The 72089-nt window shown below is 44.0% G+C and overlaps 2 protein-coding genes across 2 annotated transcripts; both read left to right on the top strand.

The window, feature by feature from the left end:
* The first annotated feature begins 6699 nt into the window (after nt 1-6699).
* Nucleotides 6700-18597, top strand: LOC149370326 (uncharacterized). Its single transcript, XM_089577555.1, has 3 exons — nt 6700-6813; nt 11242-11337; nt 18445-18597. Exons 1-3 carry the CDS (start codon nt 6700-6702, stop codon nt 18595-18597), a joined length of 363 nt encoding a protein of 120 aa, XP_089433681.1.
* A 26849-nt stretch (nt 18598-45446) lies between these two features.
* On the top strand, nt 45447-65253 carry LOC149370325 (uncharacterized). The gene is made up of 7 exons (XM_089577546.1): nt 45447-45542; nt 48916-48988; nt 55285-55423; nt 56482-56761; nt 58088-58249; nt 64132-64209; nt 64961-65253. Exons 1-7 carry the CDS (start codon nt 45447-45449, stop codon nt 65159-65161), a joined length of 1029 nt encoding a protein of 342 aa, XP_089433672.1. The 3' UTR covers nt 65162-65253.
* The last annotated feature ends 6836 nt before the right edge of the window (nt 65254-72089 follow it).

The following is a 72089-nucleotide window of genomic DNA, read 5'->3' as shown; positions in this document are numbered from 1 at the left end:
TATGACCATTATGTTCTATCACCATGCGTTCCTGTTTCTTCGCGCAGCAATTCCAAGGACTTTGGATGTGACGATTACGAGAACGTCGATTTAGTCGCTAGCACCAGCTATGTGCCAATTACAACATATACATCCAGGCGCTGCAACAGTGGCAATGTTATGTGAGGAGTCGGAAAACAAAACTGGTTCATAGGCGACAGTCATGGATCGAACATCGGTTGGTTACTTTGGTATGGGAGATGCTGTTGCCGAGAATGGCACCGAAAGGCATTGATTGTGCAAAACTTTTCCAGCACTGCGCTCGGGATTCAAATGTCGGCCATCACCATCACTCTGCCATCGCCACTGGATGCTCGACTACTGCCGCAGTATCTCGTAATGGCTCAATGGCGCTGAATAGAAATTAAATTGGGATACGTGTAAGGGATGGCATCTTCAAGTGCGCTGGTACTAACTTTGTTTAAACAGAGGTTGCAAACCCCACCACACTTGCAAACCAAGGGAGGGCCTAGATCATCGTCGTTGTGGTCGTTATATTTTCCATCATTTAGCTCTGCGCTTCCACGTGCCCTGGTGGCAATATGGCTTCTGCCGTCTGGAGGAATCAAAGCTTACGAAGTGCCTTTTATATAAGGTACAAGAGGCTGGCTGTCCAATGGTGCAAAATGTCGGATACTGTTTCGACCGCATCGGAAATAGGCTTGACTTTGTCGGGAAGATTAGCGTTACCTAGTGCACACGATTATTCAAAGGCGGATGAATGTGCGCGTATTGCGAAGCAAAATAAAAAAATCCTGGAATGCTGGGGTGTCTTACGCGGCCACGTTCACTGCCTGCGGTGCTGTAGAAAAAGAAAGTGTACTGCTTGATTTGGGCCCCAAGTAAATTAAAAATAGCGGTGAAAAATGCTAACGCTTGACAAAAAGCGCCCGTCAAGATGCCACAAATAATCAGGCAGTCAGAGCGTTCTGTTGTGGAATAGAAGTGGGTGAAGTCGATGGTACGTCTTGTGACCATGGGGCTAGCAAAGACCCTTTCCGACACGCTTCTGGCACAACCTAAGAGCTACGGCTAAGTGTGCTACAAAATCAGTGTAATGCATTCAGTATTTACAGCTACAGGCGACGATGAGGCAGATTGAAATTTTCTGTTGCTACAATTTCACTTAGTCATTCTTGCCTGATTACTCTGACAGCAAAGAATAAACGAGATTTATTTTCCAGGTCTTTCTTAATATACAGCATGGCTGCTTCATTTTTGCGGCACCTTTCAGATTACAGCTGAATCATAAACCAGGTAAGCGTGGTTGCGCTGCTTAACGATATCAGTCTCAATAGCACATCTTATTGCTACTTTGCCAAGAGAACTTTTCACAAAAGTGGCAAATGGCCACTCCGCGACGAAATTCCGTTTGTGCATATGCAGCAATTGTGCCTGAGAACTGAAGCCTATTTTTTGCCCTATTTTTTACAAAATGAACGTTCACCAACGCGCCAAAATTTTGGCCTTACGGTAAATTGAAGCCCCGTAAAAATGGAGACACCTGTCATAGGGCGGATCCTTAAATTTAAACCATTGGCGCATAGATCAGCTTGGTGTCCTCAGTAGTCATGCATTGTGTGGGCATCTTGATTATTGTACATTGTCAGGTGATCCAACATGACAACATGCCAGAAGTTAAGATATCAGGTTTAAGTAGTTGAGCGACAAAGCGCGAAGTTATGCTCGCGAAACCTTACAGTCACCAATTGACGAAGGATTGTGGGAAAAAAGGCCATGGGTCAAGCGGGCTAATTGTATGCCAGGCGGCGATGGAGAAAAGTTTTTGAATGGAAAGATATTTTAGCTGCTGTTTAGTACTCGCATATGTACGAGTACAACCGATTTTCGGGCGCAGCAGATGACGCGAATTCCAACCCCTTCCTGTGGAGGGGATTTTGGAGAGGGGATAAAATATTTAAATAAAAAAATGAAAGGACACAAATCAACGATCATTTCAGCAGAGTGAATGTATATCAAACAGGATGGCACCTAGGCTTTAAAACTCATGAAAAAGCGTAACTTAAGTGTTGAAAAAACGTAAGCTCCTGCCGATACCATGATAAAAAATTTCACTCTAACGCGAAAAAATATAACTTGAGGAAGCAGAAGGGGAGAGAGCTTTATGATAAAGGTGGGGATCTCAATGCTGTCTTTTTAGCATTTACTCGAGATTCAACACTGCGCAGTCTAACGTTCGACGCAGCATTGTCTAATAAGGCTAAAGCATAATAACAAGGTGAAGATTTCGTCAATGACTCAGGAAAACAGAACAGAATATAAAGTTTCGGCTCGCAATCTGCACCTTTGCTCACAGTCAGACTGCGGTAGAGAAAGAGTCTTATATAGCAACTCATGTAATCCTTCTTTATGGATATGACAAAGGGGTTTTTATTCCTCTGGAATGTTTGGTGCGTTTGCGGTATGATAAAAGCCTCTAGGTATAGTTTTCTTAATGGTCCGAATATCGCCCCCTTGTTCCACACTATCTTCTGGCTGGCGGTCTGCACACGTTTATTTATTTATTTATTCAAAATACCTTACATGGCCCAGAAGGGCATTGAGTAAGGGGGGCAAAAACAATAGATTAAGCAAGTAGGAGGAACAAATTAAAAACAACGCGTGATACAACGCAAAAATTAAACACAATTATAAATATACAGGGCAAAACGTAACTAAAAGACATACATCACCGCGAGCAACAAAAATTAAATTAGTAGCAAGAATGCATCGCATGTGCCCAATACACATGAAAAGAAAAAGCAGTAGCCATAAAAAACATACAAACGTTCAGCCATAACATGTCATGCGCGGCTATTGCCAAAGTCGCTCTGATGCACCGTTAGGTTTCGAAAATAGTTCAGGCTTCCAGAAAAGATACTCAGGGCAGCCATTGCATGAAATTAAACCAAACCAGGAAATTTGGGACATAATCTGGACTAGTTTGGCTGGGAGCATGCATGGTGGCATGTCTACACTGGGCAGTGCGTTCGTGGCTTCCGCAATGTCCGGAAAATGGCTTTGCAGTGAGAAACCTTGAGAATTCCGGGGTGCTTCAATTTTTTCATTATTCTCACCTTCCCAACTGAAATTCACTGGTAACCCTTCGCTCGAGATCCCTTTTCGCCACCTTCATATCGTTGCCGAGGTTCGCCGAAGGACGGCGTTTAAGTGTTTCACAGTTCAGGAGGTGGGCACGCATTTCTGGGCTGAGCGTCGATGGTTTTGTTGTAACTGCAAGTGCGCGAGAATGAGAGTGAAGAGGACAGCGATGCTGCTCTCGCCTTAAGGAGGCACAAGTGGAGTAACCTTTCTGAGGAGAGGGCTGAGTCGGGCTGGTTGGTTCATGTTGAATGGTACGGCAAAACAGCGCTGACGGACGGGACGGAAGAAGGCGAGACAGACACATGCGCTGAACTAACAACCAAATGGTTTATTGCGAAAGAGGGGGCAATATAAAGCATAGAAGGGAAGAAGAAATGCGGTGCAAACATGACATGGCATATATTGGGGATATCGTCACTGATTAAGAAAATTCATCTCCTGTGGGAATAGAGCCACCGATGGTTGGCTTACACATGAGTTGCCTAATGCGTGAATTTGAAAGTCCTCCGATATCAGGCGCGAGGTATGATCTCTATATTTGGCGATGATAGTGGTTCGGTTCAAAAACACCTCACATTCTTCGCAATCCGCGAAATGAATGACCATATTATTTCGGCGTGACTTGTTTTTAATGTCTTTCGCGTGTTCGCGTAGCCAATCGTTGACACAACGTCCGGTCTCTCCGATGTAAAAACGACCGCATGACAGTGGGACCTTGTAAACTACACCACAGCAACAGTTGACAAATTTGTTTCTGTGTTTCTTCTGGCAAGCCTTCTTTCCACTTTCCTGATTCACTGTCTTGCACAGGCCTCCAAACTTGTTGCTGGCAGAGAAAATGAGCTTCACGCCGGCTTTGCTCACAATCTTTTTCAGGTTATGCGCAACTTGGTGAACATACGGAATACATGTTATGGGCTTATTGTCCAGTTTCCGCGTCTCCTTCTGAATTCTGCATTCTTTTAATATCAACTCTGATAAGCTAGATAAAATCTTTGTCGGGTTTCTGGCTCTAAGCGCACCACGCCACAAGTCATTCACCGGCGCACTGCAAGCAGCGGCACTTCAATCGGCAAGCAACGATACGCGCCTGCGTTCTAGATCCTCCCAAAGCCAGTATCGTGTTTTGCTACCGCGTAAATGTGCCACAGCGCTCCTTAGGTTGCTGTAATATAGTTTTGCGCCACAAACAGATAAAAAAGCCATGCTATCACAAATATTGTCTAGTGCGCTCGAGCAAAGATGAAGCGCGTGTGCGCCTAGGCACCGTTGCATTGGCACTCTGTTGTTATTGGTGCGTTGTTAGACCGAGCCTGTTTAGAGTAGGATCCTTACCGCATGGCATTTTCAAATATTCCAACGTTTTATTAAAGAGTCTTCTTCTTCCCATCGCTTTAATGTGAAGCCCATCATCTCGTTGTAATAGATACCCTTGATTTAATCGACGCCTTCAGTAGCGGAGCGCCGGCCCAAGAAGGCTAGCCGGACTGCAAAAGCTCTAGCTTCTATACGGCGGCATGTGAAAATTTTTTCGCACCACAACTATCACTATACCTAGCATGTTGGCACTTCATTGATCCTCAATCCTTTATCTTGTGCTTATTATTTAGGTGAATTCAGTATTCAAACTTACTTTTGGGGCAGTTTCTCACACCAAACTATGCAAGCATGTTGTTTATTAACTCAACGACATATGAAATCTCACAGAAAACATCTAAGAAGCCTCGGTGCTTTATCTTCCGATAGAGCCTAATGTGGCAGATATCCATAAATAAGTGATGGTGTCTGCTGTCGTAAATGTCCCGATTTAACCTTTATTTCATTTCGAAAGTAACAGATTCATTCTCCGGAACGCAGTACCAGAAACTATTGAAATGATCCTGTGGCTAACCAGCGCATCACATATTTCATATTCTTGCAATAAAACAACACTGTCCGCGATAATAACATATGCGCTAATGATCAGCATACTGTATCTATTAAGTGACTCTTGTTGCGCGCATTGCATGCCGGAGCACGTGCATCTCCATGCAATATTAACGACCTTTCTTGGCCGCCTTGCAAATCACTTTTGCAGAATGTGCAATGGACAGCCCTAGTTAGCAATGAAAAGGAGTGCTTGCAGCAGAATAAGAAAAAACGAAAAGGCTCTGGCAAGCCCACTCCTAGTTGTTGAATCTGCATGAGATTCTTGATCTTTGTAGTTTTCACAAAAGTAATTTCAGTTGCACTGTTTTTAAGGAAGTAAAAAACCACCTGCAACAGCCACAATGATGTCATTATCAGAATACAATGTTTTACTTGAACCATATTTTGTACGCACGTGTGCGCTACATGTCTAGACAAAAGAAAAGTTTCAAGAGCTGGAATTTGTTGGTCATAGAATGGTCAAACGCGTTGCAATTAAACTCTACCAGTTTCCAGCTAAATCGCAAATTCTTTTCGGGGACAGGTACTATTGTGCCTAAAGATTACATTTATTTCTGCTGAAAAGCATAATGTAATCCTCCAGTTTTTTCACGCATTAGCCACTCTAGCTCTAGGAAAACTGTGGCAATGCTGTACAGCTCATGTTTGAACGGTTGAAGTTTGCCCGACTACTTTCGAAATAGGTTCGTTACACGTAGCGTTTCGATATGCGCGAAAAAAACAGGAAAACGGTTCTTACGATACGCGTTGCCAGCGTTTTTAGCCAAATGCCAGGCGACACTTTCGAAAGGCAACCAGAAAAGGTCTGGCCGCTACTAATCTGCCGGCGAAAAAGGTCTCAGACCAGTCTCCAACCTATGCAACCGTCGACAAGCTGTTACTTGATCTCTATGAAATAATGGTCATAGTTATAAAACCAGTATACACGGCCGTTATTTCATCTCAACAAACGTTCCTGACTGCCGACGGCTTGTCGACGGTTAGTAATAGGTTGGAGACTTTCTCGGAAGGTGAGTGTATGGTGGTATGGTGGTTTAACGCCCCAGAGCGTCTCAGGTTATGAAGTACGCAGTAGTGAAGGCCTCCGGAAATTTCGACCACCTGGGGTTCTTTAACGTGCACTGACATCGCCTGTACACGGGCGTGTAGAATATTGCCTTCGTCGAAATACGACCGGCGCGGCAGGGATCAAAAGCCACGTCTTTCATTTGGGACAGCAGCCGAGTTCCATGACCGCAGACTTACCGAGGCTGCTCTATTTTCAAGTGTAATATTTTAACAACATTTTCAGGAAATATCTGTGCCATGCAATGGCGGTGACTACTTGATATTAGAACGCTTATTTCTGTTAAATCATAGGGCTCTCAAGGCTGAAGCAAAGCTGAACAAAACATTCTTCTCGGGGCTTTCCCATCCTCCTACACAAACAGCAACATAAAGGTAGATAACGAAAAATTTTGGCGTTCGCAGATTCGGGCGATATACTAAGGAAAAAATTCATGTCCCTGATTGAAATAGTTCTAGCTTTACTGTGGGCTTTTACGTTTCACTCTCACTATGCATTGTTTTTTCTCCTCGAACAGCACAGGAATTTGTTGTCGACTTTTTCTTGCAGTTACCTCGGTCATGGTCAACCTTACGAAAGAAGCGGAGCAGTACATTCAGGCACTGCATCGAACAATGCGCAACATTACAAGCTGGAGCCTTACAGAACAGTATGCCTACTGGAAATCCCTACAGGCACCAAACGGAGTGTAAGCAACTTCAGTCTCGTTTACTAGTCTCGTTTAGACATGCACAGCTGTTTGTACAGCGCACTGTGAAAAATTATGAAGCTTTGTTCGGTCTGGCATATCGTCATGCTAAAACCCTCGTGTGAAGGGGCTACGAATCGAAACAAATCGCATATACATTTAAATCGGCTGAGCGAAAGAGTAACAGCCAAAGCCGTAAAACAGAGAGAGATTTCGATGAGGCGCGAAAATTGAAAAAAAAATTGCCCCGCTAGGGTGCAAGCAGAGTTCGGCGGTAGAACTGTGCAGTCTATAGTGGGCCATAAAAGAAAACAGGGCCGGGTTCGGTCTTAGTACAGTCTTTACCATTCGAATAGGCTCAAAAATATTGTCTTGACATCCATGGTGGCAACTTCATGTGTATTCATGGCAAGCGTGAGTAGACAGAAGATTTTTTAAGGGCGTCCGATTTTCGCCCATGCAGTGTCTCATTTTGCCTCACGGGCTGGGGCAAAATGCGACCATTTTCGGAGTTACATTTCACAGCATTTTACTCTCTTTCTGTTCAGCTGCACTGTTCATATTTGATGAGTATGATTCCAACGCAGTAGAAAATGATTCGGCAGTAGTTGTTTCTTGATATCCATGAATAAAAATAAAGGCGACGATTTGCACATTTGTGTCGAATTTTACTCCCCTATTTATTATGCACTGCGTTTTCCTGTCTCTGTTTTTTTCTTTCATGTCCACTGGCTGTTGCGCTATTTGCCGAGCGATGTATTCATGACATAGCGCTTGGATTAGCGCAACAGTATTGAAGCGCCCGTTCACTTGAAAATCCGGGTTCGGCATGGCCTGCTTCAGCGGTGGTGTTGTGAGCGAAAAATCACTGGCATGGATCTGGCAGGTGGTCCCCAGAGAGCCATCTAGGAGGCAGCTGGGCGACCTAGGTCATGTGTCCTTGCGGCGTCATCACAACCCCCCACCGGTAGTGAGAAAACTGCTCACTATTGCACGTTCCAGTTAAATTAATGACTGGTCGGTCATTAAGAGCAACCTGGGCGGCACAGGGCCCACCGCTGGGAGCACCTGCCCTTGCAGTGCAGTTGCGCATCGCTTAACCGCTGCACCTTTGCGACAGGAGGGGTGTGAGGATTCCCAGGGACGTATAAGTGCAAAGTACAGAATAAGCTTCTGTGTATTTGGGAATTAATGTACTACGCTATCGCGCAATACCCTTAACGCGGAGCTTAAGTGTCCCTTAAAGTTTTCTGTAAGTTCCGAAAATAGTTACAGCGTACTGTTTCTAAAACTTTCACCAGAGATAGTTTATTTTCTGAATTCTCGCCTGTTTGTCGCTTCCCTCAGTTCAATATAAAGTCACTAACCAATTTAGTCGGCTGTTTTTTACATTTTTCAGTGTCTTCCAGACAACCTTAGGTATTATCGACCGCCTAATCATGACTAGTGGCTTTACGGTTAATATTTTGCTACCAAAATACATCTTTTCAGCTTGGATTGAGTGAATGCCAACTTTTAATAATTGTGAAATACGCAAAATATTCTACTGTGTAACTACTCTCCCGTAGCCCTGCATGGTGGTCCTGTTATTTATTGTTCACTGTGATTAAAATGTGCGCCAAAAGTTCTCGTAATAATTTGTGAATGCTAACCTGAAATACATCTTAGGCCGAGTATCTTAGTGGCTCGCTTGCTGAGATGTGCCCGGAGTGCCTCTGCAGCCAAGCAGCTGGATCGTGATATCTGACAGCGTAGTGAAATATGCACCCCGGTCAGCACCCGGGGCATGCTGGTATGCAACCGGCATTCATAAAAGCCAGCACGGAGGCCGCAGGGAAGAGACGGAGACGAAGCGTAACGGTGTTCGCCGTACATTACTGAGCGAGGACGCACCAAGATGCCTTGTTTCTTTCATGACACGCGCCGACCTCTTACAGTACGCTGTTGTAAAAAGTGCATATATTCACACTAGGCGATTTTTATCCTTTGGTAACTAACGCCTAATTTTGGCTCCCGGAAAAGAAGTTCGGATGGCAAATAACCCGCGGCTGATTCAACGCCATGCTGATCTAAAGACTAAATATCTAAGCCGAGGCCAACATGACGCGCTAGTCTACATACTTGGAGGACAAAAGTGCACTTTAAGAATATGACGCGATAGTGTTAAACGGTCCCAACGGCCACTTTGGAGTCCCTGCCAGCGCAAGCTCTCACAGACATTCACAAGCTTGTGGCCGTCACATCCTTGTTTCTTAAGCATCATCATCCGCATTAGTGATGCTAATTTGTCTCCTTAATTAACAAAAAAGTTCAGTCAAGTATATAGCCCTCAGTTCCGTCTGAGGTCCCACTGAACTAACGTCTCTCAGTGGAGTAGAGGAAGCGTGGCCCAACTGTGAACATGACAAGCTTTTTTCTCTTCAATGAACCTACTTTTCTACGTCACTATTTACTCGACCTATCATGATTTATCGCTCACGCTTACGAGATTTTCCGCCTGACGGGACCTATAACGCTAACGTGCGAGTAAATGACATACGTAGAGAGAGATTTGTCTATTCAAAATGCGCATATCTTTTAATGGGCCAGCATATAGAACAATAAGTTTGGTTTTATAGGTTTAACGTACCAAATTGGCTCAGGCTACGGACGTCGTAGTGTAGAGATCCGAATAATTTCGACCTCCTGGCGTTCTTTAATATGCACTCACACAGTACAATGCAAAGACAATTAGCGTCTCGCTTTCATCGAAATGTGACCGCCGCGGAAGGAATGGAACCTGCGACTTCCGTGTCCGGTGCTATCTGAGTGCACCTTAGTCCCCAGGTGATCGAGATTATCCGCAGCCCTCCACTCCGTAGTCCCTAAAAAACATAAAAAAACAAACGAGATGGCCTTCATCCTCTCTTCTGACCTAGTCAAACCTATGCACAATTCACAATAGGGGTCTCCTGCTTTGAACGTAGTCAGGGTAATGTTGGTGTTGATGATCGTGTTTAAATGGTCACGACTGATTCCGCCGAGATTTTACAGGCAAACAACTGAGCGACTTAGGGTTGCACGGTAATGAAAAATGAATTTTAGAACACGTATCGAAAAGAGCTACATATAGTAAAGTGTCGGCTAAGGATGCGCCTTTCTCCGGTCCGAATCCTGCTCGAGATTATGGTATGCTAATGCCTCTTGCGCTGTCTCCTCAAACAGAAAATTGCGGAATATTTCTAAACCATCGGGATTAAAATTTCGACCTAGGTTCGCTGCCTTTCTGACATTATTTTAAGTGGAATGACACTTAAAAGGCATTTCTTAAAAGTACATTACACGCCTAAATCAGATCTGTTGAACTAAGGAAACGAGTGAAATGACGGAGCGATTGTCTTAACCTACTGCGTTCAAGACTGAGGGCCCCAATACGGACAACATGTCCCTATGTAGTTCCTGGTGCCAATTAATTGCCAGCAGCAACAGGGGAGAGCAATCTCTCACTGCTTCATAATAAGCGCGAAATTTTGAATTGGGCAGTCTCATTTTGACGCTGCGTCCAGTTATAGCCAGCTGTAGAAATAGTCGCAGCACATAGCGAAACGTGTTTGCAGCCGTCTCATTCTGCTTTGAGAAAGTCAAATCTGCTGCTGGATGCAGAGAATCTTGGACCCTACAGGCACACCGTTTGCTGATAAGGCAGCATCTGTCAGGAGAAGCATCATGGTGATTGGGAATTTCAAAGCATTGGGCGGATTCTGCTGGAATTCTTCATATCTAAGCATATATATTCTACTGAATTTGTGATTTAAGAAAGTATTTTTTTCCATTGAGCAAGAAAACCAGCCAACTAAGTGGAAATTGTGAGATGCATTGCACGAAAGGCGCCCATTAGAAATCCTCACTTAGCTGTTATGGTAGGCCGAACAGGTTAAATGTTATTACCCGTACCGTTTCTGAAGTCTCACTGAGAATGTTGGTCCGCTTCCTTTCTGAACACACTGACGAGTTGCGCGCGCTGAAGGAACGAGTCAACATGTTTGCGAGATTTAATACCTCTAACTCGGAGCATGACAAATATTGCCATCAATTATAATAGTGTTCAACATATTTACCTGAACATACTCTCATCTCTTTTCTCACCACATCGTCACCCATCACGACCTTCTTTCTCCTCCTCCTCCCCTCCCCCAGTGCAGAGTAGCAGGCCAGATATCAAAATTTCTGGCCAACCTCTTGGCCCTCGTTTCATTAAACTTATCTATATGTCAGTGAAGTTCGCATTTAAACATATTAATGGAATCCCACAATTTCCTTGGTAATTTCCCAAAGGACACCCAACAAAACAATGTCACCACTGAGCCTTAGTAACTTGTGAAGCCATTCACACGCATTTTAATGCCTTTGCATTTTGACTGTTTATTTCTTTCAGCAATGCATTTTTACGGTGAAAGTGACTTTCAGCGTTTTTTTTGCTTATCAAACAATGGGAGCACTAAGCAACGAAACAGAATACCATACCGTCAGTGTCGGAAAGCTTCAAAATAAATTCAAGGGACTGCTAATGGAGGGAGACGAGCTGGCGTACAAAATTAATGGATATTTTGTGCGCAGAATATTTTGGCGCGACTCACTAACTTATAAAATGATTTTTCTCGCATGAGTTTCTATCTGCTACCTCACGAATTTAAAGAAACAAAGCCATAAGAACTGCATCGAGAACAGAATAGAATTTTTTCGACAGGCAATAAAGTGAACACAATTTATAATAACGGCTGTGTGTTGCCTATTATTAGTGCTATTCCCGAGCCTTCATTTATATTTGCGAAGACGCTGAAATATACACTTCATTCTGACCTATAAAAGACATCTCTGCTTTAGGCAGTATTAATGTCCAAGCAGTTATCACACCATAGTAAAGACGTATGATGGTACTCGATTTAGCGGAAGTTGAAAAATACATGTTGGCTTCATGGCGCAGCTTCATGGCGGCGTCTTACGTGTCAGATTCATCTATCTCCTCTAGAACACACGCAAAATCAAGATGTTTGATTCATCACAAATAGTCATTATAATTTTCACGTCACTCCACTTCACAATGAACCGCACATTATTCCGATTATTTTATTCATCAAATTTAACTTGGGAATCACCACGTTTAAGCTCCTCTTTAAAAGTAATTCGTTTTATATTATCGGTAAAACTAGCCTAAACATTCCCAATATCACAAAAACTTTCTCTGCACTAAAACTTTCTACTGTAAAAAGTACGTACCAACCACGGTGAAAAGACAACTGGATTTGCAGCATTTGACCACTGGAGCCGCCTACCTTTCACCGTAAATGCCCAACGTGTCTTACTTCATTCAAAACGTCGTTGCTCACTACCATTTGTACCTAGATCCATTTTTTCTCGAACCTCGTTATGTCTTATTTTCTTGATGGTTTATTATTGTTTTAAAATGTTTTTCCGGCTTTTGTACTTATGTTTAGTAAGTTCGATTGAGGTTATTGCTTCTTCTTTCGCTGTAATTATTTTTATTCCTTGCAAAGCTGATGTTTACAATTACATCTACGTTCTCACAAGAGGTCCACCACAGCTTCCCTCCTCGGAACATATCTTTGATACATACTCTGATACATGATATTCGCTGACAATAAAATTGAACTCGAACTTGAACGCACAGTTACAGTACAAACACGCGCACAGAAGGACAGCGGCATGCGAACAGTGCCCAACGTGTAGCCGGACTGCACGCAACGCTGTCTGTGCTCGCTTCTTTGCTGCCGCTCTCTGGAACATCTGATCCCCTAAACACGACGGGCTGCTGAACTGCCACATTTCACGGCCCTCTACAAAACGATATCTCAGAGTATCGGTCGTAGCTTGCTGGAAGAAAGCGACTTTCCTAGTCCATGGCTTTCTGCAGTGGGCTGTCCGCCGTTCCTGCAGTTTACAGCCTTTGTTTTCAAACAAATCTATTGGAACGGCACCAGTTGGGAATGCTGAGGGAGGTGGCGAGGGGGGGGGGGGGGGGGGGGGCTGCTCGACCGGCACTAGAAAATGGCTTAAAAAGTGCTAAGCTAACGGCGCCGACATGTTTGCTGCACAACTATCTGCACAACGGCACGCTAACTTGACTGCTGGAGCATCCATTTTTCACAAGCGTGGAGTATTGTAGTAGTACCTCAAAAACGCAAAACTCTTTATTTAGTCTTAATTTTCTCCTTTGTCTGAACGTGAGTTCCATCGATAGGCAGTTACTTTTCAACTGTAGATTAAAAATGCGGACATTTTTTGAGTAAAAAACAATTTGGGAAACCAAATACTGCGTACGTTTATCGTTTTTTTTTCGGTTTAAACCAAAAAGTCAAACCTCTCAGTATATGCAATAGCATTAAGGGCCCAGAGCTGTCGTTCTATTACTTTGGATTAATGCCATGTTTACTTATGCCATAGGAAAGCCGCCTTCGATGCAGTCGTTTCTGTGACCTGTGTAGTCTGTGCACAGTGGCTGATGTGTCGTAAATATCCGAAGGTTCCACAGTTCCTCAAAGGTTTCCCTTGCACTTTATGTACTGGTGTGTTTTCCTATAGCAGGAATTTTGAGAATCTGTGAGTTCATTAGCGTTTGAGTTGGTATCCAGCGTTAGCGCAATGGCTCCCTCCTCTGCGTGAGTGGGGTTGGACGTGTGCACTGACGCGCAGTTCATCAGTTTGCCCTCCGGATTCGTTATGCCGATGGTCATCAGCCGTGGATTGGACCGGTGTCCCGGCGGCTATCCCATTTCTTGCGCAGGCTTTCGGTTCTGGCGTTTCTTCTCTACGCGCTAAAAATGGATGCATATTCCAGGGCATTTGATGGACATAGATCTTTTTGCGGGTCGATAGAAGAAGTTCCGTCCCTTGTTCGACCTCGTAGGGTACTGTGCGCAGCACCTTGCTTAGAAGGATCTGGCCTGTTGGAGTGGTGGCCACGCGGTTGAGCAGTGACAATCTTTGTGCCTCCCAGATTTCTTAGAACCTGTTATGGATGCCGAGAGAAATGAGGCGCGATGTTGATGCTGTCTTTGTGTGACCCAGTGCCGTTTTGTAGGCCGCGTATTACTGATTCTAGTTTTGCTGTTTCTGACTAGGTGAGGGGGGAGAGACGACAAAAGCTTGCACCAGGCGAACTGCGTCCCTCTCTTTTATACCGTGGTGGTTCTTGTAGATGCGGCTGAGCATCCTAGTTATCTGGTGCCTAGAAGTTGTTATTTATTTTTATTTATTTATTTCGGTGCTATCAGGGCCGTTGAGGTGTTATAGATAGGAGTGGTAAGTATACTTATACACAAAATCAAATACAAAAAGGAGAGTGGTTAACATAGGTGATGAAGAAGAGCAGATTTAAAAGCTTTCGGTTCAGAGATGGAGACGATGCTGCGGGCAGGTGGTTCCAGTCAGAGCTGGTTTAGGGCAGGAAAGAATAAAAATACTGGGTTAGTTTTGCGACTTGGAACACTCTGAGTCGGTGATCAATTCGAGATGAGACATAGCTTGGAAAAGTGAAAAGACTGTTTTAGCGACTGATTTGTGTAATATATTCTTTGGAAAGTGAGAAGTCTAGACAGATGACGCCGCAGTGAAAGATCTGGAAGGTCTAGAGTTCTCCTCATGAGTGTGACGCTAGACGAACGCGAGTAGTTAGACAAAATAAAACGGGCTGAACGATACTGAATAGATTCTAAAGTATTAATCACTGACTTAATGTTATGGTCCCATACGGAAGACGCATATTCTATTTTTCATCGGACGAGCGTTTTCCTACAGAAGTAGTTTTAAACTAACCGAAGTAAGTGAAAAGTTAAGGCAAAGGAAACCAAGCATGCGATTAGCATTGTTAGTTATGTGTTCGATATGCGTTTTCTACGAGAGGCCATTGGTAATGTATACGCCAAGATACTTATATGCAGAAACAAAAGCTAAGGGGGAGTCATTTAGAATATATGGATGCGGGTTAGCTTTGTAAGGTATTCCTGTTTCTTTCATTGCTTTACATTAACATAGATTAAGCTTCGTTAGCCAAGTGTCGCACCAAGCAGAAATGTTATTAATGTCAGACTGAAGAACCAAGGTATCGGATGGGTTGGAAATTTTTCTGTATATTACACAGTTGTCAGCGAACAGCCTGATATATGATGTTATGAGATCAGGAAGATCTTTAATATAGATTAGGAAAAGGAGAGGTCCTAGAACAGATCCTTGAGGAACGCCCGATGTTACTGAAGATAGATTGGAATCATGGTCATTAACTGTTACATACTGAGTACGAGCGGCCAAAAAACATTCGACCATTTTAACACATCCCATTCCATGTTCAGTTTGCTGAGTTTGAGAAGTGAATATGCAATCAAGAATTGAAGAACGATCCAAAGCTGCAAAAAGGTCATTAGTAAATGCGATTAACTGTGTTTCACATGAATGATTTCTTCGAAAACCATGTTGATGGGGTGTAAAAAAGAATTGGACACAAGCTGACTCATTAGGGCAGAATAGATTACATGTTCAAGTAATTTGCATGGAATAGAAGTTAATGATACTGGTCTGTAGTTTATAGGGCTGTGAACATCACCAGACTTGTGTACTGGAACCACCTTGCCCACCTTCCAGTCCTCAGGGAGCATGCCGGCCTGCAATGACTGAGTAAAAATTTCGGACAAAATAAGTGAAGAATAAGTAACAGTGCTTTTCAACATCTTGTTGCTGATACCATCAGCACCTGCAGAGGATGACATTTTAGCACTATCAATAAGTTTATGAATTCCCTCCCAGACAATGGTGATGGCATCCATCAATTAGGAGTCAAAGATAGGCATGTCGGGAAGAGTAACTGGCGTAGTTGTTACGAAACACAGAGAAAAAGTACGATTTAATAATGTGCAACAATCGTTTATTGGGACCAGGGCACATAAGTTATCTTTCAGTATCATATCTTTTTTGGTTTCACGTTAAGGATAGTCCAGAACTTGTGCGGGCTAGTAATCAGTAGACTAGGCAAGGGATTTTAAAAAAAAAGTTGCGTTTCGCGCTGAAAAGAGCCGTTTTGTATTGTGATGCTACAATACGATAAGGATTCCATCGCTCAGTAGAGTTAGATGTTATGCAGCGTCGAAAGATGCGTTTTTTTTGTTTAGCAGTCGCCTCAAGGAAAAACTGAACCATAGTGAATGTTTAGTGCACGTTATTCTACGAGTGGGATTTAGTTATCAGTGAGGGCTTCCAGATTCTCTTTGAAAAGAGACCAGTTATCGTGCAGTGAACGTTCCCAAAATCTGGGGAAAAAAATGTCAGCAAATATTTCTAGTTCGGTGATAATTGCAGAATAATTTCCATTTTTGTATTCTGGAATTACTTTATAATGTTTGACTGGGCGGGGTGCACGTGACGGTAGAGTGAAGTTGATAGCTAAATGGTCGCTTAGTCCAGGCAGAAGTGTAAGAGATGAAACGGAATCAGGGCAGGTTGCTAGAACAAGGTCCAGAATGTTGGCAGTGGATTCTGTAAAGCGAGGTGGCTCTTTCACAAGTTGACAGAGGTTAAATGTTGAACATAAGTCAAGGAAGGTTAGTGATTCTGAAGAAGAATAAACAACAGGGTGGTCTTCCGTCCATGATATAGCAGGGAAATTATAATCGGCTAAGAGAAAAATTGCTGCCTTTGGAAACCTAAGTACAATTTTGTTAAGACAGTCATGGGGGTTATCACAAAAGCTGCTCGCTGATTGGGGGGGGGGGGGGGGGTCGGTAACAGGCACAAAATATGTTTTCTTATGGTTTATCTTAGACATGTGCAAAAACATTCAAGCTCCGAGGGTATAAGAACATCATAAGAAAGCAAGTCATCCGCAACAGCGATCAAACTCCCGTCACCCGAACGCCCAGAGCGATCTTGTCTATAAACAGTGTAATGTCGTTCACAATCAAAGAGTTCAGAGTCACCAATTTTGCCTGACAACCATGTTTCAGTGATAATAATCACATCGGCACCGCACGTGTCTATCAGGAAGGTTAGGGCATCACGTTTATTCATGAGGCTTCGAATATTTGTGAAAAGGAATCTGACATCACGAATACATTCTGTGTCAACGGCCGCTGATCCCTAATCAGCGAGAACGGACGGGTTTGAAGAGCCTCCTGCTTCAATGGCATGTGCAGATGCCAGAGCAGGCTCAATATCGCACACATGATCAGTTTGTGGACCATAAAAGTAGCATTTCTTGGTCTCATAGAGCTTCTTGTAGCGCAAATTATAGAACACTCCAGTGCTTTTACCGAATTCAATCAGATTTTTCCGCGATTGTCTGGTCACCTTACATATATCTTCTTGCACACTAACACGGGTCTTTTTTAACTTATCCTTTTGCGATAAGATGCGGTCTTTGGTCTTGGGAGAAAGGAATTTAACAATTATCGGCCGGGTTTAGCTTAAACGAAAGGCCCCAATCTATGCGTGTGAGAGATGGCCTCGTCACTTAGTTGCAGCGAGAGGGAATCCGTTAAAAGGGTTCATACTTTTTGCTCGGTTTGGGCCCAAGTCTCATTCGCTTCATCTTCAAGCCCGTAGAAATTTAAGTTGTTTCGGCGTGACCTAACCTCACAGTCATTGAGGCGAGTTTGGATCATGGAAGCCTCGCCTTTAACAGCATCTGTGACAACGCGACTAAGTTCAGCAGCATCATGGATCCCTTCAAGAGTGTCTACTCTGGTCTCAACCACTGCCAGTCTCATGGTGATATCAGACAAACGTTCCTCGAGGATCTTTTGGTTAGCTTTCACCTCATTAAGGGTTGACATTACTTCTGCAGGACGCGATTCCGTTGTACTTGCGAGCGCTTTTATTGCGGCCAAAATTTCGATGCTGATGCCGTCAACATTTTGCCCAAGGCCGGTGTTGACCTCAACCTCACCCGACATGAATAGCAGCATCATAACGTCTGCGCAATCAGAAGCCAATAATGACAGAACATATGGAAATTGTATGAGCAGCAAGCACCGGTTGCTTGTGGTTTAGAATAAAGGGAATAAGACGGACTAACCTGGGTAGCAAAAAAGAACGGATGAAGCATCGTCTGCATCGTTGCCGCTCTCCCATGCCCACTGGCGTGCGCACTTGAGAACAGGAGATTTATAGGCGATGACACTGCTGGCACTGGCAATACTGTTGTCTTGTAGTGACAGAGCACCGGTGGTGTTCCAACGATGGGAGGTAGCCAAAACACAACCGGCAAACCGCAAGCTTCCGGAGGAAGGTCATGGTCTTCGTCAGCGAATACAGGCGTCTCAGGTTCCAAGGGCACTTGAGGGAAGACAGCATACCAGGGATAGGCAAGGAGCAGCAACTGGTTAGCAAAAAAGAAGGGATGAAGCATCGTCTGCATCGTTGCCGCTCTCCCATGCCCACTGGCGCGTGCACTTGCGAGCTTTTTGACGGTCGTGGTGTTTTTCCTGCCTTGTGGTATATACTGGCCCAAGATTTTAATTTCGGGTGGCTTGGGGATTTCGTGTCGATCGATGCGGATTGAGATGTTTCGGGTTAGAGTTTGTCTCGAGTTTTTGAGTACGAGTAGTTCTGACCTCTCTGGGGAACACTATAGGCCTCGGGTTTTTACATACTGGTGGACCACGTCGGCTGCAGCCTGGAGACATTGTTCCACCTCTACGTCGTTCCCGGTGCGGCACCAGATCTTGATGTCATCTGCGTAGATAGCATGTTGTACGCCTTCGATTTTTTGAACCTGGGATGGTAGTCCCTTCAAAGCCAGGTTAAATAGCAGGGGTGAGAGAACTGCCCCCTGCGGGGTTCCTCGCGCGCCAAGTGGGATGGGCGCAGATCGGAAGGCTCGCAGTTTGAGGACGGCCTGTCTCGATGTTAGGAAGTACTAATGCAGTTGACATCGGCTAGGCTACTCAGGATACTGGAATTTAAGATGGTGTCAAATGCGCCTTTTAAATCAAGTGATAAAATGGCCCTTGTTTGGGTTTTTGGAGGTTTCTCTAGAAGGTGTTTATATATGTATAGCAGGACGTCTTGCGTTGAGAGCTACGGCTGGAATCCGAACTGCGTTGGCAGCAGCAGAATGTTGCCTTTCAAGTATCTGGTAACCCTGGTGGAGATGACCTTCTCGAAGAGTTTGCCCAAGCATGACGTTAGTGAAATTGGACGAAGGTTTTCTAACCGCAAATAGTTGTTCGGTTTTTGAATGAATCGTATGTCAGCCAACTTCCAGGACGGTGGCAGTTGTCCCGTAACCCAATGCTTCACGTTGAATTATTTGACTAATAATGTGATCTGGTCGTCGGGGAGATTGTATAGAAGCTGGACGGTCACCTTGTCTGGCCCGGGAGCGGTGTTTTGTCTCATAGAAGCGAGTTCCGCTCTGACTTCTTCCATCTTGACCGGGGCATCAAGGGCCTCGTTGGGCAGACGAGCATACTCGAGAAGGGGTATCTGTTGGTTTACGCACAAGTACTTGTCCTGTAACAGCTTTAGTATTTCCTCATTGGTGCCCGGGGTGTAGTGAACGGTCTTGTTCATCCGATCCAGGGGTATGTCTATCTGGCCTTTCTGTAGGCCTTTAGGTGTTTGGTGAACCTGATTATGGGCTGTTTAACTTGTTCCTCTATCTTGTCGGCTGAGAGTGAGTCGCGGTATAACAGAGCTAGGGCGAGCCGGTGGGCGGCATCTTTCCCTCCCGTGTGTTCCGTGTGCCCAGGAAACCATATGATTGAGGCTTGATTAGAAGGATGTTTGTACAGACAGACCAGACATACATACCCCACACCTCTCAAAACTCTACACAAGGCACAAGAATACTCCCTTCGCCGAGTACGAACATACACTCTAGTAACACCACATAAACTCCGCCAATGGTACCCTCACTCTACAAACCAGAGTGCCCACACTGTGGAGAAATAGCGACCGCTTTTCACATGGTGTGGGCATGCCAATTCAATCCTACTACAGACAGACTTCCGAATCCAAATTTGGAGCTGTGGGAGGATATCCTGTTGTTCACTTAGAGTGAAAGAAATCCAAAATAAAAATCCGTCTTGAGGAAAAGCAATGACGCAGTAACTGTCTCACTTATGTCGGGGGACACCCGAACCGCGCCCTAAGAGAAGGGATAAAGCAGGGAGTGAAAGAAGATATCATCTAATCTTTTACTATGCTGTTATGAGGTTGTTTGGCTAAGGGTCTCAAAAGATTTTCGCGTTTTTTTCCAGGCGCTTACCAAGTGTTGAATGGGCCTGAATGCCGGAGCCAAATTTGTGTGCGTTCCCGAGGCTGCTCTTTTAGTTTCTATGGGTCATTTAGTGCACATGCCTCTACCTGGTTCAATGCGTGCGATACGCTATATCAGTTTTTTGAAATTTTTGCAAGATATGAAGGTGACCCGTGATCTACTCGGTGCTTTTTGGAAATCATTTGTATAGTAGAGACGCAAACGTAATAGGCACCACTAGTTAAGTTTTACACCAATAGCGTTCAAATCACCGTTGTCCAGAAAATCCGGTGTCGGTGCTGTGAGCAAAAAATCACGAGAATAACTTCAGCAGGTGGTGCCCACAGAGCTAACTAGGAAGCCATCTGCAACTGAGAAAACTGTCCACCATAGTGGCTGGCAGTTCAATTGTTGATTCATCATCGGGCAACCTGGGCCACACAAAGCCAGAACAGCAAGGCGCCGGGATAGTTGATAGTGTGTTTAAAAGGCAGAAACAGCGCGAAGAAACACGGACACACGAGGAAACGACACACACACACCAGCGCTGACTCACATCTCAGTTGTGAGTCAGCGCTCGTGTGTGTGTGTGTCGTTTCTTCGTGTGTCCGTGTTTCTTCGCGCTGTTTCTGCCTTTTAAACAAAAAGGCCCACCACTGAGAGCATTAACCGCTGCGCCACGGCACCAGGAGGGGCATGAGGACTCCAAGAGATCTATCAATATAAAGTGGTGAGTGACCATCTTCGTTTATGGGGATTAACCCCATACGCTATCGCGTGTTATTTTCATACCATTAAGGCGGAGCTTTAGTGTCCCTTCCAATTTTTAGTGCCTGTTTTTTCAAGTCACAGCTGATCGTCCTTTCTGTGAAGTGACGTTCGGGATGGCAGGGGTTTGATTGCGCGTTATTGTGAGAGTCGTTACGCCTGGGGTGTAGATTTTGCGTACTAAAACCAATTTTTCTTCAAGCAACCTGTATATGTTTGTGTCCACCCTGTATCCTCGTGATGTAATAGATCAATTAAAAATTTCGATTGTAAACGTCAGGTATCCCCTCACTGTTTTTATCCTGTTTGAAGATTTTACTATGTTCGTTTGTGATTTTCGCTCGTTTGTATACTGTGCACAGCTTTAGAGGGCGTTAGGAGTAGCCCGGACCACCTAAGGGGCGTATCAGTATTTCAGCGCGTTATGGAGCATAAGATTATTAGTCGAATCAAAGCGTAGCCTATCATAGGGATTGGCGCCGACGACCTTTAATTACCCACTTTAAACGTCCATTACAGTCAATCTAATCCATGTAGTACATTCAAAGTGTTGTCAAACGAAGCTGTGATTCATCACAGTAGCCGGAGTAGGAGAGCTCGCCTAGGGGAGGCAAAGCCCATGGGCTGCGGCAATGACACAAATTGTGGCAGAATGGTTTGTTGTCGGCAGTGAGCTATTTCACCAGATTGCAGTAAAGTGTAGATGAGTAGCATGCAGCTGGGGCTGAAAACGGTGGGAAGAGGCTGGCGGGCATCTGGGCTGCAGATAGAGCACACTGGCAGAGTGAGTTCCAGCTTGCCAATTTCTTGCCTAATTATACGGCCGAAATAAGCGCAACAACGGGTATTATGTTATCTGAGGCTTCGGCGGGGCATGACAGGTCTACACTCGCGTTTAATTATACCTTTGACGGAAATTTCCTGTGACGGGAGAAGTGCCTGAGGGCAAGCGGGATGTAAATAGTTGTTCTTTACCGGAAAATGTTACTGCTGGGCTCGGAAGGTGGAAAAACAGCTGTAGAATGCGCCGGCATTTTACTTGCTGAGTTTGCCGATACGGTTTAATGAAGGTGTCACCAGTAGTCCAGTCTTTACAAACAAGCGAATGGAAAACACCGTCAGCAATTCGTTTGATCACGTGGCCGATCTTGTAAGTTTCGCCTATGGCATTGTTTGAATTTGTGGCACAAAGCAGGAGGTAGTGAGCATAAACCATGTATATGTCAATCGAAGATAGGGCATTAGATGCACGCTAATTTTCAGGGGTCAGCTACCCTTCGTAAGGCCTTCCAACCTTCCAAACAGCATTCCCAGTGCCTTTTTGCAGGCGTATCAATTGCGAGTTCGTCCTGGTGGGTCTCATGCCACACTCTTGTCAAGCCTTTGAGATAAAAGATGACACTCGAGATTAGTCGGGTATGGTTCCACCCGTTATAGGTGCTGACTGGTTGTTAGAGGCTGAGGCAGTCTTCAACGTCTGTGCTATCAGCGTCCATACCTGGGTAGCGAGAAGTAGCCATGATCACGAAAGCAACAACGGATGTGCTCGGTGCTTGGTGGGGGACAGCCATAATGTTAGCCCCGGACTAAGGACAAACCGATACGGTACGGAATATTTCGCCAGTGTTTGTTTTTACATCTGTTAATACATATTATTAGTGACAAGTTGTAAATTTGTATCCCATTTTACCCAGCTCTTTTCTGATCGACCACAAAGTTGCTGTGCAAAACTGGGATACCCAGGACGTGAGGAACCTGAATGCTGATATGCGCGACAGTTTTGAACGGGAGTTATCACAAGTTGTACTGTAAGCGAGAAATTCACGACCATCAATTTTAACTATGTCGCTCCCGCGCTAAGCAAAATATGAGCTCGTAACTACAGTCGCGTTAAAAAAAAATTGCCTTCTTTGCAGACCTAATTTGCAAACAATGTCTTTTTATGAGTAGAACACGGGTGGTGGAGAAGGATGACATTTTTTCTGCGCATTAAAACCTAACATGTGATCGGGGAATGACTTCCACGTGTATAGGGAGCAGTGACCGAAGTTAAAGTTTAAATATAATGTCTATTTCAGCGCTAGCTTCGACGTAGACGACTCGCCTCGCGCCTGGGGCGCGTGGGTGAAATCCCGCTGCCGAAGCAGCGACCAGACCTCTATACATACTCTCTCAACCGAACAAGAGTTGCCTGCCCTGCTGTAGTACCACCTACTACGCTATTACACCAGATACACCGCGGCTCTCAATCTACACCGGCGGCGTAGCTATTGGCCAAGACAGTGTCCTAACCTGCGGCGCCGCCGAAGGTTCTAATAATGTCTGCATCCCTAAAGACTGTCCTTAGAAGAGGAGCCTGGCAACATTCAACGTAAGAGCGAGATCAGCAGTGCTGCTGCAGGAGCTGTCGAGAAATGTTGGGACTCTAGTAGGGTAGATGATGCTATAAAGCATATCCAGTGTTTAAAAGCAGTGACATATTTTGCGATAGTGGTTTACCGAGGAGAAGGCAACTAGTTTTACAATCATGATAAATAACCATTTAGCCGTCAAAATTTACGAACTATTCATAATCAGCAAGAATACTACACACTAATCCTCGAAAATTCTGGGACACCATCAACCCAAAACACAAAGGCGATATCAGTCTCACAAATGAAGCGGGAGGCGTGCTTAGTCATGCACAGTGTACTCACATGTTCAATGTTGCATTTCATTCAGTGTTCACTAATCAATCCGATTCCCAATTTCCTGTTCCAAACACTTTTCTTTATAATTTTATGTCGCCTGTTCTGCAATTCTATCGCAATTCTATTTCTGCAATTCTATCGCAAATCTATAAAATGAAACTTTCATCTGCCGGTTGCGATAATATCAACGCCAAATTTCTTAAGAATACCAAACTCCCCTCACCAGTGCCAGTTAATTGTGCTTGCTATTCCAGCAGTCAGTGTCTTCTGGACAACTTCCTCGAGACTAGAAAAAAGGGAAGGTCATTCCAGTCCTTAGATCCGGTAACACAATTTCTCCATTGAATTATCACCCCATTTCTTTATAAAGTGTGTCTTGCAAGCTCATGGAACACGTCATATTCTCTGATATCATTGCCTTCTTGGATTCGAACAATTTCTTTCATCCTGCGCAGCACAGCTTCCTGAAAGGCTTTTTTGCGATACTCAGCTAGCCTTGTTTATGCATGGCTTGCATGCCAACCTAGATCTTAACCTGCAAAATGACGCTATATTTCTTGATTTTCAAGAAAAACTTTCGACAAAGTTCCCCACAAACGCCTGTTGTACAAGTTATCACACCTTATTATCGATCCTGATGTTCTTGCATAGATTAAGAATTCCTAACTAACCGCACTCAGTCCGTCTTTGTAAATGAACACACTTCCAGCTTCCTTCCTGCAACATCTGGCGTCCCTCAAGGTTCCGCACTAGGTCCCCTTTTGTTTTTAATATACATAAATGATTTTTCCTCGCATGTGTCCTGTAAAATTTGCATTTTTGCCGCCGATTGTGTTCTTAATGAAACAGTTAATAACACCTCTGATAAATTATCTCTCCAAAAAAAACCTTAACAAGATTCAGGATGGTTGTAAAATTTGGGTAATAGATCTTAACCCTCACAAACGTAACGTACTCTCTTTTCATCGCCGCCGTAACGCGCTCATGGCCTTCTATCATATCGACTTTGTTCCCGCTGTGCCAGTAGAGTCATACAAATATTTACGCGTAACCTTGTGCGCTGACCTCTCCTGAAAAACGCAGATAACTAACATCATTTCCTCAGCTAACAGATCCCTTGGTTTTCTATAACGTCATCTTCGCGATGCGCCCATGCATGTTCAGTTTTTAGTCTACCAAGCAGTTTTGAAATCGAAATTAGAATACGCAGCACCCATTTGGCACCCAAATCAAGCTTATCTGACAAACGCATTAGAAGTTTTGCAAAACCGCGCCGTCAGATTTATTCATTCTTCATACCATTACAGAAGGAGTTTGACGTATCTGAAATTGCTTTCAAGCATACAGCTACTCGAGCTGAGCCGCCTTACAGGCGGTCTTTTATTGTTTCAAAAGTTATTTCACAACCATCTACGTACTTCACCCTACATGGTCCCTCCCGCACGCATATCTCTCCGCTCTCTCCATCAACTCCAGATCAGCCGTCCATGTGCAGGCACCGTCACCTTCGCAGCTTCCTTTTTCTCTCGCACCGACGCGGACTGAAATGGCCTTCCCGCTGACATTGGAACGATAACCTGTCCCGCCAACTTCGCGCGCAGAGCATACAGCTATTTGTCATCATCATAACGCATGATTACTTTCTATCTCACCAAGCGTTGTACCCACCCCTTATGTAATGCCCCTGAAGAGGGGTCTTTAAAGAAACAAAGTTGATTGATTGATTGATTGATTGATTGATTGATTAATTGATTGATTGATTAATTGATTGATTGATTGATTGATTGATGTCAGTTCTCATTAGTAACCTTAATATTGAGCTGCAAGTTGAAGGTTGCTACGACCTATGCACGAACATCGAGTTACGATATCAAAATTGTCGAAAAGTTCTGGAAAGACGTTAGTAAACGCGCAGTACTCTGCGCTCATGGCTGATTTCAGTGCTTATGTGAGTAATAAGCAGCCGTCAGGCGACCATGCAGTAGGGTACTGAAATTGGTTGAAGGCACAGCGGGATAGAGCTATTAGTATTATGCGCAGAACGTAATAGGTTTCGTATTATCTATACTTCGTAACGCTGACAAGACAACATGAAACAGACTTGGAGGAGCCCAGACACAAAAACAGAAAATGAAGTACACTCCTTGTGTGCGTCCATCTTACCATTGCAAAGATTTGGAGTTGATAGGGTAGGTGAGATGTACGGGCGACAAGATAAAAGTATCTGTAATTATACTATATTTTAGGAGGAAGGGGAAAAAACTTGCGCAGAAGAAGGAAATAAAGACTTAGCAGCAATATAGGAAAAAAAGGGAGTTAAAGATCAATTTGACAACGGATATTTTGCTTTAATCGAAGATGATGATATAGTGTAGAAGAGATGGAAGGTAATTCTAGCAATATAACCACGGTGTACGCGATAAAGCAGGGCTAGGTCAGCTAGACAAGTTACTCCCAAGCCATCTCAGATGACGCAAGTTCAGATTAAGACAGTGCAAAGGAAGAATGCCGTCACCCGTTGGAATAGAACCTAGAGAACCAGGAATGCTACTCAATAAGCTTATGATAAGTGACTGACAGTGCAATACTGTGGTAAAATGAACGTAAAGTGAAAAGTTTGAGAAGAAATTCCGCACGGGCAAAGACCAGTTGTACCATCCAAAGAACAGGGAGCACAAAGATGTTGTGAATACAGAAATACGGCAGAGATTGGTAGAGTAGCCGTAATAGTCACGGTGGTGTGGACATAGTAAACGGGCCAGATAATTAGATATTCCACCGGTGACGAAAGACGAAGTAAAAAAAGTATTGCAAGCAATAAAAAGCGGAAAGAACGGCAGGCAAGCCAGCCCACATACCTGCATATCTAATCAAGGAGGATGCGTGTGTTGAGCTATAAAAACTTCTCACCCTGTCAGTGCACGAAAAGCTTGGAATAATGGTATCCCAATCTTAAACCATTCATGCAACTTTATTGCTCCTACAGCCGTGGGAATGCACACATTCGGTGCAACTTGGGCCATCTTCTGATTTTTAATATGCTGCATAATGAATGTTCCGGCCACGCATAAATTTGTAATTACTGCAATTAATCGGGGACGCTTGATGTTTACAGTGGTTGCTCGAGGCTAGTAGGGGGGGGGGGGGGGTACTTCGCTGTGACAGTTGGCGCCAGAAAACAGGATACCTAAGGCTTCAAAAATGAGAGAGCGATCAGCTACAGCCCGTGGCTTACAAGCTATTTACCAGATTTTTCGCTAGTAGGATTCCAACAACCTTCAGATTCTGTCAACCCTAACATCAGGCTGAGTTTTGGAAATGCGGCTCGACAATATAGCATACAGCCACCATCAATCCGGTATTAGTACAATACACAGTACAAAGCCAAGCTCCCAGTCTTCATAGATTCTGAGAAAGAATTTAACTCATTCGAAGTCGCAGAGGTTCTGCAGGCATTGCTTCAACAGGGCATAGGCCAGGCGCATGTAAAAGCACTTTAAATTATTTTTGTTATTGTTTAGAACATATCCTGCAGCGCTGAAGAATTATGTACGCAGAGTGGGTGCAAATATAAAAAAACGATATTAATAAGTAAAAAAAAGCGGGCCTTTGCAATTTGAGAAGATGATCTAGACGCCACAAGAACAACGCAGTAACTATATGAACGACAAATTCTTGATCATTGGAGCAAGGCGGAAACCGTCAGCTGTGATCACCTCCTCTGGTAGAGTGTTCCGTTCAGATTTTGCTTACTGCAACTTGTACGTCATTTGACTTCTCTACTTTTACAGCTGTGATCCCTCCTGCCTAAGAGGTAGTGTGAAGGAACGATATATTTATATTTTTGTATAAGAGTGGAGTAATTATAAATTTCATGCATTAGTTTCAGCCGGTTTTTCCTCCGCCTTCGGTCAATAGGTTATATTCCAATGCTAGTCTTAATTTGTGTGACAATAGGTCTCCGGGATATTGTTTTATTATAAACCTCACCGCACGATTTTGAATATATTCAATTTTATCGATTACTTCTTTTCTTGAGGGGGGGGGGGGTGTCCCGCAAGCAAGACGCGTAATCTAAGTACCGTCTTACTAGTGATCGGTGCTCCGCCATTTTTATTATTTGAGCAGCACCGTGAAAAATCCGAATAACGAGGCTAAGCATGTTTCCTGCTCTTTGCGTTATTAATACGCTGTTTAAAGAAAGATCTGCAGAAACATGCATGCCTAGATATTTGGCGCCTGTCATCCGACGAGGAGAAAATAATAAAAATATTAAAGGCGGGGAGGATGGTCAACGGCATTGATAGCATACCTAACATCATGCATAGCAGGTCACCAATAATCCTAAAGAAAAAACTGTATGTAGAAGTCTTATTTTGCGAACACTCAATTCTTCAGGTGAATAACTGGATGGCATAAATTGCGAGCTGGTACGCTTCACGAACCTGACAATTGTCCTATGCAGCGAATCAGAGGATTTCGCTAAAGTCCCTACTGCAGAAAGACTGCATGGATTTTTACGAAATGCGGAAAAACGCTACTTGAAACAGTTGAAAGAGTTTTAATGCAAGAGATTTACGCCGGTTCATTGAAGGGAGTAGCTTGTTGTCAATTCAATTCAGTGAGCCTTCACTTGAGCGAACGTGTCTATAAGTTCCCCTTCAGGTTGTCTGAAGTGTCATTTGGATTAATACATTGTGATAGAATTAATGATTTTGAGGAGGACATTAAAGCAGCTAATATATTCGGCGACTAGATATTCTTCCGAATATGTTTTTCAAAGACTCCAAAAATAAAAAAATGCCTTAGTATGTAAACAAACATCTTGGCAGTCTATTTGCCTCGGGCACACTTCTGCGCTTCAAATACAATCAAAATTCTATGCCTTACAGGACAGCGGAACCCGGTCGCCAAAACATTTGAGTTCATGCGTCTCAGAAGATTTCTCCGTTTGAAACCGCACGGATGGCTTACTGTGCCATAGCCTACAGTTCAGAAGACAACAAACAATCGTCTGTCACGCACGAAGCAAGGTTTACAACAATTATGTTTTGACGCACATACCTGGGACCATTTAATGCAGAAGAACTGAGGATTGGGCGAGTTGGTGGTGATCCATTGTAGAAAAAACGACGAGGCGACGTGTTCTATTCTTTAACAGAGGGAGCCGACGCTGTTGACAAAATATTTTCTCTCCGAAAAGAAACCAGGGTTTGTTTTCGCACAATGTGTTCATAATATCGTTGATCCTATGCTTGCCTATATACATGTAATTGGTAATTTTGTTTTCCACGCATTCATGAGTGTAGTTTTATTCACCCTTTCGTTTGATGTTGCGGCTTAGTTCTTCACCTCTGCCTTTACACTGGTTGAATTATTGTTTTAATGCTTTTTCAACTAGCGTTTTGGTATTCTTTTTTGACGTGGTGCTTCCAGCGATGTAATGTCCGGCGTTCCATTAAAATTTTATGAGACCTGCAGCAATGGCATATCCATTTTTTCTTGTAGTTTTCTTTCATACTTTCCGAACTTTTCTTGAAAGCAGTGCCTGTCTCGATCGTGCACTACTGATTCAGTTTGTTGTCACGGAGATAATGAGAAAAAGAAAAATAAGAACGGTGGTGGATTAGCAAGCCAGGGTGGCGGTACACGTGGGGAATGAAAAGAAACAGTAGAGAAGAAGGAATAAAAGTTGTTTGCTGTTTGGAACCTCTAATGTTGTACTTTCTTAATAATGAACCAGACCTACAGTTAGTCTCCAGAGTAGTGCGCAAACCATCGTCTCTTACTCATCTAAGGAATGCCTAGACAGCTTTGCTAGCATACAAAGCAGGAGATAAACATTTCCCACTATCTCTGCCTCCGTTAGGGGAATCTGGGTTTGATTTTCAGGTTTCTCTGCTTATAGAGCATGTGATATCGCTGCCGTAACTAAAACAGGCGGAAGTGGTGACGTTTTCAGACTTTGCTCACTCCCTGCCTAGTTAACGCAGTTCGCTCTTCTATTGATTCCATCCATGACAACGAAATCAGTCTCTTGCACTAGATATAATATTAGTTTAATTTTTACCTTTTGAACACGGCGAGATCATTTTAAATGGATTTCATATCCTGTTTCTTTTTTATATGGGCAACTTTTTTTATTGCCACTGCCTTAGACGCCTCATCGGGAAAAGGACTGGTCATCGGCCATATAAAAGTTTTCTGATTGCCACTAAACCACCGAGAAAGCTGTATAGCTTTTCTTTGTAGCCGTATGGCTGCGCTCGGGTGGACATCAATGAGTAATTACTCCCTTATTACAAATCTACTCCACCTTGGGTGATTCCCCTTAAACATTTAGTCAGCACTGACGCCACGATACACGGAGGGCCGTCACTTCTGCTTGAAGGTATCAGCAGTTTCTAGTGCTTCTCATTGCCAACATATAAGGTAATTTGGTGTCCCTGGGTTTTTTTTTTTTTTGAGGCAGGAATGCTTTTAACGACTACAGCTTCACCCCACCAGTCATGCACAGAAATCTTCGTACGTCCTCCCACGCCACTAGAAAATTTCTAGAAATAAATTATTACCCAAAGAGTTCCGGTCTTCACCAGGTTGCCAGCCTATGCCCATTGGTTACGCCACCGGCAGCGTTTCTGCTGCTGATGAGAGCAGGGAAATAACTGCAATATTTTCAGTATCGCGTTTAAAACATTGGCACGGTGCATGTTCATGAAGTATTTAGAGAAAAAAGGCAACAACAGCAAACAAGCCTAATAACATAGAACAGATCTCGATCACTCATATTCAGGTACATAAGAAAGGCAAGGCTGAGCCGGTGATTAAAATTGGAAAGCAGTACGCTTTCCAATCTGCCCTTAGAAACCTGTAAGCTAGGCATTCGCCTATGGCCATTAGCAACACCGCAATGCTTTAGTGTGTGTTTCTAGGCTGCGTATCCACTCAAACATGTAAGTCCTCAACAATGAGCGTTCATAAGCCACGGCGTCACGGTAGAAAATCAGCACTGCAAAATGGGCAACGGAGCCGAGAGATACAAACGCATGTTGGTCATTTCACAAGCGGCAATGAAAAAAATGTCCAAGAAGGCTAAACAACAAGCTGAAGATATAGCCACAGACGAAAACTGCTTCGCGGAGTGATTACGGTCGAGGTCTGGAAAACCAGTACGAAGCAAGTGGTGCCGTTCGCTTCTGAGACAGAAAAGAAATCGCGGAATCGTCTACGCAAGCATGCTTGCGCGGACGAAGCCGAAGCCCAGAAGCGACGTTCGATACTGCAGTAGTGTCTGCAACATGCTGTCAGCTGAGCCCCAACGATGTGTTGACAGCTTGACAGGTCCGAGGCTTCCCTTGATGCGGATGGTGATCACTCTTTTAAAATATTCCTACTTTGTTATTTTAAACTATGGTTTCTTGTGCCAGAGGCAGGGAAGTAAAGAATGGGATACGCTCATAACGTGTCTTCTTTGTTTAAAACGATGCGCAGCCCATAAGAAAACATAGACACCAGAAGGAGTGCGCGAGAAAGTGGTTAAAATATTATTATTTAATTTTTTTCCGTCGCAATACTTTAGTGTTGGTTTCAACAGAAAAACGACGGGGGTGATGTACAAACTGTGATGTACACGGTGCTTGAATACGGTCACTGATTTCTGCTTTAATTCACATTAACTCTTACGCAAGCTTACTCAAGACTTCGAACGACAAAGTGAATAAGCAGCAACTATATCGCAGTTTTTGCACGCCTCACATAGTGTGAGCATGCCTTGTACGTCACGACCACTGTTCGGCTCTGAAAACCGCAACCAAAATACGGAAGAAAAAATTTGTCATAAATTATTTGGCTACCATGGGCCAATTTCACGTCGTCTCTCGTGCATATCGTTGTCCAGCGCATCACACAAAAAGATGCTCCCCAAAATTGGCCGCCTCTATTCCTTAACGGGTTCCAAGAAAAAGCTGTGGAGGAAGATTTTTTACCAGGCATTAATGCATAAGTTATGAATTGTCACAGGTGTCTGGTCTGCACCTGCTGGCACTTACACAGCTAGTACTGCTCAACCTGTGGCTCTCTTTACTACTTTGCTTTTTTTATGCTTGAAGCTGGGTTTCCTTGGCATTATTTCGAACCTATCTCAAGAAGGATTAATTCCGTTTTTGCCTCTATCCGAGTAATATTATAACTGTATGCGCCCCGTAATCTTCAGAGCTTTGTGTCATTTTTCTGGTGTTACAGAAGCTTCTTTAGTCCAGCCAATATTTCGACCCATATAAATGCTGCTTTATGCCACCTGCTAAGAATAACGTGTACTTCATTTCTCTGCTATACTGAATCATTTTTAAATGCCAAGTGTGTCTCAGATTGAAGGCGCCTTTATGATAGTTAAATAGGTTGCGTACTCTTGGGGTGTAAGTTGAATGTAATTTGTTCTGCTTGCATAACTGTGATGGCTCCATATTATGCCGTTTACTTTGCATCTTGTGTCCAAAATTGCGTTGTTTTGTAACTAATTTTTACTGAAGGAATTTAACCTATATAGATGACCTCCTGAGAACCATATTCAACAAGACCAGTGGAGTGGCATTACCCTTTATAGCTTTGGTAAGTTTCTGGAAAAAAAAGCTTGATTAATCGGGCTCGGAAAATGAAAATTCGTTCATTATATTTTATACTGGCCATATTTGCAAAATCATTCATTCTATTCATCCACTTTGTACTCTTGTTCACTACATGGTGCATGTATGTGTTAATGAAAGGGAACCAGCAACCCTTGAGTAAAAAATTTGCCGCACTTGTTGGCATTGGACAATGTGATCTAGAATTTGGGATCAACTCTAAACGCACCCCTTTATGTGCATGTATTTTCTTCAAGGATGGGTGTGGAAAGGAAACACCTGCTTGGAAGCTTTCGTGGTCGTTTTTCATATCTGGATTATATTTATCAAGAATGTTTGACAGTATTTTAGTGACCACGTGCAAACTTTTCTTGGTGGCTTTCTGAGTTTAGTTGCATCATACTAGAAGATTATTTACATAGCTCTGTTCCTTGCCCTTGTGGAAGTCACTCACGCTGTATAATAATGAACGCATGCTATGCATGGCATCATTACAGTGGGACAATTGTCATGGAAGTAGTTGCGTTGCTCATGACACAATACTATTTTTTCTGCTGCCACACTGAATGTTACTCCTGACTTGTCATTGGTGTGACTGTAAAGAATTGTGAAAGTGCCCTGTTATTCTCTCCTTGGTTCTTGTGATGTTTTGTGCCATTTATATTCAATTTATGCACCAGCCAGGCAAATAGTTCACAGTAACTTGTGCAGAATTGCATGGCCTGACTACCTGCATTCCTTTTTCTACCAAGTTGCTTTTTAGTTAAAATTTATATTGCGATTTAGAGCCATTTTTTAAACAGCAATGGCCTCTTTGGAAGGGTTTAGAAATTAATAAAAGGTTGTGCTTGCTTGCCATGCGTGCAGATTTTATTATTTAGGGTTAGCGTAAGCGTACGCAATATTCGACATCGTTAATCAGCAGTACGATAGCTTTTTAGAGAGATCATTGAGTAATGTAAACTGATGTGAACTGCCTTACTATTTTTGTGTGAAATGCAGACTTGTACCATCCAAGCCATTTTCCGAAGAAAGCCCTTAGCTGGCTGAGAACCTGTTCGTTGAGGGAGCATAACTACTCAGCAGGCTGACCACTGCGGCTCGGTCTACAATTGGTGTAATTTCAGGATCATGGATGTGCAGCATAAGGTACCTTAAATTTGCACACAGGCTACTATGCGCCTTCGAGCTTTTCTTCCTGAGAGATTGTGTGACAGACCACGCCCTCATCAAGCTTATTCATAATGCTGCACAAACATGAATTTTTGGTTCTGTTTGCTCTGAAAATTTAGGACTTAGATTTAAGTGAAATTTAACCTGGTTCTTGCTGCACCGTAACATGAATCAAAGCAGGCATGGTGCTATTGTTCCTCGAACATTTTACATTAGGGATTTTCGCAGTAAGGTATTTTGCGGAGAAACATTTCGTGCTCTGTGAATGGAGGTGTGTGTTTTGATACAAGAAATTTTTTCGCAGTTCTGTACAGTTGTGGTTCGCACTGCGATAAATGTTTTTCGTAGGTGCATCCAGCCTGTTCACTGCCATGAAGAGCTCTAGTGGTGCAGGCACATTATATTGCATAGACATCACATTCCGTAAATACCACGAAGGCTGAAGAAAAGTAGTAAAACCGGGACGAAATTCTGAACACTTTTGATGCAGTTTTCCTGAAAGGTGCAGGAGTGTAAGAAGCGCTAATATGCCATTAGCTCGGTGGTAATAGAGCGTGATGCCTCGTAACACTTTTTGAGCACATGTTTTCTTTTTGAGGTTTCGATTTTCGTGAAGCATCTAGCGTGAGAGACGTATAAAAGCACAAAACACCCTCCTGTGTAGGCTGCAAGTGTGTGAGTTATAGACACTTGAATACGCATATAAACGAGACCTTGTTCTTTAGTTTTGTTTGGAGACAAAAACGACGTTATTCCTTGCTTAAGGGGACTTTATCAATTATTCAAATTCAAACTGAAAATTATTAACGCCTCTCCTCTGCACTCAACGCCCCCGCTAGAAATTTAGGCACCCCCAAATTGTCGATTCCTGACGAAACACCTAAAATCTGCCTGCAAATGCGCTTCGTGCACTTCCAAGCCGTTAAATATATGGTGTGACACAGCAGCTTGGGCCTCTTCACCAACAACTTACCGAGTCTTGTTCACAGTATAATGGGCGCTGAGTGGACACAATCACTCGAGAATTTAACCTGCGCTCGTTACCGTTCCTGGTGTGCTTGATGACAAATGTTTCATTAATCAGAGCTGAAATATTTTGTAGCTACAGTTCACTGTCAGACATTCCGAACGGTGCGCGAAAAAAGACGCACGATAGTGCCCTTTGGAATAACGTTAGTAGTTTGCTCTTACACTTGGACAGTGCTTACGGCAGTAGTGAATGGGTGTTGCAATGATAAGAAGCACTACATCATAGGTATAAGTTTTAGACTTTTTTTAAAAGAAAGCAACATTCACAGTGGACTCCCAGAACTTATCGACATTATAGCCTAGCCACCAGCCGAACTACGTCCTTAGCAAGATCAAGGCGGCATCCACTGACTTCTAGCGAACGCAGTCCTGCGCAGCCTGATAATCGCCTGCTGCACTACGTCCATTGGACGACAAAGACCTCTCCCACATTCCTTCAGTTAACCCTGTGGCTGCGCAGCTTATTATCGAAAATTTCAACTCGCTGCAGTGATCATAACGAGCGTTAAGTTTGTCGCAATAAAATAGCTCGGCGCCGCTATAAAAGCAAAAAGCAACAATGGCTCATGAAAATACATAAGATAACGAAACGTCAGTTAGAACTGTGAGGGTCATGAACTTGATGTCTGCAGCATGTAGAAGAAAGCTGAAGAGCCAAGCCTATAATGGAGTGGAGTAATACGAATTGAATCTAGTTAACTGCCGCATTACCAGCCAATCACCGCGCAACCGAAGAAAAGACAGCAGCTATTGCTACGTGTAATTTGCAGACAGTGAAGCATTTGCTCTGATAAGGTGTCCGTGCGATGCTTTTTGGAATGTGTGATATAAGGTGGCGTGTGTATGTGCAAGCAAAAGAATTTGAGCATACAATCACAGTGCACTACGCGTGATGGTACAACGTTTACTTGCCTTCGTGTAGTGTTTGTGGAGCTCTTTTCCTCCGACCATGAGGCATATTATGATCTTGGTCTCCGTCTCGAAGAAATAATATTTAAGAAAGCCATTGAAGGCACTTCAAAAATATGCAGTGAGACTAACGTAAAAACGAAGACATTATGAATATAAGTACGTTCCTTGCAAAGCTATTTCATGGCTGCTGTTCAGGTAGCGGTGCTTTCGGGGGCCCTTCGGCTCGGTTTTGATTTTGATTTCATTCCAAGATATGTTTTCAACTATCCACTTCTTCTCAACCAAGGTTACGCGTTCAGAGCACTACGTGGGGTCTTGACGGCGTTATAAATTACACTGCTTTACACTCCTGTAATTGCAATATAGCACTGTGTTCTTATCAGCCAATCATTGTGGCAGCATGCATTGAGCAACCTGGTAAGTGACCGCCATGAGTAAGCGACATGCAGTGCATGGGTTCCCTATATTTTGGGAATATCTCTGTCGATTCGGTTAGGTTTAGTATAGCAGGTTTGCGGGAAGGCCACCAAACTATGGTTTCTGAAGTGATCTTTATGCTGAGAAGGCTTCTGTCCGCTCGAGTTGCCGGTGTACAGGCAAAGAAATGTTTACGATTGGTAGTACCAGGTACACCTAAAACAGGCGCTCTCATCCAATGCCGGCTGCTCCAGATGTTGCACGGGCGTTATCATCACCTTTCCCATGCGCATGAAAATTGCAGGTTATCGATCGTGATATTTGGTGGGGAAGTACTCACTATTTGAGAGTATGTAATAGATAAGTCAAGTTCAATACGATGCCAGACTAGAGCAAAATTAAGTTTTCCTGGAGGCGACAGCTCAAAAAGATCATAGAAAGCTCATGAAAACATTACAGTGTAGCAATACTCTGTTCGCATTTCTTGCATTCTTCTCAGCATGTAAGTCCTAATGAATATTTATCTGCGTCGCCGCCGTTGCTCAGTGGTTACGGCACTCGGCTACTGACCCGAAGGCGGAGGTACGATCCCGGCCCCGGTGATCGAATTTCGATGGAGGCGAAATTCCAGAGGCCCGTGTACTGTGCGATGTCAGTGCGCGTTAAAGAACACCAGGTGGTAGAAATGTCCAGTGCACTTCACTACGGCGTCCCTCAGAGCCGGGTCGCTTAAGGACGTTAAACTCCATATTTCCAACCAAGCCATAATCCGAATATTTATCTTCTTAGAACCGCATGATATTACGACACAAAAAGATTAAATATAGTTTCAGTACGTACGATTCTATCGCATAAGAAATGCCTGTCGAGACGCTTGTTAACTTCACTATTAGTGCTCCCCTTTTGTATTGGACAAAAAACATAATAAAATCAAAGTAATATAGCGTAAACATGAATAACATTACAATGGGATCATAACTTATTAAGAAATGCAGAATATTATGCATATTGTAAATTGAAAAACAAAGAAAATAAATTTTTTGAATCTCTGTGTTATTCGTGTAGCACGCTTGCCGCATGTTCACGAATATAAAACTAACAAAAGTAAATCCTGGAATGAATTGCTGTCTCATTATATTCCACTGTGAAATGGGGGAGTTAGCGCTATAATTCTGCCAGGTGTGCCCAACTGTAAGAGAAAATGAAGTGAACACTTCATATACAACGCAAATTGACTGTCAGACTTCACACATGGGATATTTATGAGACTTTACCGAGTGTTCTACCTTCGTCTCAACTGCTTAGTGATTTGAAAAAATTTTGCAACAGCCAATTTGTACTTTTCACTCGGCTCGACAACTATGCGCCTCAATTAGTGGTACTTTACAACAGCATTGCCTGAATTGGTAAAACGATGTGTAGACAACATCCAAATTTGCGCTTCAGGCCGGCTAAAGAAAAACACAATACACATAAATAAAATCCTGTCGTTAAAATTTAAATCTTTGAAATTTTTTGCTGAAATAGATATAGAAAAGAAAAGCATGCCATTCTGAGGCGCAAGTGAAGTTCCAGTTGTATATAAGCCTTACAGCTGTCACTTGTTCTATCATTGCGGATCCGGGCTGTCGACGCAGGAGCGCACAGAAAGTAAGCTGACACCGTCATGCTTTTGTTCGCCCCATTTTTGCATGCTCTGAGGTCCTGGTGATCGCTTGCAGGGACTTTTCTGCAGTGACTGCTGGGAAGAATTAGCAATATTAGCAAGCCATTTTCCTATATGAAATTAAAATCAATAGGTATGTGCGCTTTCCTCAAACCGCTTCCCTGTCTTCTGCGGACGACAAACAGTTTGTGCGCCAATTGATGCGTTCACGGAGCAATTTAACTATTTCCTCCCTTTATTAGACAACACAGCACCCATACCTGAAGCATCTCCGAAGCTAGGATGTGGTAGTTTTTGTACCTGTGGGTGTTTCGACTTCTTGTTGTCCATATCTCCTTTAAGAGAATGTGGCACCATTAAAGGGACATAACAATATTCAAACATTATTGCAGAAAAGGGAAACATTCTACTCACTCCACATATATGCACGCGCTGATTTCAGGTTATCGATTATCAAGTATTGTAGGCGAACTAGAGCTCCGTGCTTCTCGTAAGGGTTTATAAAACGTCTGAAACAATAAACGCACACAGTCATGAGTAGGACGCATGTTGGACTGATAAAAACATGTACTTTTGTCCCCCTTTTATATTACTTAAAAATGTATGGCAAATTTCTATGGAAAAAAGGAGTCAAGAACCTCGTACTCACGTTGAGAAAAGTTTGCAAGGAATAACAACAAAAATAAACTATACCATACAACAATTGCAAGCGTGTGCTTGCGTTGACTTTGAAGAAAAATGGCTAGGATTTGAACGTACTTAAAGCGAGTAGACGCGCGAAAGCATATGTTTAGCCTGGTTAAATCATGGTTTACGTCAGCGCGCTAATCGGTACGTCTGATGGCGATACTGAGCTCAAGTTGAGGTTTGATCGAGGTTAAGCTGATCGACCTGTTGGCGCCGGAGACGGAAGTTGATGAATACGCCGAAGTACAATGCTCAGCGCTAGTGTGTGTTGCAGTTTAACATGAGGCGCGATTGGTTGTGGCGATAGCTTAGTCCTCGCGTGCAGCGGCCAGGGAAGGTGTTTGTTCGTGCTGCCGTGGTTTCGAACCCCAGTAGCAGAAATATTTATTTAATATATTGAGGTTTTGGCCAAGGTTACCCACAAGGTCAAGCTTCACGCATACTCGGTGAGACGTTTTGACCTCGTGAAGTAGCGTTTTAAGACTAGTACATCATTCACTACATTCTACACTCTGCCTTTTCTTTTCCTTTCCGGTTCCCTTTTGCTGTAGTTCGCAACGGCAGACCAGGGATGCGTTTCCCCCCCCCCCCCCCCCCCCGCCAGCCTCTCGTCCTCTCCTGGAGCAATGAATGCACATCTCTTTCTCGTTTTGTACATCTCTCTAGTGCGGCGTGTATTGATTTGGCGCCGCAGAGCAAATACTTGCAACATTCGAATGGTTATTGCGGCATCTCATGCTAGAGGTTTGGGAGCTGCTACGCAGTACGAGAATGTAGTACACACAAAACTGAAACGCCGCATTGAATGTGAGCTGCGCTGATAGAATTTGGCTGCACACGAAACCGGTGATATGCTCACCGAATGACTTGGTACCCTGGCCGAATTTGAGCGCGCCTGCTGCTCTAACCACCAGCCACGAATTTCGGTCCCTGTTTATGGGTTGCCTTTCTTTGCGCAACCACCACAGATTATCATAAGAGAACGCCATAAACACCGAACAGTACGTGTTATGGCGCTCGTTGTGCTATGTGCACAGTGAAATGAGGTTACGTAATTTCAAGTTACAACATGTCGCTTGCACTATCCCTTTTAATTCCTCGTTCTAAACAACGGCTTCTGCGAAACCCCTTCCATAACTCACTATGCGGCGAGATTAACCAGAATTAAACCTTTTTCCTCTTCCCGTCGATTCCTTGCCCTCTGACATTTTTCTGCGCAAGCGGGTGTCTGAAAATGTAGACAAAAATATACATAGCATACAGATGAAATACGAATGACATAAAATGTTTTTCATGTCAGCGGACTCTGTGGTGCCATTCAGGTTCACTTGTGTTGATATATTATTGCACTCTAATAATAAAGAAGCTACTTCGGCAGCAATCGTTGCTTGTAAAAGCTCGCCAATTAAAAGCTCGACCATTAAATGCATGTATAAATTTCATACATTGCTTTTAAAAGCAAAATGAGAAGCGTCGGGACACTTTCTCCGCATGGATACCTGATGCAAGGCTACATCGCCAGTTGCCTAGAATCGGTGGTCATAGAGTATTTTTTTGCCTTAAAGTCACAAATTTCTTCAGGTGCCGCAAAATAAAGACTACCTTTTTCTCTTAATAAGTGCATAATCGCCTGGCGTGAAAATATCAACGGGTCAAAAAAAAAAGCAGCACAATCAATTTTATTCTAAAAAAATTGAATGGCAATGCCTTCATTATCTTCTCACAATTGCAACGCGCTGAATCCCAAGGGGTAGCATCATCTGTTTAACAGAGAGGCGGTAACTGTGAGTGCTAACGCTAATTTGAGTGCGCAGTTTCCTCTCAGCGCGTTTTAATGCCTGGTATTTATGCTGGGAGAACATACATTAAGGTTCCCTTCTTCTGATCGATGGTGCTCACATCTAAACTATTCAACTTGGAATCAGAGGAAGCATGGTCTGCAATATCATCCTTGTTTGTGCTCAAGTTATTATTATTATCTTTGCCGGCCTTACTGGTGTTGACGGCCCTTATTTCGAAGGTTTATCGTTTCAATGTTCAGAATGCATATATGAAGTGCTTTTCAAAGCGCGCCTCATCAACCACTACTTTTTGCTGCGCACTTTTATCTAATAATCCTCTATTGCGATGGTCTTCGTAATTAAGACGAAACAAGTGAACAACTGGCATCCTGTTGCGATGATTTCATGTACTGCTCATCTAAACTGTAGGCCCTCCCCCCTCTTAAACGGGTCTTTTGGTATTACAGTGCGACTGCATTTTATTGACTGGCACATATGAAAGCAGCCCTGCTTAAGCGTATAATGAGAGCAATACTAAATGGAACATTCAAGTTTGTTTCCATGCGGTATGATTGCGCGCCAGTGACTTTCCTAAAGATAACTTTATGTTGGGCTTGTTGGGTTGGGTCATTCGTGATTTTTAAGGCGCCAAAAAAAAAACGGACAAAATACGAATGTAACAACAGGACGAAGGCGCTTATGCCTCTTGTCTACCTTCGCCCCGCCGCGCTGGCTCAGTGGTTACGGCGCTCGGCTGCTGACCCGAAAGACGCAGGTTCGATCCCAGCTGCGGCGGCCGAATTTCGATAGAGGCGAAATTCTAGAGGCCCGTGTACTATGCGATGTAGGTGTACGGCAGGGAACCCTAGGTGGTCGAAATTTCCGGAGCCCTTCACTACGGCGTCCCTCATAGACTGAGTTGCTTTGGGACGTTAAACCCCAATAAACCAATCTTGTCTACCTTCGTGTTTCGTACTTTTTTGCGCCTTAAAAATTAAGAATAGACTTTTTCTAAAATTTCGCACTCCCGCCCTTCTGTGTTTTCTCCCGTCTGTTTTAACAATGCGCAATTGAGAGCACGTGCGCCTTTCTGACAGCGTTTTTTAAGAGTTACAAACAATTGTTAAGCTGCCTTTTTCTTCGCACTGGATCCACAACCTTCGGCAGTGTACACTACCTAGCTGCATCTGATACAACGGCCAGAAAAGCTTGATATATCGCATCGAAATTCGCTCCCGTTGTTTCTTTCATGTTGATTCGGTCAATAGATGCGCATGCGATAGATGAAAATTATTAAGGCTAACGATTCACGCTAAAGCAATAGAGGCAGCCGTAATAACGGGAGGTCTTTGTTATGTCATCGTTTACAATAACGAGTACAGCTCCGACACGTTATACCATAATAAGGCACGCGGCTCTCAAATTGCTTGCGAACACGCTGCTGTGGTTTAAAAAGTACAGTTCATTTTTCACTAATGGCCGCCATCTGGCACAGGCACCGCCGGACCAGAATCTACATAAGTTTTGATGCGCAAACTGCAAGGCCCTGTCTTAGCAGAAATTATGCTCGGAAAAAGAGAAGGCTATTTAAGCATGACTTGCACTTAGTATATTCTGGTTTATTTCAGAGATTGTGTCGCCTGAAAAGAAGTCTCAAAGAAATTTCCCTGTCATGAAGCTGTTGGAAAATGACAAACGCCACCTTTTTAGTCCTTTTTCTTTGCCATATCTGTTGAGGAAACAGTGTCACATGTGCACATGGCTCGGTTCCTTTCAATGTCACAGACCATCTGCTGAAGAGCGCTGATGATATCTGTTTTGCGGGATTCGCGCTTTGTTGAGCTTTCGTTTACTTCTATGTATTCGTGCTGTTTGTCGTGTGCACCACACTCCTTCTTAAGGTATTCTGTTAAGAATGGCAGCACTTCGCAAAAAATAATAAAATATATCTGCCGTATTCTCTTCCGGTCCCCTGCATGTTTCATGGCTATTAAGTGCTCAGCTCATTAAGCTTTACGAGCGGAACACTGCAAGCGCATTCGTGTTGGAAATAGAAATGGTTCACATTAGGTCGGCGAAAACTGTACCGCGCTGAGTAAGCTTTGATTTATTCCTACAATTTAAGACTGTGTGAATGAAAAAGAGATAATTACATATAAGGGCCAGAAGCAGGATTTGAAGATAATCTGAATCAGTGGTATTCCTTTTTTTTTTGCTTGCAGGGCGACTACCAGGAACATGAATCCGAACCTGGCTTTCGGTGTTTTCTTTCTTACTGTAAGAAATTGATTTTACGCATGTGTTTAGAGTCATTATTTCCATCGTAGCGGAATGTTTAGAATCGTTATTATAATAGTGTACAGAAAACAATCGAAATTTTGATCACAACTGAGATATCAATACGTTTCAAAAAAGTGCTATATAACAAAACAAATGAAGAATTTATTTTTGCACTACAAAACGTAACCGAGAACTAATTCAGATAGGTCGTAAATTTACAAAAAGTATAGGACAACATACAACGATTCGCAGCAGAGGCAAGAACCACGTTTGTCGCACGCGATGGTGTGCAAATGTAGCAGCACCTGCGTCGGTCGCGCTCTCATATAGTCCGAGTCTGTCGCCTACATAATTCGCACTCTCCTGGCGTACTATCCTTTGAATGTTCCATGTGGCCCCATCGCATTTGACTTCCTTCGTTTTCAGCTATGTTTATATGCAGTGAAGTTGCACTGCCTATGTTGAAACAATGATCGTACTCAGGGAGGAAGAAGTTAATTTAGTCATAAAAACAGGTGCCTCGAAGCAGTTCCTGAAACAAAGAGCATAAGGCGGGACAAGGGGCTGCAAAAAGCAATGTATACAGTCAATACGTTGCCTTCCTTCGCCGTTGTACCGTCTCGTGGGCTTTATTTCAAGAACAAATGATCCCTCCTGCCCACTGTCCGTTCACCTAGAATTAATCATATTAGTGTTCCCGTTTTTCTTCACTGCAGCTTGGGGCTCCTTAGTAATTCGCAGACCCTAAGAAGATAGCTATAAACTGTCTACTTGGGTGATTTTTTGGTGAAACTATTACTAGCTTTTTGTATTCTAGGGCGCAAAATTATCAGATTACACTTCGCAATGAAATAGCTAACCCAGAGTTTTTCGTAAACACATTGAAACATATAACACATGTACATACTGATACTATTATATATGTGTGCTACATAAAGCATGCTACAGCATAATAATATTGCCACGCTGTTTTACGGAGCATCGAGCTCTCTCAATCCTTTCTTCTGGCTTCATGCCAGCGGGGATAACATCTTCAAGATATTGAATAAACGAATTGAATGAATTACAGGGGTTGCGGCAGTGTTGACGCCCGAGAGCCAGCACTGTAACTAACTTCCCTCTAAGCCTATTTTCTGCTGTAATGGCATAGCGTGCTTTTAAGAAATTGACAGTCTGTTTTGTCGTCAAAATAAGGTGTAAGCATGAGCTGCATTGCTGCAAGAGGGTACAGCAAACCTGTACGGCTGGTAGCCGCAGTTTTTCTGCCCCTCTGGGCCAGGTCTCTTATCTGCTTAATGGACCCCCGCCTTCGTTTGATTTTTGTTCTCCAAGTTGGGCAGCGTGTTCTGTTCTGCATGGCTCCTGACGTGGCTCAGAAGCCGCCCCTAGACCCGTTTCACTTCCGGCTGACAGCGCGCTTGGCTTCACTGATCCCTTTTCAAGCTCTACGCGCCACTCGATTCAACCGCGTCTTTTTCTCGTCAATGGCAGGAAGCTCAACGTCGCTCATTGCTCGCACACTCCTCTTCGACTCTAGCGACATCTTCGGCTGCCATCACGACCTGTTAATCTGTTCTGTTCATCTATAATGCGCAACAACAGTAAACAGCTTTCATATCTGACTCATACGGGCGATTCCAGGGGCTCGGCTGCAGCATTGCTGCTTGCAGGCATTTCGAAGCGCATTAAAAACCTTTCAACGACGATAACCCCGATAACGACGATTATCATCTTCATGGCCCTCCAATCTGCACCACCTTCTTGGCGCATACTATCAGTGGTTTCACGCCGCAATCACAAACAAATTGAAAGCCGCGCCACCTGTTGCGTGTACGTCTATTTAGTACCTACCAAATGGCACACTATACTAATTATAACGCATGGCTTGAGGCTTTTCACCGACGTTCGAGTGTCCTGAAGCGTCGGGAAACAGAACTGCTCATTTTAGGCGTTTGCTGGAATCCCACTTCGAGCTCTGTGGTGCATTTTTTTGTGTTATGGTATTCATAAGAAATAACTGCAAAATTTTCCGCTATATTTGTTCTGCCGGCTCTGCTTTGGTCTGTGGAACACGCTCCATTAACGGTACGCTCTACTTTCGGAGGCAGGCATCAAATTGTTGGCTTATTCTGGTTGATCTAGACTCATAGTGGCAATAACCAGGACAGTACTCGCAGTTTAGTCAGGAATATATGTTTCAAAGATGAAAATAAAGTGAGCGCTGAACGGATGTTGTGCCCCAATGTGTTCTCTCGTCGCGAACTGAACTGAACCCTATGACCATTCGTCAGCGTCATACAGCCAGTATAATTTTTTTCATATAAACTTGGGCCGCTGTACTCTCCCTCCTCTACACCCCCAGATGTATTTTACTGCGACTTTTATAATTTAAATTTCCAGGATAATATTTCAAATATTATCGAAAAAGAAATCACTAAAGCGACACCACAGGTATGCTTGCAGCGGAGCTATAATCAGTGTCGCCTGTTATTTAGTAACCCCTCAAAACTAGCTACTATGCACGTATTGATTGGATATTGGCTTTCTCACCGTCTCTTCAAATATTTTCAGAGACTCAAGCTGCGCTTTGCAGCTTGTGGCACTCCCATCGGCAGAGTTTGCACCGCAGAAACGATTTGCAGGCATTTATGATAAATAACACCAGAAATATCCTCTTAAAAGTATTTAACTAGCACAGTCCTCTGAAGTATAGATGCAATAGTGCCTATGTAGCTCATGTAATGTCGCGCCTAATATTACGATTGGACACCCCTTACTATATTTCATGTCCTCGGTGGCAAGGTTCACGACGTCGACTGCCTTGAGAAAGCGTGACTACTATAAAGAAAAAAAATTGCAGGGGTTTAGCATAGTATCACGTTCTAGTGACAGCAGTCCAGCGGTCAGGAAGACAGCAACAATACTTGCAAACGAAGCTCTTTATTTGGGCTGACTCGTGCCCGGAAAAGAACTGAATCACTCGGCGGCGGCGTAAGCAACAAACGTGCTCGTCAGTCCTCGAACTAGGAATGCCCGCCGCAAGGTAAGCCGGCAAGGAAACATCGAGATAACAGGTCAACATCATCTACAGTAATCTGGAAAAACGTAGATGCAGCTCTTCATGGCGGTGATCAATCGAGATTAGTCCGGTCGCTTCTCGCGTCACGAACCAGAATGATAACACCCCTTTCCTGCGGCCTTGAGCGCGATCGAACGGACACTACAATAATACGTGGCATTACCCCCCTCCCAAAGAAGCGTCGCCTCGATGCTTGAAAAATGAAAATAAACACGGCGAATGCAAACTTAGCGTCCTTTAGCGTCCATAATCTGCTTTGACGCGTTCGACATGCACGCCTTCCGGGAGTGTGCATCGTCGCTGAGATGCAGTCGAGCCATCTGGAGTGAGTTCATAGTCGACGTCACCGATGCGACGGAGAACCCTGTACGGGCCAAAGCAGCACCGCAGCTACTTTTCACTCAATCCACGGCGGAGAATTGGCCTCCATATCCAAACACGATCACCCGGCTTGTAATGCGTGTCTCGTCGGCGCAGATTGTAGCGTCGGGCGTCGGTGTGCTGCGGGTCTTTAATGCGAAGCCGCGCAAGTCTTCGGGCTTCCTAGATGCGATGAAGGTAGGCGGCGACGTCGAGGTTGTCTTCTTCTGAAACGTGCGGGATCCTTGCATCGAGTGTTGTCGTGGGCTTCCTGCTGTGTACAAGCGGGAAAAGAACTGAACCACTTGGCAGCGGCGTAGAAAGAGAAGTTTATTTTTTTCTGTTTTAACATAGAAAAAACAAAACAAAACAGATGAACTTAATTCTCTGATCAGTCAAGCACATGCGCAGTGACGCAGCACTGAGCACGTCAGTAATGCAGTAAAAATGCCGATACTCGACCGCCGCGCAGGACGATAAAGTATGTCGACCATTTGCGCAAGAACTCAGCCTCGCTCATTGACAGAGCGTCCATGCTTGCTTGTTCAAAGAGGCGCGTGCGCAGGCGCTGCAACATTTGGAACATTGTTCTTTGCGGACGCCCATTTAAGGATGCCACTCCACGCTGCCGCCACAAAACGAACATGCCGACACACAAGAGCATATTTTGAAACACTTCGGGAGAACTAGTGCGCGCTTCCAGGCGGGTTAAAAACATGCGTGACACTAATGTCCAAAAGGTGCGCGCAACTACACACTCAAACATTGCGTGCTGCAAAGTTTCAAGCAGACCGCACTGCGGGCATCGGGCGGAGGGCGCCACGCCCCACGCCGCAAGGCGGCGGCGTAAGCAACAAACGTGCTCGTCAGTCTTCGAACTACGAATGCCCGCTGCTCGCGGCATAACTGAATTTAAAGCGGGGAAGGAAACTTTGAGTTAACAGGTCAAGATTATCTACTGTAATCTGGGAAAACGTCGATGCAGCTCTTCATGGCTGTGATCAATCGAGATTAGTCCGGTCGCTTCGCTCGTCACGAATCAAAATGATAACGCCCTTATCCTGCGGCTTTGAGCGCGAACGAACGAACATTACAATGATACGTGGCAATATTTAAACCGAGCAGACGTGCGGAAGCAGGTGTTCAGTCATCAATTTTAGTAGAGGACGCTCAAGCTCCCACTGAAGGGTATGATGCCATATCTTTAGTGAGTTAATGCCCATATATGCTGAATTGATGTTTTTCTACTTAACGTTCATAGATCGTGGCGAGTCCTCATACCACTACTAGCGCAGTGGTGCAGCGGTTAAGCGATGCGCCACTGCCCTGGCAGGTGGCTGTTTGTATCAAAGCCACTGGGTGGTGGTGGTGGTGAAAACATTTATTAAATCATAGGGAGAGGTGTTGGGTGTCGTGACTTGAAGGGTCACGCCCTTACAACCACTAGGTGGGATGCCTAGTCAGGTACCCCATTGGCGTTTGCCGCAGCCCGGGCGCGCTGCGTTAAGGCCCTTTGGGCCTCGAGGGTGCAGCAACTGGACAGGGTCGCCTCCCAGTCCTCTCGGGTGGGGTTTGGGATAGGGGGTAGGGATGGGTTCTGCTGGCAGGCCCACACCATGTGGTAAGTGTCAGACACCTCCCCACAGTGTGAGCACCGCCCGTCGAATTGAGGATCGAAATGTTGCAGAGTTGCCGGGCACAACATCGTGTTGGTGAGCAGGCGCCGGAGTACTCGCTCGTTGACCTTCCCCAGCCCTTTGCACGGGGTGGGAAGAGTTTGGTGTGTGGATTTGTAATAATCGCATATTAAGTGTAAATCGGACACTGTGTGATCTTCATAAGCCACCGGTCACGTTGCTGGCACGAATCTCCTCCGAACTTACCAGAGGTTACCCGAGTTCCTACCCGAGCTTTCGCCAATAACTCAGATAAGCTGAGGTAGTAACTGCAGTTGCTAGGCAATGGCGCAAGTTCAAAGGAACGTACAGTCTTTGTCAAAAGAAACCAGGCTGCAAGCTTTGATTCTAGCTCGTGCGTTGGAGCCGTTACAGCTTCCCTGCAGCTGAGATCGTCGTTAAAGGTAAGGACTGGGGGTCTTCTTACCTTCCAACGCCTTGTGATCTTTAGAAAAGCCACAAGGGCTGCGCTATACACGCTAGAAGGAAACCATGCAGACTGGCTAGTTTTGACAAAGACTGTACGTACGTACGGCGACAAAAGAACGTGCCCACGTACGGTGACAAGATGCTTGGTCGGTGCTGGTGAGTGTATGACTACTTTCGCATTTAAATGGGCTTTAAATTCTTGTGTTGTATTTACCAGCGATACAGCTGGATATGGGAGTTTTTGACGAGAAGCTCTCGATTGCCGCAAACACAGAGTGGATAAAAGTCAGTAGACGATACTTTTCACACTGTCTTACGCATTATACCACTCCGCGACCGCTGCAGCTATTGCGCTTGCATGTCTTCTTATTTGCTAGTGACACAGTCGGCATGCGTGCAAGAGATGGCGTGACATAGCGGCTCTAATTCTGATGGGTCAAGAGGTAGGAATTGCCTTCTAGGCGTCGTACAAGCTGCAAAAGTTTCATCATGTTAATATTACATATTTATGCGTCATAACAAATCTTCCAGTTTTTAACTAGTCGCTGTTTGTGAGTAATATGCAAAAGCCCATTTTAACTATTAAAGAAACAATCAAACCTGTGTACATAAACATTTCGTTGCCTTTATAACTGAAGAAACTGTCGGCCTAACGGGCTTCACACTGGTCGAATAAATCTGCTATCATGCCGTCTATGCCGGGAAAGGGCTTGACTTTATCGCCAAGGCCAGCGTTACAGATGTGCAGAATAATGTATGAAGGTGGCTAAACGCATACTTAAGGCCAGAGGAAGAAACTAGAACAGTTCGATATGTCAGGTAGTGACAGACTGTAAGGTTAGTGCCCCCCCCCCCCTCAAAAAAAAAGGAAGAAAAGGCATAAAACGAAAATAGTGTTGAAGGAGACAAAACACTTTCGAGATCACAACAACGAACTGGCTGACGTCACCGGCTCGTCAAGCCGCAAAAGCAGCCAAGAAGACATTCAATCTACGCATATCTAAGAGGAAAGTGTAAATGCTGCGGTATATTTCATGGCCATAACGTCTGGCCGCAACCCGGTTAAAATAATTGCCTAATCCCATTTATATCCCTTGCCCTCGAATCCGACGCCGGCCCTGCAATGCTTGTAATGCTTACACCTGTTGTAGAAGACGAATCAGGTAGTAGTTTTCTTTTCGTATGGCCATTTACAAGACCCTGTAACCCTCCCCTTATTCCCCCTGGTTCGGTTCTTACGTCAGATTCTAAATATACCTGCCTTTATTTTCCAGATTTATTGCCGAATGCAATATGGCTCCTTGATTCTAGCTGGACCTTTGGCGGTGGAGTTTATACATAGACGAGGTAAGCGGAGTCGCATTGTTCATTATTATTATACAGCATAACCCTATATCTTAGTCGTAATTTCCCAAGTAAACGTCTCATGGCAGCTGCTGCCGTTTGATTCCACGACGTAATGAGATATCTGCATGGGCTATCATCCGGCCTGGAATAACGAAGCGCCCTGAAATAGGAAGTAGTTGGCATAGGAGGGATTATAAATTAAAAAGAAATGCCTTATTCACCTCGGCGCGCTCAATGTTGGCAATCACGTTGTCAGCACCTTCAATGTTCTTTATTTGGATATTGACTGAAATACAATGCGGCAAACGCTCATGTACTATAATTAGTGGAGCCAACAAGTGAAACGATGTTGCCATGAAATATGACGCACAGCCAATTCACAAGGAGGTCGTGTAAAATAGTAAAACCTATTCTTATTAAGGCGCTGAGAGAGAGAGAAAAGGAGAGGCTTCTGATTGAAATGAAATATTTTAGCAGGTGTTAAAAATTTTTTACATGGTATCCTCACCGCTCCGGAGTGGTTTTGTGAAAGAAAAGCAGCACGCAAAAGCTTAAGAAGCTCGTTGAATAAAAGAAATGAAAATGAACAGAAATATACTGCCATTGCGTCGGGGTGAATGCATATCAATGGGGATGCTACGTTTTCAACACTCAAGAAACCAAATCGTTTGCAGATAGACGAAGAGTTCAGCGCATAGTTAATAAATAAAATGCAGAGCAATTGGAAAGTGAGGCTTTTCATCGTGATGGCATATAGTGTTCTGAGAATGATTAGTACAGTGTGATATTTGACTTGTTGAGTCCTTAGGATCAAGTAAGTTCTCAGAATTTGCTTTTGGGAGAGATTGTGGAAAAAAGTTCATTGAAGTCATCAGTTTTCAAAGAAGAGCGAACAAAGCGTAAAACCTAAAAACAAATTTCTTTATTCACTCAGCGGATAGCTTTAAGCAAAGTTCACCAAAAAAAGACGTGGAAGCTTAAAAAAAAGAACGAAAGAGCGAATGAATCTCAAGTAGTGCAACGACGGATAAATTTGGGCTTCAAGTATACCAGAAGGAACCCAGGTGCACTTTACACATTCTATCCATGCAGCCTCCATGATCGTCGGTACTAAAACGAATGATCATGAATGATCGTTTCCGGACACTGCACACAATTTTTCTTTTGTTTCATGGCTGCAAATACAGTTGCGCCGATAGTTTTCCAATTCACCCTTGCGATAGGACGCATGTCTTTTAGTATGGGGGCACATAGACATTTGAATCTGATCGAAAGCGATTGTAAACTGAACTATGTGCGTCGACGCCGCCGAATAATAAGGAAAGTTATAACAACAGGTTGCCACATTTTACTGTTTTGAACGAGAATATCTGCGGCTGAGACCCCCTACACTTATTCCAAGAAGATTGAGGTGGTGTTTTATTTTCCCACGGAAAGAGATTCGATCTCCCGTTATGGTTTATGCAACCATAGGATGACGATTGTTTCTTGAAGCATCTGCTGTGGTTTCTTTGTTTGTTTACAGTAAGTGAACTTTTCATGACAAAAGAAATTTCATCACATATATTTCGATGGAGAGTCCTGGCGGCTGTATAACTCAGACATTGCTGTATAGGAGTGGACATCGAGGTTTCCTTGGATGCCTCCGAAAGAAGTGATGGCGACAGCTTTAGAATACAACCCTTCTTTGAATAGTCAACATGACAGTCCCAGGGCACCACAAATCGCATGTTCTTTTTTGCCAGCTATTTCATTCGAGAGGTTACGGATATGGATCGCGTCACTTTTTAGGGGAAGTTTTCCGTCACACCATGGTTCATGGAGAGCGGAAGTTTTCATTATAGTCGTGATGGATTCCTGTACTACTGTTCTCAAACGTATGCAAAATGATTTTTTTTTACGCAGAACATAGTCCGGAGATTTGTCACACCAAACTATGCAAGAACACTATTTTATTAATCAATGACAAAAACAAAATCGATTACCGGTCTAGGCGCATTTGTGTTTCCCCCGGCAATAGAGCCAAAGAGATCATATATCCGTGTCAGGCTCTGACAGTGCAAATACCGCCTGCTCGTCCTTATCTTCTTTTCATATCCAACCCTCAATTTCCACATGGCACTCAAATTATTCTACTATGGGCATAAAAAACTGCTGCCGTCAGCCGCTTGTGTCGTTACAAACACAAAACCGAATTCTGAACCATTACCGTCGTGTTCAGGTGATGACGTTCTTCACATAGATTCCCTACACGCAGCGGAAAAAACTGATAGCTTCGAAAGAACGTGGTATCTCTCGCCTATGAACGCGCACGAACGGGTGGCGTGGAAAACCACTACGGATACGCTTAAAGTGTTTTATTTTTCCCTTTTCTGGTTAGGCAATGTGCTATGGCGCTGCGATCGACAGGGCAAACTTCAGCCGTCGTTGTGTATAGATCCGTTACGAAAGGTATCGTCTTACACTAGTGCAGTGAGCACCAGCAACCAGAGAAGTAATTATTTGAGTGACAATCCCATTCGTATTTCACTTGCTTTAAAAGAGCTTTCTTCATGGTTACAGTATGCTGACATGTGAAGCATAACTTCATTTGCCCAAAAACTGCTGTTTCGCGCTTTCCATGCCTGAGCTCATGCCAATTGATGCTTAGTACTGATGCTGCTGTCAGCGGAAATTTCGGAAACTAATAAGGCCAAAATCCGCAAGGCTCTGGCTAGTCTTGTCCGACTCATCATCAGCACCATATTCGTACCCTAACCCGCCGCGGTGGCTCAGTGGTTATGGCGTGCGGCTGCTGACCTAAAAGATGCGGGTTCGATCCCGGCCGCAGCGGTCGAATTTTCAAGGAAACGAAAATCTGGATGCCCGATTACTGTGCGATGTCAGTGCACCTTAAAGAACCCCAGGTGGTCGAAATTTCCGGCGTCCCTCATAGCCTGAGTGGCTTTGTGACGTTAAACCCTACAAACCGTAAACCCTAAGCCAGATTCGTGCCCAAAAATCTCGACATGCCCATTTTCTTAAAGGGACGGCTGCACGGTGATTAATAATCCGCGGATCACTCCTAGGGACGATTCTAGTTTTCTGCTGTTTGTCAGAAACTCGCACCATGGGTTTCTAAGAGAGTGTTAACTTCTCACTGCGAGCGCAGGGAAAATTAGAAAGCACGATTTTATACTCATTTGAAGGTCAGACCATTCCCACCAATACGTTCATAACACTATCTAAACATCTTCTTGCCAGCACAAAATAAATGTGATGTCCATTAAAGCTGGACTAGCTCCGGTTGCCTAGAATTTCTCCTAAAGTGACTCAACTGAACTTATTTCTAACTGCAAAACATTTAAGGGGTCATCATTTGGTTTGATGCGCAGGAAATGGAGTCGCATTTTCTTTTTCTCGACAATCAACTACAATTCTGACTCTTTTCCTGGTGCACTTCTACTCATAATCGCTTATTTTATTCATTTTCTCAGTGAATCCTAGCCCGTCCTGTGTCTTTTACATTGTTAGTGGAAAACGCTCGTCCCTTCTCCATCTGCCACCTGCCAGCCGTGGCAGGTAGACAGAGAGAAATCCCGCAAACCCAATATGTCACTTCTCCTGGTTGGCAGCGAAAGCCTTCTCTCACCATAAGTGTTACCTCCGAATACTTGCACATCAGCAAAAAATTGCGCGATAAAATGAATTGATGCGGAGTAAATGCATTAGAAATTTCTTCCTGACGCCAATCTATTCAAGTTTATTCCATTCCAATTCTGATCCTATTGCCTTTCACGCGCCAATCTCCTCGCACTCTGATTTCACTATTTTTTCCGTCAAGAATATTTTCGAATTCTGATTCTATTCCTATTGCGATTGATCTAATTCTTATTACGTTCTGATCCTGATTTGAATTTCTTTTCATTTCTATTCCCAGTTGCCTCTCGTATCATTCTTGCTGAGTCATTCTTAGTTCGGCCTCTCCCACCTCTCGCTTACAAGTCGAGAGGGGTGAGGTGTGAGGACTAGTGAACGGTTGGCAAGAACAGAGAGGGATATCCTCCTAAACACCACCTGCCATGGTTGGTAGGCGGAGGATTTGCACACATGCCGCCGCCACCGGATTGTTTTTGTCTTCGTGGTCCTCCTAACGGTATCGCTTTGAAACACCTCTAACCGTCGGAAGGTCTTGATTATCAGACTCCGACTTTATACTCGAAGCATTTTATTTTCGGCTCATATGTACACAACGGGTCCACAAAAAAGAAGGTAAATTCGAAGATATGGGCGTTGTTCATCTTTCGACGGGAGCACGAGAAGACGAACTCCAACTGACGCGAACCCAAGTGCTTTTTACGACTGTCTTTTTTGAAATACAAGCTTACATTTACAGCCCATCAAAGGAGAACAAAGGAAAAGGCCAAAAGACAGCACACAGCTCCCCTCTTCCTTTTACCTCCATTACCCCCTTTGCTCCTAATCTATAGAAGAGCCCTCTATAGCACTGTGCAAAGCAGCGCTTGAGTTGCTTCTCTCCATACTACTGTAACTTCCTCTAATATCGTAATTTTATTACCACTTCTTTGAAAAACGTGTTTACGGTTTATTTCCTTTAGTGCCTGCGTCTTTCCTTCACCCTATTTCCTTGAGACTTTGCCATTTTGCGCACTTTGGATCTAGGACGTTCAATTGAAAAAAAGTGTTCGTGCTGCCTTTTTGCACTCGTGATGACCTTTTCGTGTTTTCTTCCAAATGTGCACAGTATCTCATTTCTGTAAACAAATCAATGCACGCATTGCATCTGGAGGTGTTTAACCAGATGCACGTAACTTTTTGGAACCTGTCGTTTCAAACCAAATAATTTCCAGGACATTGCATGAATACATACTTCTCTCTATAAATACGTTTAAACGCCAGACGTATAAACGCTGAACCACAGGGCGCTCTGTGCACCGTGCCTAGAATCAAAACGAAAGTTGTGACTGAGGCTTATCGGCTTCCATCAAATGTGTCACTCTCCCTGCCGCGTGCAATCAGACAGAGCAGAGGAACAAGAAAAAAGGGAACAAGAAAAAAATAGAGGCAAGTGTCAGCCGCTGCTTCCGATAAGCGTCGAAAATAAGCGCCTGCAAGCCAGTCTACGCGAATTCCTGTGATTTTTTCGTATTCCTTAATCCGACATTTACGGACAAGTTGTTTTTTACACGATGTTAAAAATCCTGAGTTTTTTTTTCTTCTTTCGGAACGTCAATAAACAGTATCTGAAGTTTCCGTTGGAAAGTACGCCAGGAGACTATTTTTTCACGTTCCTAGCGTAGAATCTACCTCCATGGTGCTTGTTTTGCTACAGAACGCTAACGGGCAGCCGCCATATTCACTCTGAATTCGACAGCGTGCACAGAGGGAAAGTGCCACCCTGAAAATATATACAAAAAATGGTAGGGGCCAGCTGCCTGGTTGTCAGTAGCTCGACAGAGCGCAATGATGAACTGCAGGTGGTGAAAGAGGAGTGAAAAACGTTGCGTCACCCTTTCCGCGCTCTTTGCTCTCACTGAAGGGAGGTTCCAAACCAGTTAGGGATGCGAGCTCGAAAGAACTGCGGAACTACCGGTGACTAGAGTGTGAGTGGAAATCGCATAGCGTTGGGAGTTTCTTTAGCTTAGGTACAATGCATAACCTTGAAATCATATTTCACCTAACACACCTTTGGGATAAAAGTACACAACTAGTGCGAAATTGATAACTCCACAGTTCATCACACACTTTCCGTATAGTAAGAGTTGGTATCTGGTATACTTATCACTGAAGGGCACCAGTGAGCGCCAGCTGAATCATTGCGAGAATATTAAAAAAAGCGTGGTTTTCACGTTTTCACATATTTTTTGGTAGGCAAATGCCTGAGCTCAATAACAGAGCGGGCCACTTTAGACTGCGCTTGTGTGTTACTGTGTTCTTGCTCGGTCCTTGTTTTGTTCGCGCAGTTTTAAATATGAACGATTCAGACCAACTAGCCCGCGAGAAGATACTTTTGCACTTTAGACAGAAAAGCTACATCTAAGTACAGGACAGGTTAGGATGATAGGATGGTAAAAAAAAATTATGGAGCAATTCTGTGTGCTCCTATACCCGAAGACAGCTCACGGAAGCTAACCGTGGTAAGACATCCTCTACAGACTTAGGCCAGTATTTACAGCTTACATTTTACGCCCCGGACTGAAGCCTTTCTGAAGCAAATAATTATTTTCTATTGGAGCTTGGACTCAGTTGTTCTCTCGTCTAGATAACTTAAATTATACAATGACTTTCTTCCACAGTTACCTTGGAGAGTGTCAACCTAACGGATGAAGCGGCGAAATACATTCAGAAACTGAACAAAAGTATGGGTAACATTACAAGCTGGGACCTCACTGAAAGCCATCCATTCTGGACAAGCAAAGAGAAGCCGACAGGAGTGTAAGCTGCTCATAGAATACGTTTCGGTACCTTGAAAACGTTCATATGATGCGTCCAAAGGGATTTTGTAAGCCGCACAGTTTGTTAGTGTACCTGTGTGACCAAATTTCTGTGAAGCAAAATACCACGACATCAATTTACGCTGTAAATGAAACTTCCGCTGTCTAGTGGAGTGATGTCACACATTCTCCAGGCTTTGAATGAGGGGTATGCAACTCCGCATTTATTAGGATAGGGCTGCGACAAAAGTTTCCTCCGTAGCATGGCACAGCGGTGACTGCATGACACTTTACCTGTCAAATTAATAAAACCTTGTTTTGCTTAACATTTGAAGGCTATATTTTCAGCTTGTTTATGGTCCGAAGATTCCTCTATTACACGATTGACGGAATGTACGCTGGACCATGCCAAGTATGCTTTCTGAAAACTATCCGGCCCTTTTAGCAGAATAAAGTCATGAGCTCATCTCTTTCGAATAGGAACTATTTAAATAGATATAAAATATATAGAGTAAACGATTAACCACTCGCATGGAGTGAAATATTAGGCGTCTTGAATCTCTATAGTTGCGCTTCAGTTCAATGAGACAGTCCGCCGCCCATCAACAAATCCGCAGTTAAATCATCCACAACAGCTGGTTGTTTTTCGGCTTTCACCGTAAGCTCTTTTTTCCAACTTTCTTAGCCACAAGAGAATATTTTCTTTCCCTACATAATACATGTTTCACTAGTGCCTTGATTAGCTTGGACACTTACGAAGTCAGTACACAATTTTCTCCTAGAGGCTAATGACATCACCTTCCTTGCCTCTTCCGCTCTCTTATTTTTATTTCACCCATTATTTTTTTCACCCATTAGCTCGCGTTTATGTTCTGGGATTTCGTTGCTTAATTAAACAATGTACGCCATACGCTTACAGTGCAATCATGTTCTTGCTCCGTTAATGCCTTCTAAATTGTAGTCAGGGTGTTAAAAGCAGGGCAAGCCCTGGAGTCTAGTACAAAAAAAATGAAAATGGTAGTCACTCAAATTTAAACGCAAACTTGCCGTTTTTTGCAGGTACCCTGTTGGAGCGACAATAGAAGAACTTAAATGCCATTCACCAGTGAAGAACTACGAACATTTGGGCAGCGAAGTGAAAGTTATTGGTTATTTCTGGAACTTTACGAGCAAAATCTACTGCCCGTTTAAGCTTTCTACAAGTGCGAATCTACTTGTCCATAATAAGGGCTCATTTAGGAAAACAAATGTTACCTTGACTGTCAATAACAAACGATACATCCTACAAAGAACTCCAGCACGGGAAAAGATTACAAAAAGCCTCCGCAAAGAACTGGAGGTAAGAAACTTTGTCTTCTTATTAATGCTTCCTTCGACTTACTTCAGTGTACTCAGTAAGTACTATGAGTTTTCAATGAACAGAGATTATTAATCAATTTCGCGCTGTAATTAGATTTTTTATAATAAGAATTGCAGTGGTGGCGGTGACAAACTTTTATAATGGCGATTTGTATATATATGAGTTGCCTCGCTTCAGCGGTTTCCCACTTCTCCGAGACACGGCAGGTTCTTGTAGACGGAAACACATTGTATTATAAATGGTCATGAACACTTCATGTGCAATTTAATTGACGGTAATTTTGTAAGCAGCACAAGTAGGAAAAGAAATTGTTGATCAAAAAGACGCTATCGAAGAGTAAAATTTGGTCCGTTTATCAATAAAGAATGACGCCACAGATGCGCGAGGACTGATAGGGTGAAATGAGGAAGAGGTTGAAGTTGGGTCGAGTCGACGCTGTCGAGAGCGGACGTGTCACGCCTGGTACGCCCGGATTCAACCCACCATGAGTGAATATTTCACGCCCATAACAACTAGCTGGAGGTGCTGGGTGCGTCTAAACCAACAACGGAGCATTCGCCTGAGCCTCGCCGCTGTCCACATCTTGCGTGCTACCACCATGCGTACCTGAGATGTTCTTAGATGGAGAAGCTTTCTCCAGGCCTCCACTTAGCAGCTCATGGCCGCATTATCGTGGACCCCGCACCTTCGCGGGCGCACCGGTGATGACGTGGACGAGTGGCTCACGCATAACCAATGAGTGAGCCGCTATAGCAAGTGGGATACAAACGACCAGCTAACGAACGTCGTTTTCTCGCTCACGGACACGGCCATTACATGGTACGGAAATCATGAAGACACCTTGACATCCTGGTCACGCGTTGTGGAAGAACCTACTAGGAGCTTTGTTGACTCTTCCACTGAAGAGGGTTGAGCAGAAACTGACTCATCGGGTCCAGCTTCCCGGTGACACTTGCACATAGTATACTGAAGCAATGCTCAAGCTCTGCAAAGTAGCTTCGCCTTGTATGTCCGACGGAGACAAAGTCGGTCATTTCCTTAAGGTCTTCACTGAAGACACCTATATGTTCCTTATAAGCAAGGACAACCTGAACTCCGTCGCCGATGTCGTGTGGCACTGCCAAAGATTTCAGAATTTCAAGGTGCGGGGGATAACAACGAAGTTTGGTCGCTTGGACATAGTCAGTCGCTGCAGTTTACACTGCTTCCGCCGGTGACCTCGCCTTCAGTATCCGCCAAAAAGTGTGAGAGGAATTGTCCCGCGGCCAAACAGCCCCTTGTGACCACGCGCTCCCTTTTCTGAAGCGGCCGGCAGAGCCATTTTTCTTCAACGCACCGGACCTCGCTGCGCACCTAGCACCTCAGTATTCTCCACCACGCAACGTTCTCAGGTCGCCGCAGTACCAACGCTACGCCCAGTGGCCACCGCCCGTCCACGACAAAGACGCAAGGTGTGATGCCTTCTCAGTGGGTCCAGGCTCCGATGAATACTACCAGGAGCGAAGCTTTCAACACCCGCCTCTTGTTTGCTTTCTATGCGGGAATCCTAGGCACATTTCGAGGCTTTTTCCACCGCCGTCGACCTTTGCGATACGGGCCATCAACATTCGCAGCCCGATCAGCTTACCAGAATGCATCTGCCACTACTTACTACGCACCCCTTTCAAGAGAACTCGGCACACCAGCCTCCGGAATTCTTCCTCGGCATCGGATCTGAGTGTCACTCCTCTCAAGTGCACTGCACGGGCTCGGGCCAGCCCAAAAGCCCGGGCCCGGCCCGGCCCGTGGGCCGGGCAGGGACATGATCTGTTTTGGCGGGCCTGGGCCGGGCCCGGGCCTGAAGTTGCGGGCCCGAGTCGGGCTTGGGTTCGTACAGAAACGGCTGGTGTCCGACTATTCGTTCACTATTGCAGAATGAAGTACACAACTGCGGCATTGGAGCAGAACACGGATGAGCTATGGGTTATAATACGTGCTGAGAAAAAAACTAAGCTTCATTCATTGACTTATTTATTTCCTTGTTTCCACTCTGCGGTGTCTTAGTGGTCAAGGCTCTTGATTACTGAGCCGGGGAACCAGGGTTGGCTCCTAGCCTCGGCGGCCGCGTTTCTCTTTAGGCGGCAAGCATGACAGCCATGTACTTCCTAGTATCAGTGCTCGTTAAAGAAACCCAGGTGGTCGAAATGATCCGGAGCCCTCTACTTCGGTGTCTCTGACAGCCTGACTCCCCTTGGGCCCTTAAGTCCCAAAAACATAGCTTTTATTTTATACCTATATTTTTCTCATGTGAGAAAATTCACTAACTAAAGCGCGTTTGGTTTTCTTTTTGATCTGCTGACCGGAGCGTCTCGTAGATGAAATAGCCACAAAAGCTAGCGAGAGTTTGTAAATCTCATATCATAACCACATCTACCCCTCCTCGCTTCTTCAGCCTGGTTATCATTGTGCTTTGCCCTGTAAGCTATCACGTGGCTCGCGCGTTATCTTCTGCTCCACGAGTAAGAGTAAAATTCAACCGGTATTAATTAGACATTTATCGTTCGTCATCCCAAAACATACCTATACACTATTAGAAATGCATTCTGGAAGAACATATTAGTTTAGGACGCTTATAGTCTTCAAAACACACACCGTGAAATACTCAATCATTTTAGCTGTTCGTTTCTGCTGAAAGGCGACCAGTTCGGCTATGAGTTCAACCTGTGAGATCGCGTTCACTAAAAAAATGTCATCCCACTGCTTCCTAGGCAGCTTCAATGTTTGTACTTCCGGGCGGCAAAATATAACTGATTAAAATCATGGGGGAATGCAAAGTAGTCTATTACGCGCGTATGCAGCCCTTTTTATTTGGCTTTGGGAACTTCCGAGTCTATCTTTGCGGACCTACACGAGATCACTGTCCAAAAGACGGGCCTGGCGAGCACTACTCTTAATCACTTCCTTCTGGGTTAAAAAGAACCACCTTTCTGCAAGCCAAATTTTGGTTTCAGAACCTTTGTCGGCCAGTTTCTTATCGGTCTAGTAGCAGTCTACTTGCTCAGAGTGAGCAGTATACCTTAAGCGTTACTGTGAAACGGGCCGGGCCCGGGCTGGGCTTCACTCCGGGATTCACGGGCCGGGCCGGGCTCGCTAGAGCAATAATTTACCGGGCCTGGGCCGGGCCCGGGCTTGAAGCCGCGGGCCTGGGCCTGGCTCGGGCTTCAGGTCTCGGGCCCGGGCCGGGCTTGGGCCTCAGATTGAGGCGCGTGCAGTGCTCTACTCCTCTCGCGCCTCGCACGCGGCGGTCTCCGTCACCTCGTCGCCAGTCCTTGTGACCTCGTCCAGGAGACTAACCAGCGTGACCGAAGGAGCTGAGGCCGCTGGACATTCGCTTTGTTCTTATATTTCTTCTCCTGTTTCAATGCTTAAGAACAAAGTTTGTTAGGCCGTTAATGCCGTGTCTATATTAGCCCTTGTTGATACAGGTTCCACTGCTTCTGTTATCAGTAGGAGGTTTAAGAGCTTGCTGGGCCGCATAGTTATGTTTCAATGCAGAAACCTCAACATTTTTGTGACGTGAGTGGCGAGTTGTTGCTTCCTGTGGGAGTGCGTATTCTGGAAACTGAATTGGGTGCAGCCATTTTTTTAGCTGAATTCTTCGTTATCTCTAGCTCTACCTACGACGTAATTTCAGAAAATTTCTGAAGTTTCTCATCATTTTCACGTAAATTTCGCTTTCTTACTCGTTACATATTTTCCAGGAATAACTATGCCTCACGCCTATCAAAAACAAAACTTTTTCAATTATAACGAAACAGTGAAACACGGTAACACAAACCAGACACAAGATAACCAAAGAGCAACTCCTTGGTTTTTGTTGTTGCTACTGCATGAAGGATGAAAAGTAAAGAGCGTGGGCCTGTCTACTGGTTCGAGCAGAGCCACAATCGCAGTCACGTGCAGAGGAGGGTAGAAAGGTCTGAGGGGAAACATTCCAAGTGGAAACGCTTCGCAACACCCGCGTCCGCCGAAGTGAAGACGCCGGCTGTAAAGTAACAGATACCCTAGCCCCCATCTCCCCGCGGGACTTCATGTAAACGGTGCACCTTTTTATCATTTTCTAACGGACATAGTATCTTTCTTTGTGATTCGTGTTGTGTGTCACGTTCAAGCCCACATTCTTAGCCTTCCCCGCACGTGTTCTACTTTGCGGATTCAGCTGTCTGTAGTGTTAGCGTTAGCTCTCTTCGCTTTGCACACTTTTTGCGCGTGGTCTGTTTCTATGAATATGTTTACGTCAACGCTAGGGTTCGCGTTCATTGCATCCGCCGTACATAGAGGCAGGGGCAAACCGACCTCAACTGGGACGCGTGAGACAATTGCAAAGGAAATGAAGTTAAAAACAAAATCCAAGTAACAAGATCAGGCATTAGAGCAGTTTTCAGCTCCATCTGTTTCAAAGCTGGCTAATGCCGGAAACGTTGCCTTTAGAGTGCCAAACATTTCATAATTTCTGAAGGCACTAAGGATCACGTTAGAAACACTGTGGAGTATTGTTAACAAACTCCACCAGTATGGCTCTGCTAAACTTGGTTTCATTTGTGTGCTTTATGAGCATGTGGTCAAGAGCTATAAAGTCTATCATTTGAAAACATTGAGAGAAATTTTAGGCGCTAGATAAATGTGCTCAAACACAAGGCCAAGCAGCACGTGCCCTCATTCACACAGTGACTATTAACACGAAAGTATTAAAATTCCCGTTGTGCAGGAAATCCGGAGTCGTCGTCTGTGTCCTGGGCGTTGTGAGCGAGGAATAAACGCATAAGCCACCAGGTGTGCCACTTAGATCATGTGACCATGTTTCGTCATAGCAACCTACCAACCAGATTATGACAGCAAACTGACTACAGGTGCCAGCTAAATTAAGTATTGGTCACTTGGGAAAAGCAACCTGCCTCGCGCAAAGCCCTCATATGGCAGAACCTGCATTCGGAGGGCGAGTACTGGCGCATGGCTTAACTGCTTCATCACTGCACCAGAAATAGCATGATTACTCTCAGGGATCTATGACTGTAAATTCGATAATGGCAAATTCCGCATATACGGGCATTAATGAACCCAATAACGCTATGGCGCCATACCCTTAAGGAGGAGCTTAGGTGTCCCTTCCAAATTGTTGTAAGCCATTACTATTCTGTCAACCACCAACCAGTTTTCGACACATGTTAGAAGTCTTTCTCCTGTTTTCTCCCTTCTGTTTTCTAGCTTAAAAAGTGGAAGTATGTTCGTCCTTGCAACGTACAATGGACTTAGCAGTATGTGGATGTAAGCGCCCTTCTCTGCCGATTCGTGTGGAAGTCTGACGCGTACAATCGACAACAGGTGGTTTTGGTACCCTGGGTTCCACTGTGTATCCTTGCTGACACGGGTTTTCGTCCCCTGCCTATTTCTTGGAAAGAAAACTGCCCATGATTGACTTTCTCCAAGGGAGCACTCTCGTTCAGCAACCTGAGGCTGGCAGTTTTAATGCGCAAATGAAGCAGGCATTTGTCAACAACCTTTTCAAGTCTACTGAAAAACTCATGGCCCTGGGATTGCAAAACACCTTTTAGGAGCTACGAGAGGCGCAGCTTGAGTCGCAAAACTCAGGCTGTTGCAGACAACGACTGGAAGAGCGCTGCTGCAGCGACTCAGATACCGTGAGCAGCTGCGAGAAATGACGGGAACGGAAACGATCCCCGACGGGCTTCGCAAGTCCCTCAAGGTAGCTCCAATACCAAGGACCATGGACCCCAACCTCCACCGAGGCAGAAGAGAAGCGAAGGTCGAATTCATCGAGAAAAATATACTCTCTCTAAGACACGAACGCCTGCTGGAGAGGAGGAGACATCAAACTTGCAGTGGCCGCGGTGGTCGATTCGTCTCTACGCGAAATGACCAAAGCGTCTCGGCGGGACTGCAGGGTAGCAGAGGATGAGGAAGTAGCCATTGCTCTAGCGGTGCCGGAGGGCTACAGAACCGGGCGGTCGCTAACAATACTCACGGACTCTCAAGCCGTCTGCCGAAATTACACGAATGGCAAGATAGGTCATCAAGCGCATCGTATACTCCTCGCAGCGAGCGACAGAATTAAAAACCACGAAGAAGAAAACGAAAAAACGTACGCACAAAATTGTGTACGTACCGAGGAACACGGGGGTGGCAGGAAACCAAGACGGCGACAGGGTAGCTCGAAGATACACTAATTTCCGAGCGTCCGACGAGACCTCGGAACTCGCGCCAGCATCGAAGGAACACTCGGCCAGTCTAGAAAACTATAGAAGCAGAAGAATGCTATATCCCACGCCGCACAAAGCTCCCAGGAGAGAGGAAGCTGTCACTTCGAGACAATTGCAGACAGGCTCTTACCCAAACCCACATATACTAAACAAAATGCACTCTGCGATATACCCGCACAAATTTCTCTGGTGCGACGAAAAACCCACTGTATATCACATCACATGGGCCTGCCAAAGCATAGACGTGGCCCCCAAAATACAAAACCTGAGTGCGGAGCTATGGGATGCTCTGCTGTCCAGCGACCGCTTTGATGACCAACAAGGTCTGGTACAGCGAGCTCAACAGGCGGCAGTGGCCAGCGGAGCCCTGGACTGAGGACAAGTGACCAATGATTAGAGGTGGACGACGTCGACAGAAAAGACTCCTGGAGATACAACTAAGAAGAGAACGTCTCTGAAGATGCCCCAAAACCGCAGAAAAAAGCACTAGAGTAAAATAAAGTTTTCCCTTCCCTCACTTGGTATACGTCAGAGGAGCGTCTTCAGTATTATCAGTACCTCCAGACTGCCACATTCACACCTATCTCGCCTTACATAAGAACGCAAGGATCCTTGTTCTAATTACCTTATATTTGTACCTCATCTGCCCGAGAACTGGAATGAGTGAGATGGTTGAGCGGATGTGAAGATTTACGGCACCTCTTTCTCAATTTAATCTTTCCTTCTCTTCTCTTACGCAGAGTTGTGGCTGAGGTGTCCATCGAGAATTGATGCAGTTACTGTGTCTAAGACACATTATGGACTCTCTGTGAGAGAGGGGCAGAAAAGTTGCAGCAGGCTGCCCATGGCTGCAGCTCTCCTCTCAATCCTCGCTCAGTAGGAGCGGCGTGACCACACTCACACATCCTGATAATAAGCCCAAAGTATTGAACTTCGTGGTCTCATTGTGTTGTGGCGCCAACTTTGAAAAACTCTGTCTTAGCTTATAGCTGAACAGTTTATGAGCGTAACACTCTTACGTTCTGAAATCAATATCAGCTGCAGATCGTATACGCACCACTTGCTAACTGGACAGCATCTCTCCCGGAGCAGTGGCTTACTGCGGCGAAAGCGACTTACTGCAGTAGAAGCACCTATCCCAAAGACCCACTTTGTTGTGGTGTAAGAAAGGTCAGCATTGTTTTCTTTGGCGTCCACTTTGTCGTAATAAGAAATATGGTATTGAAGTTTTGAGTTTGAAGAATTTATCTGTTCATCGAAATAACATATGTGGCAAAGCGGCACAAAAGTGTTTTCTTTGCCAGGAAAGGTATTCACCGTGCCTGGTCAATGAGCAGCAATGCTATGCTTAATTGCTGTTTTAAGCATTTATTCAGAAAAAACAGTGACAATTTTCGTCCGATTTCATTCGGGAAACCTTCTCGTGTGGCATCAAGATTGAGTTAAACGTTCTTGTGGGAGATAATTACGATCACACAAAATAGATTGCACTTTGTATAGCAGTGCCAAAAGGTGCCACCAGCTCCACAAACTACGAGCGCTGTTACCCTGGTAACTTCTCATGCTGCTTGAACGAAATAATTTATTTGAGAACCAAGGATCATTTTCTTCTGACGTCACTTGAAGATTTCTTTATGTGATTACCAGCGCCGCCGCGGTGGCTCGGTGGTTACGGCGCTCGGCTGCTGACCCGAAAGACGCGGGTTCGATCCCGGCCGCGACGGCTGAATTTCGAGGAAGGCGAAATTCTAGAGGCCCGTGTGCTGTGCGATGTCAGTGCACGTTAAAGAACCCCAGGTGGTCGAAATTTCCGGAGCCCTTCACTACGGCGTCCCTCATAGCCTAAGTTGCTTTGGGACGTTAAACACCAATAAACCAAACCTTTATGTGATTATCATCATTTCTTTTTGTTTTATTCCAGCATTGCTTTTTTACGGCGAAAGCATCTTTTGGAGGTTTCTTCGTGTACGAAACCACGGGAAGTGAAACGAACGAAACAAAATACCATCCCGTCAATGTCGCAGACCTTCACAAAGACTCCAAGCTGCTTCATTTGGATCGGGGCAACCTGACGTACACTGTCAAGGGGTATTTCTTCCGTAGAATATTTTTCCGAAATTAATGCACCTATAAGAATAATAATCGCCTGATATTTATTGGAACGGCGCCACCGAATAATAATCATTGGCGCGGGATCTGAAACTTTAGGTTTCTTTGTAGTAGAATTACATTTGTCAAAGTCAAATAAAAGGAACCTGGTACATAATAAACAGAGTGTCGTTTATTGTCCAGCAAAAGTACAGCCTTTGTCACAAATTTAGAGCCCAGGGGGTTTGCTTTTAAGCACTATTGTGGCGCTCCTGCCGCACTTGTGGAAGTCCTACGCAGCGGAGGGAGCACGACCAAAAATCTTCTTACCTTCAGGAGATCTGGAACGCTGAGGTCGCATTACGAGCAAAGCAATGCAGCCCAGAAGGAGACCGCCTGGGCTCTAAACTTTTGACAAAGGCTGTACCTACTACTCACGAAGACATCCCACAACACCAAGACCTGCCTTTTATTCTGGAGTTTACCTCTCCTCCCAGATACCAGCAGTACTAGTCGGGCTACTAATACAGCCGCAGTCGACGCGTACCACATGTTTCATCTAAGATGATCTGCTCGTTTTAAAAATAGGCTTTTTGAGTTAAAAGAGCACTTTTTTTAGCACAGCGTTCTCAGTTGTGTAGCTCGTCAGAACATCGCTAAAACATGCAACAAGTAGGCTGGGTAACTAATATTGAATGGTTAAAATTTTAACTACTTGTGTTAGTCTCCTTATTTATGTGGAGTGCCGTAGTCACTGTGAATAGCATCCATGACAGTTTCTCTAATTTGAAAAATGAATTTACCATCGGTGCTGCAGCCCAACATATTTTGGCTATTTTACGAGTCACATGTAACTTAGGTATGTTTTTTCCTGCAAGCGCCTCGAAAGCGCGTGTAGTTTGTTGCGATATAATAAGAATTGGCCCAGCGCTACACCGAAGATAATAATGCGTTTTCGAAATTCCACACTTAAGTAGGTATTGCTTAAGGTGGGCTAGACATCCCTCAATAAATAACGTGACTAAGAGTAATGGGTGAAAAGTTAATCAGCCTAGTAATTAGCACTTCGTAGTTGTTTTTTTGTGCGCTACACCGCGGACAATACTATTCCGAAAAAGCGCGCTTGTCGCCTCATAGGTTGTGCAAGCGGCACTGGAGTGTCAGGCCTGCTCCCTGTCTGCTGCAGGCGCCGTCGTCTACTTCTGCTCTGTAACCATGATAGCCCAAAAGGCTACTTCTGTAAGCATAAAAGCAGTCATGAGCGCTAAAATTAATGGCAAGCGTCATTAAGTTCATATGATTACTGTTCGCCGATTTAAAGGTTAGCCTGCCTCAAAAGGGCCATTAATATGTTAAATCACGAGAATATTGCCTCATAACATAGCAGAAAATAGTTTTTTGTGACTTCGCAACTTGCAAACTGAGCCACCTTATGGAAGAATAGTTTGTTTCTGATCCCAAAGAGCTACAGCCAAGAACCAGACATGACACAGGGAAGAATGCACGTACAGAAACCTGCTGTGCATGTATTCTTCCTATGTGCACGGATTCTATTTGTCGGGTGCACTTCTCTTTTGTGATGAAAGACAGAAGAAACATTTTTTCCAAGGCCACCATGGTGTGTCCTCACTCGGTGACCCAGCCAACATAAAAAAACAATTATTTTTTTTTCAAGGCACATACTTCCGACGCGCCCACCCTATGCTCCCAGCATGCAGCACATAACGCCAAAATTGTGAATGCGCTGGTCTGCTGTTTGCCGGTTCGTAGCATGGTTGACGTTTCGGATTTACTTGTGGAGTAACCAAAGCGTATAGATCTTTTCCTATTTCGTTGTACTACGCACCATCCCGTAGTATTTGCTGTCATCTAGCTCTTATCGCGATGAAGTGTGTGAGCATGGCTCTGAAGTATGGATTCGCGCTACGTTCTCGAAATGGCTTTCATGCGCTCGGAGGGTGTGCCGAGATGCATTGCGACTGTGCCACGTCGGTGAGTAACGCCAGTTCATGCGCTCAATTTTTTATTTCATTTTATTTTTTTTATTTAAATATCCTAAAGCCCAAGTGTGCATTACATAGGGGGGAGGGGGCATGAAAACAACACAATACAGATTATTGGCACACAGTAGTCAACAAATGCAAAGAATAACTATATATACAAATTGCAAGTACACAGCACTGCAGTCGCTGAAAGATACATACGTTGAGCGTATAAGACTTAATGCTTCGACGATACTGAAAATATCACGGTGAGTTTTGTAGGCCAAGGTGCGCTGAAAGTTTTGTTTGGAAATGTGATAACTCAGTTTCAGCAACTATGTCCGCCTGTAACGAGTTCCACTCTGCCATAGAAAATAGTAAGGGTGGTGTTTGATATTTCAGTGTTCGTGCGAAGATGGGTTGCACTTTGTGGGAATGATCAGACCGGGATGAAAAATGATGGGCAGGGGTGATGCGATCAGCTGTGAACGAACGAGGAGTCATCGTAGTACAAAGAATGAAAGAACGATAAACGAGACAACTCGCGTCGAGTGATAAGGTCGGGAATATTGATAGTTTGCTTCAATAATGACGCACTTTCATACGGTGAGTATGAAGAAAGGATGAACATCACAGCTTTATTTAGCACAGACTCTAGACGGTTAATTAATGAAACGCTGCTTGGACCCCATATTAAAGACGCGTATTCTAAAGCTGATCTTATGGACGTAGTATACGCGCGAAGCTTTGTCTCGGGGTTGGCAAGACATAGACGACGTTTGATGAGTCACAGTTTCTTAAATTCTTTGTTTTTGTGATGTGATTTATGTGGGCTTTCCAGCTTAAATCAGCACTGATATAAACGCCTAGGTACTTAAAACAATCCGTTCTTTCAACTGTATTCTCATTAATTGTGTAGACATTAGAAGGTGTATTAGTGCGCGCAGAAAAGGTCATCAACTTTGTTTTTTTTTTAAATATTAATTTCCATCTGCCATAGCTGGCACCATTCATTTAGGCGCGATAAGTCGGTCTGTAGAAAACTGCATCAAGAGGGGCGACTACCCTTCTATAGATTACGCAGTCGTCAGCGAACAGTCGCACGTTAGATGATATGTTAGATGCTATGTCATTAATGTAAATTAAAAATAGTAATGACCCGGATACCTGTGAGACTCCCAATATCACTCGTGAACTGCTCGGTGAATACTTTTTAATCTTGACGCTTTGGGAGCGATTGCTTAGGAATTCTTCGATCCAACGGGTGATGATCGCGGTGCAGTTGTAGGTTGTTAACTTTCTTCATTAGTCTTTTAATGGGGAACGCGATCGAAAGCTTTTGAAAAATCTTTAAATATGGCATCAGTATATATTAATTCGTGTACCGGCCGATTCATGAAGATCTTTTAAGAGCTCAAATAGCTGTATTTAACAGGACTTTTTTTGCCTAAAGCCATGCTGGTTAGCAATAAGCAAGTTATTAGCGTTTAGTTGGGTCATTATGTTTGAATAGAGGATATATTCAAGCAACTTGCAACAAATCGATGTTAGTGATATGGGGCGATAATTTTCCGGTGACGTGCTATCACCGGATTTAAAAACTGTGCTGACGTTTGCGGTTTTCCAGTCATCGGGAATGCATCCTTTATCTAAAGACTGCTGAAATATTAAAGTTAGTAAGGCAGCGGTAAGTTTAAAAAGTTTGGTATTGATACCGTCTGGACCAGGGCTACAATTAAGTGGAAGTCGCTCAATAGCTCGGACAACACCAGCTTCGCTAATGACGATTGGTTCTGATAGATGAAGCACTGACGGTTGTTGAGGTTCACGGTAATTAAAAGGCATTGATTCGGGTGTAAAGACCTCTCTAAAATGCTTGTTGAATAAGTGAGGCATTGCCTCTGGAGATGAAACACGTCCGTCCGCATCTTTCAATACTGGTATCTTATGGCTGCCCTTACGGTTTATCACTTGCCAGAATTTTACAGGGTTGGTTCTTAACAAGTCGGCTAAAGTGTGGTTAAAAAATTGTTTTTAGCTTTCTTTATGGCGATTTCGGTCGTAGAAGATACGTCTTTGTACTGTTACATACATACATACATATTTATTTTGTCATATTTACACATGGAAGTATGTGCGCCCGCGGAAGCGCAAGACAGGGCGCTTGTGGGCGGGCCATGGCAATCAAACAAAGTGCAGACTCAGTACAGACAAAATTACATGGTTTGCAATATAAAAGAAAAAAAAAGAAACAAAAACATATATTGATAGGAACAACAATCACACTTGTACACACTGAAAAAGTAGGTTAAATACATAGATTATGAGGATGCAACAACAACAACAAAAAAAAGCAACCGTGCTTCGTAACACATATCAACAAGACCTTCAAAGTGTTTCGAGCCATTATGTCAGTGTACCGTTTTAAAGGTTCTAGACGTAACTAGCCAGGATTTTACTTGTGATTTGACCTTTTTGATAGTCTGCAATGATAGTATTTTTGTTGGAAGCTGGTTAAAAAGGAAGGGGATGTAGAACATTCGGCACCTTTTTCCATAGTGTGTAATATCTTGGGAAGCTTAAACGGCTCTACTTTTCTTAGTATTTTAGGTTTGTTCACAGGAAGCATAAAGTTATTAGAAAAGTAGTTTCTACTAATTACGACATGTGTAAATAAATCTTGAATGAAGTACACATCAGCTGCAATCATTCTTTCAGCACTATCTAAGGTCTCAGACGTGCCATACAAAATGTTTGCGGAAATTCTGTGTAGTAAACTATCGATTTGGCTCCTTCTAGACAACGCACATGAGCCATAAACAGTAACACCATAACTTAATATAGACTCTCCTATAGCCTTAAACACAAGCTGACGCAACCTAACACAAGTATTGAATTTCATTCTGTAAAGATACATAGAAGTTACACGGAGTCGTTTGATGAGATGCTCAACATGAAAAGACCAAGACATGTTGGCGTCGAGATGAATACCTAGATATTTGACTCTTTCAGACAAGGGCAGTGAAACACATTGACATCTAGGGCAGAAAGTACCGTGCACAATAACAGATTCCTTTAATGTGACCTTTTTGTGCGGATTTCTAAAACAAACCAGAGCCGTTTTCTGCTTGTTAATGTAAATCTGGTTACCTCAAAACCAATCACACACTTTTTTAACATCCGTTTGTAGCAGCTCTGCAGCCCTGTTGTACGACTCATTCGGAACAAGGAGCGCTGTGTCATCAGAGTACTAGTAAAGTACCGAATTCAGTCTAAGATATGCCAAGTCATTTACATAAATATTGAAAAGGAAAGGTCCTAAAACGGAGCCTTGTGGCACGCCATATAGAAGAGGTTTGAAGTCGCTGAAATTATCTTTGACTCGCACAACCTGAACACGATTTGAAAGGTAGTTTGAGAAAAATATGAGGTAAGGTCCGCGAAAACCAATGTTCTCTAATTTCTGCAACAGAATGCCGTGGTCCACAGTGTGGAAAGCTTTGGTTAAGTCTAAGAACAATCCAAGGACAATCTCATTTCTATCTATATGCATGTTAATATTGTCACAACAATCTTCTAGAAGATCTACAGTGCTAGTCTCGCGCCGGAAGCCATACTGTGTGCCATTTAGGATATCAAATCTGTCACAAAACGACAACATGCTCTGATATACGATTTTCTCCATTAAAATAGTAATGGTAGGCAATATAGCGATTGGTCGGTAGTTCCTCTTATCAGTTTTTTTGCCCGACTTAATTCCGGCTTAATTCAGTATCTAGATTTTTGTTCTTAGTTTTACCCATTATGTCATGAAGAAATCCCCACGTTTTTTTCATATTACCGCGGCATTTTACAAACTCAGCAGAGTAAAACCGCCGCTTTCCTAATCTTAACTTTGATGTAAGCTTATTCCGAACTGTACGATACAACTTCTGTAACTCAGTGTCGGAGCGACTACTCTTACAAAGTTGCCAAAGCTTGCTTTTTTCAAACGATAACGCCAACATGTCATTTGTTATCCACTTCTTTTCAGGGTTTCTTAGTTTTTGCTTCACCTCTCTCATGGAACATGAGTAAATTTCATTGAATTTCTTAACAAGTAGATCATATGCGTCCGTGCGATGATGTATTGTTAAGGTTTCCCAGTCAAAGTTCTGGATCAGGCCATTTACACGTCGGTCGTCTAGTATGGTTATTGTACGTACAGTTGACATTGGTGTTACAGGTTCGCTGCTGATCAAACAAAGAGCCTGAAAATAATGATCTGCCACTTTTTCTCGTATCACTGCAGCCATAAAGTCTAATGTTGGGCATCTTACAGCAATGTGATCAATACAAGACTGAGTAAGCCGGGCACCAGAAAATTCCTCGCGAGTATAACTACGAATAGTATTGTCAATGCCATAACCAGCTAATAAATCGAGATAATCCTCAACACCACTTTTCTTTGGCTGTAGAATGTTAATGTTAAGGTCTCCCGCTAATATAACATTACTCTGAGAATGTTTGCACAGGAAGCAGGAAAGTTCAGAAAGAAATAATTGCAGGTCAGAGTTAGGCGGACGGTAGACAGTAATAACCACAAAAGACTCATCATGATTACTAACAGAAAGCGCAAGAACCTCTGCAGCCATAAAAGTGCAAGTTAATTCCTCAACAAACCATGCATCTTTAACAAACACTAAGACGCCGCCACCTCTACCTGAGGAACGACAGAGCGAGAATGACTGAAAACCCTGCAATATAAACCCGAGAGCCTCTGGCTTATTTACATTTATTTCAGTTAACACCACAACGTCTAAATGTTTTAATAACTGACACAAGTAGACATTTAGCTGGTCCCAGTGCCTTCTAATGCTCCTGATATTTACATGTACGAGGTCGAGTACAGGTTTTGAACAAGAAGTCGTGAAGACGCGATCTCTGTGTTCTTTCCATTCAGGAAACGAATCAAACTGTTCGCACATGTTCATTGCAGTT

The sequence above is a fragment of the Amblyomma mixtum genome, chromosome 1 (assembly GCF_055824585.1).
Source record: "Amblyomma mixtum isolate Tamu chromosome 1, ASM5582458v1, whole genome shotgun sequence".
Classification (NCBI taxonomy): Eukaryota; Metazoa; Arthropoda; class Arachnida; order Ixodida; family Ixodidae; genus Amblyomma; species Amblyomma mixtum.
Note: the sequence above shows the minus strand (reverse complement) of the source record. Positions and strands in the feature narration are given on the sequence as shown.

What these genes read in the sequence shown, in the direction of transcription:
- LOC149370326 (XM_089577555.1), top strand. Translation starts at nt 6,700, where the DNA reads ATGGTCAACCTTACGAAAGAAGCGGAGCAGTACATTCAGGCACTGCAT. An exon ending in CCTACTGGAAATCCCTACAG is followed by an intron (nt 6,814 to 11,241) that starts GCACCAAACGGA and finishes TATTTCTTTCAG; the next exon opens with CAATGCATTTTTACGGTGAA. An exon ending in CAGAATACCATACCGTCAGT is followed by an intron (nt 11,338 to 18,444) that starts GTCGGAAAGCTT and finishes GGAACACTATAG; the next exon opens with GCCTCGGGTTTTTACATACT.
- LOC149370325 (XM_089577546.1), top strand. Translation starts at nt 45,447, where the DNA reads ATGCACGCCTTCCGGGAGTGTGCATCGTCGCTGAGATGCAGTCGAGCC. An exon ending in GGAGTTTATACATAGACGAG is followed by an intron (nt 48,989 to 55,284) that starts GTAAGCGGAGTC and finishes TTTCTTCCACAG; the next exon opens with TTACCTTGGAGAGTGTCAAC. An exon ending in GCCTCCGCAAAGAACTGGAG is followed by an intron (nt 56,762 to 58,087) that starts GTAAGAAACTTT and finishes CCTTTTCTGAAG; the next exon opens with CGGCCGGCAGAGCCATTTTT.